The 72,089-nt window shown below is 38.4% G+C and overlaps 1 long non-coding RNA gene across 1 annotated transcript; it reads right to left on the bottom strand.

The window, feature by feature from the left end:
- Positions 1-19,624: 19,624 nt before the first annotated feature.
- LOC105993654 lies at positions 19,625-37,515 on the bottom strand. The gene is made up of 3 exons (XR_001175472.1): positions 37,443-37,515; positions 28,875-28,880; positions 19,625-19,641 (listed from the first exon to the last, which is right to left on the bottom strand). It is a non-coding gene; the product is annotated as an uncharacterized LOC105993654 (long non-coding RNA).
- Positions 37,516-72,089: the final 34,574 nt, after the last annotated feature.

The raw sequence follows: 72,089 nt of genomic DNA, 5'->3' as shown, positions 1-72,089 counted from the left end.
CCTCATAAACAATGCAAACTTTTCATAGGCAATCAACAATATTTTTGATAATTCAGAACTAAAATGCATCTCAGATTTCCCATCACTCTAATATCTATTGTATTTTTACCTCATAAGTATTTACAAATACAGGATGGGGGGAAATGTGTAAAAATAGACATGAGTTGCTTCATCTGACTTTACACATCCCAACATTTCTTTAACTCATTCATTACCTACATAATTGTTGAGAAGCTATTTTGAATCAGGCATTGGTCTTTAAAAAGCAAAACAAAAAACAAAACAAAAAAACAAAACACCGAACCCAATGCTCTCATAGAAACAAGAGCTGGAAAGCAAAGACAGATAGCAAGGAGTTGTAATTGAGTTGGGAAAACTACCACTTGTGGCTCCTTCACGGAGGTCAGATTAAAACTGGAAGGTGCTATAGAAACTTGGTCCATCATTTTCCATCAAGTGAGCTCAGGAAGATAATGTCATTCTTCATGACCATTGAATGGTCATGTCAGCACAGTAGATGTCAGCTTACTGTACCCCAAACCTCCACTCATAGTGTAGGAGAGAGATTGTCCCATATCAGAGACAACTGTAACACGTTTTAGGCCAGGAGCCAATCCTTCTTGTCCTTTGCTCAAGAAGCTCTCATGTTTTGACCCGGAGTGGGTCAAGACCCGTTTTAACGTTTCTGTGGACATATAGTAATCTTTGAGTATAGCCATTTTTCTCTTTAGGGGAAAATCACTTGGAAAGATGTTTCATTATGGGAGAAAAATGGTACAAAATGAAATAGCACAAGGACAGGACTGCAATATTTCATGGATGATCATAAGGATCCTGAAGTGACTATTGATCTCATGGAAAAATGCATTCTTAAAATCCCAACTGCACCTCTATGTATCACCTTTATAATAACAATAAAAATTTTTTAACTGCATTCAAAAATCTCATGGTGACCTGTGTTATCTCTGTTTCTACACACAGGATACAACATTAATAATGTCTCTTCATCTTCCTGCATCCTGGGGGCAAAGAACCTCTTTATGACCTAAGAGAGTCAAAATGACTTTAAACAGTCAGAACATTTTATGTTTTTGTTCCTGATGTTACTATTGCATTTTGTAATGGAGGAATTAGGGTTTCAGCTCTATGTGCACTGCTACAAGAACTTTCTCCAGTTGTTCCAATGCATAAGATGAATCTTCCTCTACTCCTTAAAAAAAAGGAGAAAGAGAGAGATACTTACCGTTAACTCGAGTTAGAATTGTTAATTAAAATATTATGTGTATGAATGGATTGAGAGTGAGGAAGTATATTTCTTGGGTAGTTACATGGAATTCCCCAATCAGTTCTTCTGTAATTAAATTAGAATTCACATCTAAAAATCCAGACGTTCGATGATATGTTCAATAACTGGTGCTGGGATCTATTTTTTTTCAGTAATGCTTATATTTCCAAGGGGCATAGTTAATTTCTTTCATTCTCTGTAAATTATTACAGAAATTACAAATCTTCTAGAAAATCAGTACAACTAATTGTAAATTAATAGATTTCTAAAGTGTGAAGGAGCATGCAGTAATGTAGATGAGGTCTTTGAAGCGCGTGCCAGTTCTAGTACCAAGGGCTCAGGGCTCCAGCTGTTTCATGTGATATCTTCAAGTGTAAACACATTTCTTTCCTTCTCCCAACTCTCCCCTTCTACCCCTCACTTCCAACTGATTTAGTCTGCCACTGTCATGAATAACATTTCCATTAGCCACCTACTGTTAAATCGCAGAGTAATGATGAATTTTTTAAAAATCCAACAGGAAAACAAAACAATTGAGGAACAACTGGGGTTACCGTCTGCCCCAAACATTTTTTATCCGGGGCCCTCCAGTTTTCAACTAAAGGAAAATAACATGTGAAGTTCAATAAATTGGATCTAATTGAGTGCTGTGGTATGGGTTTATATAATGTATAAATCTGAATCGAATATTTATGATTATATAATTGATATGCTGAACAAATCAAATCTTGTATCTGTGCACTCGTTAATTTTTAGCATGGGATTAGTTGTTTTATGTATATGCCAATCATTACCTATCAGTTTTAGACAATTATGCACTCATCAATAAAAAGGCCAACCATTATCATAATTATATTGAAGTAATCAATGAGAGCGTGCCCAAGGCCTTGTTATTCCCTATGCATCCAGATGAATCTTTAAAAAAGAAAAACTATGTAGGGTTGTATTCATTGAGCACTGCACAATTTACCAAGTGCTTTTGGCTTAGTTTTGGGTTTCACAGCAGTAAATTAGGGAAGATGTTAATCATATTCTACAAATGAGACAAAGGGGTTCAGAGAAATGAAAAAAAACTGAGTCTACAGCTGATGAGTAGTAAGGATATTTTTTCAGAATTAATAACCTCATTGAGGGGTAGTTGTAGATCAGTACTCTGTTTCAGTTTATAATGTGGTTCCAGACTTGTACTTGGAGGTCCAGCTCAAGATCTATATAATATAGTGGCACTAAAGCCATCTGGTTGGGTGGGGGGATAGGGGTCTCCAAGGAGAAACAGTCATCATCATGACAGGGGCTGGACACAAAGGTCTAGACACTCCCCACCCCGTCTCCCACACATCTTTCTCCTAGCTAGCCACAACGGGAAGATAGTGAGGTTTGCCCCAGTCTTCTGTATTATATGGTTAGGGAGCTGGTTTCGTAGAACAAAGACCAGGAAAGTACCTGGCCAGTTGGGCCTGTCAAATGACTGTTTCCCTTGGCAAATTTACAATGTCTGGCACCTTCTGTCCTCAAGTCAATTGAAGTATGTATGGGAGGAAGTGGAGAAGTGGATTCTGGGGATAGGGGACAAAAGAGTTCGTTGACTCAACCTTAGGCTGAGATAGAGCTGGATTACAGGTTCCTTCCACTAGGAAATGACCATAGCCAACATTAAAAGTGTCACACTGAAAGAATCAAAAGTGTTTGGCAAAACCCTCTTGCTTCTTTGGCTGTAGTTTAAATCTAGGAGACTCTGGGATGGAACCACAGTGTGGCTACAGCATCTTCAGTTTATCAGAAATGTGCAGACTTATAGGATGTGTTGATGCTAAAGTTTGAATTTAAGGACATTTAACCAAGTCATAAAGAGTCTTCCTATTGCTGTTATTAGATATTTGTGGCCTGTAATCATGTGTGCATCAGGTCCTTTAACAGGACAGAGGTTTGACCTAAACATTTTAAATCCTAATTTCAAAAGTCAAAATATTGGTTCCTGATTTTTGTTTAATATACTAGTATTGCCCAAGTTTTCAAACTTCCTCTTCTTCTTTAAAGATTTTAAGGAATTTACAAAGTGTACATGCTCAACTATTCTTCCATAAAATCCTGAATATTAGTCGTCAAGCCTACTAATTTCCTCAGGAAGTCTCAGCTGTCCTAGAGAATCTCTGACGCAAGGTCTTGTTTCTCCCCTTGCTTTGGGAAAGGTACAAGAGCATGCTAAATAGAATCTTTTGGAGAAAACTTTTGTTCTCCTTGTTATAAAGAGGCATTCTTTATGAGTTAATATGTGATCATAAACCATCTATTCTTTCTTATCCTATTGAAATAGAGCATGTGGTACAGAAAATGATGTAGATTTAGACACTGGAGTGATTAAAAGAAAGTAGAATCTAATGATTCTGATTATTTTTCAGATAAAGTATTTGCCCATTTGCATTAGTCACATAGTTCAGCACAGGTACTTTGTAGTTACATGTTAGATACCAATATCGTTCAAAATGTTGCACTATACATATATCTTTGTTTCTACTTTTGTGAAATTTCAGTCCAGGAGGGGATAGATACAGATTCAGGCTTTGTCTGACAATCTGGTCCCTAGGATCAGTTGTAATTCTGTACCACCTACTTGAATCTCAAAGGAACATTCTAGAAATTAATATTTAGCCTGTTTGAATTACATTGACAAATGCATTCCTTTCTGATGCCATATATCTCTGAACAATAAATGCCAAAAAACAATAATTTCATATTTAGCTTGCAGAATGTCATAAAAATGTTTGTTATGCTGCAGCCAAGGACCCATGCTGCCAGACTATTCTTTCTGATAAGAATGTTCTTTGAGTTACAATTTGAGTGTGTATTTATCTTTACTATATAAAAGCCAGTGGCAATCAATGGACTGGATACTTGTTTCATGGAAATTTGCATATTGAAAATATGCAATAATATAGTGATATATTGCAAAGAAACATGTAGTTCAGTAAGCGTAATATTTTTCTTGACATTTGTGAGTGAAAAGAAAACTTAGAGCAATACTTTGATCTCTAAACGCTATCCAAGGAAATCTTCCATTTCTCTTTTACATAAAGCGGGAGAGGAATGTGATGGTGTAATAATTTTTTGTACCGTAGCTTAGGTTACTCCCTGTCTTTTGGAATGCCCAAAGCATATTTCTATTGTCTTGTTTTATCATTTGCTTACAAGTAAGCAAACTGAAGGTGCTCGTGAAAGCAAAGGCCTGAAACTAAACATTTCATGGACTTTTTCACAAGCTGGGTCCTAGTGTGGCTTGAATAGGAAAGCAGAGTCCCAGTTGACCACCTAACCCTTAGGCTCACACACAAGCGAGGCTGCCCGTGGCATGAAGGACGCAGGGGAACCTGTTTGATGTACGTGAACTCAGATACTTCACACCGTGCCAAGTGGACATGTTATTCCTGGTAAGAACTTTGACAGAATGTAAATGCTGAAAATACTGTCTCCCCTGTGCCTACCTCTTCTTTAAATGAAAGTAGAAATATAGCAGGTCTTATAGGAGAGAGAGACAGAGAGAGATATAAGTGTTGGGACAGGGGATGATACTAAAGTGTTAAAGGGTTGCTGATTCTTAGACAAAAGGGAAGCGTGTTGGCTTGTACTGCTGAACTTATAAATAGTGAATGTCCACAGACAACATCCATGTTCATTCAGCAGTGTTCCGGGGGAAGCCCCTGCAGAGTCTGCTGTTGCAGTCTGTTGTGTATTATCTGAATCACCATCCAGAAACTAAGTGCTTTTTGTTCAACTGTGATAAACTGATTTTGGTAGCAAAATTGTCATCATAATACCAATCAGTAGTTTCAACTTCACATGATTATTTTAAAAAAATGAAAAACAGAGCCAGGCACTGGGTGGCTCACGCCTGTAATCCTAGCTACTCAGGAGGCTGAGATCTGAGGATCCGGGTTCAAAGCCAGCCCAGGCAGGAAAATCTGTAAGACTCTTATCTTCAATAAACCACTCAGAAAAACAGATGGGGCGCAGTGGCTCAAGCAGTAGAGTACTCACCTTGAGCTGAAGAGCTGAGGGATAGTGTTTAGGCCCAGAGTTCAAGCCCCATGACCGACAAAAACAAAAAAGCAAAACTGAAGTCATTGATTTTTACATTTACAAAGACAAGCAAGACACAAACCAGCTCATGGAGAATTCGCCTTGGAGTTTACCCTGGCAGAGCCCTGTGCTGCTTACACGCTAGCTTGAGACACCTTCCTTCCTCCCATCCCAGACAGAAGATTGGGAAGCATCGATAATCACCATAAACAAGAGCTTTGACGAGCTACTTTCATGGTCTATCACACCAGGGAAAGTGAGCAGGAATCATGCAGTGGACTAGAACAACAACAACAACAACAAAATGGTGGCCTTCCTGATAAAGCATGTGGTATACTAGCTGAGAGAAAGCAAAGGCAGGGGCTTCCAGGTCCACTGGGGAGGGAATGAAGAAGAAAACAATGAAGATTTGTTGAGCAAAGGCAACATATCGAGGAGTCTCCGTGGACTGCAAACCCATCCTGCTAAATGTGTGCTGGCATGCCCATACACCTGCATTAGGGTGGTGACAGCAGGGTAAGGAAGAGGAGCTGAGGTCCTACCCTGTCTCTGCTGCATAACCTCAGGCAAATACCTTTCTTCCTCGCAAAATGATTTAGATGAAGGAGTTTTCAGCAGGACCCTTTTACAATCCTAAATAATCTGAAATTCCGTGACATCTCAAAATAACCTAAGCTAATGCAAATGTCACTTTTTTTAATATCCTACATTCAAAACAACAAAAATAGCAAGGACTGCCTACAGGCATCCGTGTTACCAGGAGCTCAAGTTGGGCCCATTCGTTATAAAGCAGAGAAAAATGCATCTGGTCTATTTCATAGAAATGACTTCCTCCCAAGGAAGAAGAATGTGTCACAAGTTACCAGATTATGAGCTGAAATAGGAAATATTGTTCTAGCTGCAAGTGACCTTTCCTGGAGAGATCATTCACTTGCTGGTTATGCTGTCAGGTGAGTTAATACTACCCTTGAAAAGGTCATTGCCATGGGCGTGCCTCTGGGCACTTCTAATATATGCCTCTGATTTACTTCTTCTCCCTAAAATACAGCCTATGATGAGACATGGTGCCCCTACCCCCACCGACTCTGAGTATGGCCGAGAGACATGTTTCCTTCTCTTAGAAGCATACCATTAAAGATAATGCTGGAGGAAGGACACCACTGCAAACTTTTGCCCACTACACCAAGTGAAGAAACCATTCTAATAAGGGAACTTTCCAAATACAAGTCTAATCCTTCCCATCATAGGACATTATAACTTCTAAAAGTTACACAACTTTACATCATTAGCTCTGCAGTTCCAACAATGGAGCACCAGTGAGTAGCATTCGATTATGTGTTGTAATTTTCATTTCCTTCACTGACCTTGAGGTCTGTTTTTAAAGTTGGCAAGCCAGGGAGGGAGAGAGGGAAGACTGAGTTCAGGGGTGAGTGATACACGATGAAAATGTGCAACAAATGCAGAAAATGGAAGACATTTGTTACTCCTGGGTCCCACAGTGGTTAGCAGTGGCTCAACCAATAGATAAGAAAAGAAGGAAGAAAATGGAGAGGGAGAGGGTAAGAGAGAAAGAGACAGACAGACAGACCAACCCAGAAGGTTTTTTTCCTTTACTCAGGCCTGTGGCTTTTATCACTTGGGTTTTCCCATAGGGGTTATAGAAAAAAAATAGCAAAGGAAAGAACTTTGTTTGTTTGTTAGAAATGGCCAGCTCAAGGATGTTTTGGGGTTTATAGTGAACTGAGAAACAAATACACTAGTCTACCAACAACCACACAGGGAAGGGAAGTTTTCCTGAGTCAAAGATGTGTTTACAAAGTGTGTTTACAAAATTTCACATAACTTGTGTCAGACCTAAATAAGGAAGTCAAGGAAGAAGCTACATTCCACTCTCACAAACTTTCACAAACACACTCTTTCACAAACACACTGAGCGTCTTCAATGTGACCCTGGGCCTGGGCCAGGGTTAGAATAAATAAGTGCAAAGTTTTCTTTGCAGTGGTTGAGATAGCCCACAGATACACCATGGAAACAAGGCAGAACTCACACATACCAGACAACTAGTTAACAACTTTCATAATGGCATCCCATGGACCTGGAGGGGACTGAAGCCAAACAGGTTTAGAACTGGAAATAATGCCACATCAGTGGCCATGCCTATAATCCTAGCTATGCATTAGGCTGAGTCTGGAGGATCATGGTTTGGGGCAGAAAAATTCACTCCAATTCCCCAAATAACCAGAAAAGAAAGAAAGACCGGAGGCTTTGGGTGGCGGGGTGGGGGTAGTATTAGCCTAGCAAAGCCCAGGGCTCTGAGTTCAAACCCACAGTACTTCCAGAAGAAAAGAAAACAAAGAGAATAGATTGTGTAAGCTGTAGTTTTTGTACCATAATCTTGATGGCTCAAAACCATACAGGTTATTTCTCTCACAGTCCTGGAAATTAGAACTCCAAAATGAGGGTTGTCAGCAAGATTGAGCCCTTCTAAAGAATATGAGGAAACATCTGTTGCAGCCTCTCTCAGCTTCTGATAGCATTCCTTAAGTTATGGGACGCCTTTCCAAATGTAAACTTCAGTCAGATTTGGTGGCGCGTATCTGTAATAACAGTCACTTGGTGGAGATTGGGAGTGGGGATTTAATTCAAGACCAGCTTGATCAAAAAGCTAGCAAAACCCTACCTGAAAAGTAACCTACTAAAGCATAGAGGTCTGGAGGCATAACACTAGTGGTGCAGACTTAGAGGTCCCAAGTTCAAGTCCCAATACCACAGGAGTGAACAACCAACTTGTCACATGGTTTTAATTGTCCGACATCTCTATTTTTTTAATCTTTTCTTTCTCTTATTAAGACACCAGTCATTTAGGGCATACCCTTAAGTCCAGAATGGTCTCATCACAGGATCTTTAATATAGCTACAAAGGCAACATTTCCAGAAAAGGCCATATTTTCAGGGACCAGAGGTTCAGACTTGAACTTTGTTGAAAGCCATGACTGAAACTCCCACATGGAACCTACTACTTAAAAAGACAATGATCATTTACACCTAATAAGATTATTGTCTTTCTTGTCTTTCTTATTCTCCACATGAGGAAATATGGCATCTACTTCTCTACAAACAGTGAGGCTTGAGCTATATACACTCATAGGCTGAGAAATTTAGTCCAAAGGATCCATGCTTTTGTAAAATAAGCATAATGTATATGCCAAATTACCCTTTAGTCCGTGTGGTGTGTATGATTCCCCAGGCTACGAGCCTGGCCTCATGGGTTATTTTTTTTTAACAGCAACTAAGAAGCAACATTACTTCTGAACTATGGCTCTGCTGGTGCAGTGAGGGTAGCAGCGGAGAAGGAATAACGTCAGCCAACGTATTTCTTAGTTAAGGCTCTGTGTTAGAGAAGAGAACTCATGCTTAACATTAGAGGATTAGTCTCTTGGTAAAATGGATATGGAAGCAGAATTTTTAAATATTTCCATTTTCATGAAAAAAAATTATGACATGTAAAATGTACCTGGCTTTCTGAAACTATTTTAAATGGAAAGAGGTATCAGATTAGGAATCAAAATAACATAAAAAATGAAAACAGGGTTCTGGTAATGTACTGCATTGCCAACCAGGTGACCTTAGCCAGGCCTCCCGGGTCTCATGCAACTTGCTGCCCTTTGTAAATCAGGAAAAAGCAAACTAAGCTAGCTGTCTCCCAGGTTCAATGCCAGACCCATACCCTAGGTGACTTGATTCCATCCTTACTAATTCCAGTAATTCCAGGGTGCAAACTCAGATCTGCCCATAGAGCTAGGGAACCTCCAAGGGGTGGAGAGGGAAATTCAATCGATTTGTAAGGTTTAAATGTGAAGAAGCTGGGCAGCCTCTTCCACTCATTCTTCCTTTATCATTGCACAAACTTGCCATCAGCAGTCTTGCCCTGATAGGTAATAGCAGGGTCAACCCTACTGAGGCTGGAAAAGGATGCAGAGTGAAGTCACAGACACCCGTGTTTCTGCATAAAAGAAGAAAAGACCGTTCTGAGGTGTGCAGGGCAGTTTAGGCTCCTGGGCCATTTTATTGTTTTGTTTCAGCCTGTTAATCTCCCTACTGACCATGACCTCCATGATCAAGGTTAAGGGAATGAGCTGGGCGCTGGTGACTCATGCCTCAGGAGGCTGAGATTTTCAGATCCTTGTTTGAAACTAGCTCAGGAAGACAAGTCCAAGGGACTCTTATCTCCAATTAATCAGGGGGGAAGTGGAAAGGTGGCTCATGTGGTAGAGTGCCAGTCAGACTTGAGTGCATAAAATGGAAGCCAAGTCAGAATGTGAGGTTCACACACACAGAGTTAGGGGAAGAAGGTGATATTCTAATATAATTAACGCATGCAAAAAGAAATCTCTAACCTTCAAGTGAAGAAAACAGATCACCACCATCTGATTTATCTCTTCATCATCCACCTATCATTTCCAAGTTCTTTGTCCAACAATTTTGGAAGAAATTGTCACTTTGATTGGCCTTAGGATAACACTTTACCCTTCCTAGATAGATGTACCAGGATTCTAGTGGTCAGGTCTTGAGAGCAGATGATATGGACATTGACAAGAACCATGTATGGATAAACCCATGTGTGTGCCTTAGGAGGAGGAGAATGAAAAGGACAGGGACATGAATAAATGGGAAGACAGAACTACAAGTCATGAACCTGGGAACTAGATCAACAACCGTAATGCCACCAACTCAACTTTGTCTCTGCCCCTTGCCCCAGAATAAGTAATGGAATTATTATAGGCAGTAACATAAAAGCCTTCAAGTAAACATCAATTCCCGTTTACTGTAAAATTCTGTTAGTCCAATTAACCAGAAAGAGGTATTGAAGGCCCCAAGGGTATCGAAGATTATCCAGGATATGAAGAAATTCAGAGCTGCTAGCAAAGCCAGATTGTCTGATTTATAATAGTACAAGTCCAACTGGCCTTAAAGCAGGATCTCTGGATCAAACTTACTACACTTTAGTGAGCAGTAAGTCACTAAACAAGGATTTCTAGGTACTATTCCTAAAAGAGATGTTATTTCCCTAGACTTGAAAGCAGAAAGAGATGATCATTATTTTTCAGTAATCCAGCTGGGCTTATTAGAATAAAGAATTACACCTCAGTGGAATAATTCAAATCAAAGTCAGAATGGCCATAGGAATTTTCCTAGGAAAGCATCAAGGAATATTATTAATAACCAAGGGCTAAAAACTATCTTGAGTATAAGATTATGGGCTAAAATTATCTTGAGTATAAGATTAAATGAATCAAATATCTACAGAGGAATTTTAATTGACATTATAGATTTAAGAAGGTTTGATCCAAATTGCTTAGGACTGTTTCTCAGGTGCTTGGTTTGAAAAATCAAGATTTCAAATGTTTATATGCATGCCAAAACCTACACAGCCCTCTTAGGGACTAATACGTCAAGATTTCTTTAACAGCTGGGAAAATGCATGGCTGGTTGAGTCACTTATGAATAATAGTAGAGTTTCAAGTGAAGTGAAAATTCTATGCAATTCAAGATACAATCGAGTCTTTAATGAACCCATCCCTCTACTTCTAGGAAATACTGGTTTAGAGGAGAACTTGATGCACATTAAAGAACCTGTGATGGGAAGGAATGAATCACTTTCCCAGTCTGTGCTAACATTGTTCCAGTCTCTCAAATCTCTCAGCTATCCATGGTTCCATTCATTATAAGAACTTTCTTTTTTCTTTTTTTGTTACTAAACACTACATATTTTTATTTTTTGTACATTTTTATTGCAAAAATACTGTACAGAGGGGTTACAGTTACATGAGCAAGGTAATGAGTCCATTTCCTATCAAGCACTGTTGCCCCCCTCCCTTTGTTTTTCCCCTACAATCCCTTCCATCCCACCTACACAATTACTTTTGAGCGCCTCCCCCTCCCGCCACCAAAGTTGTAAAGTTTGTTTTCAACATAGTATATATTGTTACAATGGGTCAACCTGTATCCCCATTTAAGCATTTTGTTTTTTCCCTTCCCCTCCCCAAATTAGAGAAGTGTATATACAAGATGCAGGGCACCGACATCAAATACCTTATACCGTGGTGGAGGAACATACAAAGAAACAAAAAAATCACATAGTACATTATAAATATGCTAGAAACAATAGCAAGAAAGAAAAAATATATTTGTGTCACTATTTGGGGTCAATATAAGAACTTTCATCTACGGACAATTCGAAAACTGAAAAGTTCTGGCACATATATTATACCTGTAGGTACCATCTTGTGGGCCAAAAGGCAACATCATGATTCAGACTGGGTTTGCAAGCTTTCTGAAAACAAACCCTCCATTTCTGTAGCCTATTTCTTCAGTTTGGGGTGATTGAAACCTCGTAAAGGCTTTCCCTCATACTTACTGTTATATGTGTTTGTTTCCTCTGGTCTCCTTTATTCGCATCATTTATATTGAATTGAACATCTCAGCAATAATGACTACATGCTATCAGTGTGTTTTGTAGGATGCGTAGCCCACGTTTGGGGAGTTCAGGTCTCTAATGCACTGCCATCTGGTGATCTGGTGATATATATGTGTGGATAAATACCAATTCTGCTATTGGTATGTGCATTTAATTAAGTGACAAATTCCTACAGGCATGTGGTTAAGGGGGGCTTTGGCAGACTCCCCCAGGAGGGCTTGGCTCTCTGTAGCTGAAATTCACTGGCATTGGAATTCCAAACATGCCTACAGTTGTAATACTCATGGCAGAGATCTTTGTTAGCGTTGATTTCAGTTTATAGCACGAGCACTTGTATAAGTCATCCTGAAAATAGAGTATAGTCATTTTAGGTATGATCTATCTGTTTGCTTCAGACACAATTAACATTTATGAACAAAGAGGTAGGAACCTCACAATATAAAAATACTTTGTGAGTGAAGCTTTATCCCTAACAGTTGTTCTTAAATTGTTGTATTTTGCATTGTACAATTAATGAGAATGGTACTTTAAAATCCACCCTACAAAGTATTTTTAAAATTCGGTGACAAAAATATGATATCTTGGAAATTGACTGAAATTGATTGTGTATCTGTGTGTGTAGGTTTTCGGGGAGCATAATTCCTGGGAGGTGCCACTGAATTCCATGTGAGTTGATAGGGGTGATGGAATAATAGCAGAGGATAATAATAGATCAGAGGATCATAGTTCAAAGCCAGCCCAGGCAGACAAGTCTATGAGACTCTCATCTCCAATTAACCAGCAAAAAGCTGGAAGTAGCAGTTTGTCTCAAGTGCTAGCCTTGAGCAAAAATGCTAAGGAAGGGTGCCAGGACCCAGGACCACACACACATAAATAAGATGCAGTCATAGGTACTATTTGACTTGTATTCTCAACATCAGGATGTCTGTGGAATTAAAATGCTTTGCTTCTTAGTAAACTTTTTTAATGATCATTAAGAATGCGAATGGGAAGAGAGTTTGCTATGAGAACTGAAGAGGTCTGTGTGGGGTTATGGGAGCATAGGGTCTCTTACAAAGTATACACTTTGATTTGTTAGTTCCCTGAAGAAAATCCACTACCAGGGCTAATAGGCTCAGAACCATGGTATGTTAAAGGGCTTGCTTAGAGAATTCCCAATTAGAAGAATAAAGAGACCATGAATGTATCTTCCTGCCTGAATAGAGTCAGTTGGAGATGAATCTTCTTGTTCATTGAAAGAGAGAGACTTTGTACTTGGAGCTAGTATAACTTTATGTTATTCCTGATGCTTATATTATTCCTGATGCTTCTTTCTATTGCTTCATCTTGCCTGAGAATACAAATCCCAGTACAGATACCCTTAATGTTGTACAGGCAAGATGAGAGATGAGAAACTTGGTAGGAGTTACAGCCTCATTTTATCCGTTACTAAGTTTTTAGTGTCTTCCTGAATGCCAAATATGGTTTTGCAGAAGTTTGGTTGTTTTTCTCCCCCTTAAATCTTGTCTCTTCCCGAGAAAGCAATTCACCTCCTGATCTGCATTCTAACCACAAATAACATACCTTCCTTTCCCAGGAAACCTTCTTCTTGAACTTTCCCCTAGTCAAAGAAGCCCTCTGGCCCTTCCTCCGTCATCCTTTTTGGTTGCTCTACATATCTTCTCTGAGATCCTCCCTTTTTCCTATCTCTTCTCCTCCTCCCAGGGCTCCTCAACTGTCATCCTGTATTCCTCTGCTGAGTTTACTAATATCGAGGCTCCTTCTATTGCATATAGCTTGTATAAAGGATTCTCTCCTATATTCTGACCCTCCCCAATTCTGTCTGTTCTCCTGGGATGAGGTGCTATTAACAGAAAACTCAGACATCTTCATCCCTGCCCTCTGACATGCACCTCTAACCTCTCCAATGCACAATTGGTTCAGAAAAGGCTCCCTTTGTCAGAACTGATACCATCTCAATTTGCACCATCTGCCTAGTCAGATCGTTTCCCACTTCATTCTGTCTCCTTTTCTTTGTTTTCTGGTTGCTTGGATACCACTGGAATATGCCCAGCTGACCTTCTGATTGATAGAGGCTGCCCTTTTGAGGTCAGGCCCAGGCCAACCTCCGGCTCTCCATTGGCTAAGTGTGGGGCCTTTCCAAGGACACCACTTCCTGAGTAAAACTACAGGGCTCCCAATTCTCTTCCAAGTCTTGCTTAGACTGCTATCTAGGCCTCTCCTGATCAACCTTGTCTCTCTTCCTCACCCTCTCTTTCTTCAACAGATCCTCTCATCCAATTATCTCCACAAGAAAAATCCTTGCTCATTTCATCCTATCTTAGCATCAGAATCTCAGAAGAGCCAAACTATAGTTCAAATTCACATCCTCGAGGGTTACTGACTGTCCTAGCCATGAGTCTTAACAGTTTTTCCTTCATTCTTCACTTATTTTTTCCTACATCTCTGTTCATTTCCTAGAGCTGCTATAACAAAATGCATAGACTTGTCTGTTTCAACCACAGAAATTGAATGGGGAGGCTAGAAGTACAAGATCAAGGTGCTGGCAGCAGCATCTCTTTCTGCATGCTCTGAGGAAAGACCCATTTCATGTCTCTTTTTGGCTTCTGGTAACAACTGGCAGTCATTAATATTCTTAATGTATAGATCCACTCAATCTCTGCCTCTGTCTTCACATGGAATTTCCCCTGCATGGGTCTCACACATCTCCATTGCCATGCATTTAACAACCATCCTTACTCTGCTGACCACGTCCGTCTGGACTCCTTAAGGAGCCATCAAACACTTGGTTCCCATTGCTTTTTCTACACAAATTCCCAAACTCACACATCCTAGTCTATTTATGTCTCCGTTTCTAGCACGTTCTCTGGGATTTTCCACCTCCTTGCTCCTTATCCCCTCCCTTTCTATTTAACCCTGAGCTCTCTGTTCTCCACAAGATTCTATTTACCAGAGTACAGTCTATGTATTAGATCTTCCAATTGTCTTGCTCAAGATACCCATAACCATCACTGACCTTTTTCTTCTCAGAATTCCTATAGAACTATTAATATCACTGCATCTATTGTTATATACTGATATAGATACAGGTAAGATGGAGAGAGAGAGAAAGTAAGAGGTATTATTCCTCACTAAATAGTTGCTGATGGATAATGGACAGAGGTGACAACTTTGCAGAGGAGCTGGCAGATGCTCAGCGTCCTAGAAGAAGAAGCCGTGACTGCACAGTACTAGCAGAATGGGGATACACAGGCATGTAGGTCCCACCCTTCCAGTTCTGTGAATGGAGAGAAATGAGCAAATGCGTAACAATCTTTTATATGCTCACAAATAAATGAGACTCAGCTTCTGGAGTACCAATCCTGTGCCAGGCCCTGGAGGCACACACATGGTCACAGCTGTTGTTCTAGCTCCTATCTACACGGATATGCACTTTGGTGTCCCCATGTCTGGATTATGTCTGGGAGGGGAGTATGTGGAGCGGCCAGGTATCAATAAATCATGGCCCTCACCTGCTTTTACATCGTGGCTCACACGCTTTTCTTTTGAGAAGCACTGTTGAAATAAAATCAGCTGATATCAGGCCTTCGTGCACACTCCTCAGAGATCCTCCTTACCTGCTCTCAGACCATATTGTCAGTGTCACCCAGGATGACTTGTAGAAGCCCCTCTTCAAAACCTTCCCTCACCCTGTAGTATGCTCTAACTTTCTCCATGCGAGTTTGACTACCCTGGCCCAATCAGCCCACCCATCCAACATTTTACTTATGACTTCTGACCACAGGTATCTTGTGGCATCCTGAGCTGTGTGGACTGCCTTTGTCCTGTAAAATATTCTTTTTGTGAAGTATCTGACTTCCATGCAGTGTCTATGGAGATCTTCCTTACATGGAAGACATTCAAGAAACATTTCTGAAGTAAATAAGCTAAGAAGGAAGCCAAGAATATGTTTATGGAACTCTACTGCTGATTTGGGCTAGCAGTAGAGCTAATGATCTTCATTTCCAGCTCTCTTTCATATTTCATTACTTTATTATAAGCTCTACTTAATCATCACAAGACCTAAGGCTTTGGTAGAAAGACTATTCTATATTCTAAAAATAAACAGAAGCAATGACTTCTGTGCTAAAGACCATAACTATAAATGTAAACCATTTTAAAAGCATATTCATGTCTAGTGCACAGTGTATGTGCAATTTTGTTCTTCTGTTTCATGATATGTGGGTAGCCTCTCACTGGTAGGGAACTTTGTATATGCCAAGGGCCATGTAGAGAATCCTGCATCATTCACAGTCCATTCAAAGTTAACAATACAAGCAAACAGCCATGGGCAGCCCAGGAGAAGCATACAAGAAGCTTCTTGTCCATCCTGTCATATACAAATGATTTTTAATTTCTCCATCTCTGATAGTGTAACAGCCAAGGCTTTTCATATAACCAATTACCTAAATTACAAGGCTGATATAAATTATAAATGTCTTATCCTTTGAATGATTTGATAACTGAAAATATTTGGGACCAGTTAATCTATAATCAGAGCAATCATTTCATGATCACTTCTCTGAGATTTGTGGGCACAGGGTGGGGGAACAACAAGTTATTGTGATGATTTCTTTCTAGAAAAATGAGGCTACACAAACAACCTAAGTCTAGTGGAGCTCTAGTTTAGGGGAGCTTTTCCTTTGATAAATAGAAGAGTCACTGAAAAGGAGAGAGGAAAAAGAGAAGAAAAATGTACTCATTACCTTACGCATGTAACTGTAACCCCTCTGTACAGCATCTTAAAAAAAAACTTTGACTTTTAAAAATAAATGTTGACCAGGTATTCAAAAAAAATTAAACAACTTAAAAATCCTCTTCATATTCAGTTCTTTAGCCATCTTTTGCTCTGGCCCCAAACAACAAAACTTCATTTCCTTTTTAGGTTCCATTAACCTTTCTTTTGAGCGACATGGTCTCATCTCTCACAGTGATTTGGGGTACAATTAAATCACAAGATTTTTGCTTGTTGAAGATTTGCTCACTCATCACAAAGCTCCCTTCATGAATGAAAAAATTAAGCCTGTTTTTTTTTCTTCTAAACACTTTCAAGATGTTCATGGGGAAAACACCAGCAGTTACAGGGGGTTAGAATAGTCTAAAAATTGCAGTAATTTCTAGTAAATGATAGCATCTTAATCTCTGCCTTTCTTCCTTCCATCCTAGGTAAGTGGTGTTTCCTCTTTGTGGCTTTGGGCAATGCTGGTTATCTGGTAAGTGTTGGTGTGATTGTAAGGTTTGATGCTACTTCAAGACTGCTTGAGAATTTCCTGTGAGGACCAAAACACAAAAACAGAAGCACCAGAGAACATTGGAAATGCTTTCTTTTCATCGAGAATTCTGGTGAGACATTTTGAGACCTTTTTTAGGTCTGCATTTTCACTTGGGAGTTAGAACTCCCTTGGTTCTTAATTTTGGAAAAGGGCCTTGGGGCTGATTAAGTGTTGATGAAAACTTGCCTTTCATAAATTCTTTTTATGTGGATTTTCTTTCTTTCTTTTTCTTTTCAACTCTCTGCCTTTATTGGAATTTTTAAAATGTCTCTCATTCATACTTCAATTTAAAAAAACATAAAACTGCATAGAGAGTTATTTTACATAAGATTTTGCAACTTATATGTGGTGTGACTCTGGTATATTGGCTGTATCCTTACCAAATCTTCTCAGTACACAAGGACTTCATCAACAGAGCATGATGTGGTTCGTAGGGCTGGGCACAATATAGTAATTGCGTCTTCCTTCAGAGTAGCATTTGTGTTAAGTTACTGAAACTGATGCTTTCTTATATTTCTAGTTATACTGACATATTGGTTACTTTAAGGATTTCTTTCCATAAGTAGTAACTTGAGAGTTCTCATTTGCTATGTATGTTGTTACTGCCTGAATTGCTTCTTTAAAGGAATGCCCTGAGAATAATCTAGAAGGCTCAAAGTCCTTTGATTTGTATAAAAAATTTCTCAGTAGAGTTCACATATCTCACAATTTGGTTTTACTTTATTTTTTTATGATGGTGGACTTCTCTACTTTTTTGACCTCACAGAAATTTTGAGATTGAGATTGTGTGTGTGTGTGTGTGTGTGTGTGTGTTTTCATGGAACACAGGAAATGAAGTCTCTATGAGTTTAACCTGTGTGTGGTTATTATACATTATTAGTTTCAATGATTTGTTCTGGTAGAAGCTGTTGATTGTTAAAGGCATTTGACTTCATTCAGCTATATTCTGTTTTCCTAGCCTTCATATTCCTCATCCCAAAGTTCTTGCCTTTATATTCATTAATTTGTGTTACATGCCATTTGTTTCTTGAAGAGATTTTTATTTAAACAGATTTATCTTGATTTGGTTTAAACAGATCTAGCTTGATTTTTGCTTTCAGTAATCTTACCTTCAGTAATTTTACTTGTGTGTTTATGTGTATTTAATAGAACATTTGAAGAAGAGGCCCCAGAGGTCATCTTGGTTGCTCTCAACATGTTTAAAAGACTGTAGACATTGCTTTAAATAACCTGTAATGGGATTTTGACCCCCTGCTGTTTTCAGTCTTGCAACAGAATTTTTCTATTAAAGGTTCTGGATTTTAAAAAGATCAGAAAACAGGAGACAAAAAGATGGAAGGGTGAAGAAGGTTAGATTTCAAACTTGCATAGGCTTTCTCCTAGACTTTGAAGCCTATCAGAGCTCCACAGACATGTGAACCAAGACGTTATTTGAACAGCTCGCTTAACAATGAACTCGATGGTGAAACACATTTTAAATTGACAAAGTTAGCCTGCACAGGGAGCTTTTCATTCTTTGCCTTTGACCTTATTGGATGCCATAAATGAAATATGGTGGTGTAGGTTGGAAAAGACCAGGGGCTACTTATTTGTATGACTTCTGTGATGGGAGAAAAAAAAACCCTAAGAGTGAACAAATACAGTGTGTTTAACTCTATTCCCTTTACTCAAGTGACAAGAATACAAAGATGATTTGGTTGCTTTGGTAGGCGGTTTTCTTTCATTATTTTAAACTTCTTTTCATCTTATCCAGGTTAGCCATGCAGAAGAGCAAATTCTGAAGAAGTACCTGGGTTATTTTCATGATAAAGAAAGCTTGATAATATTTTGTGTGAGATCAAGTCAGTTTTTAATTTAGGCATAACCATTTGTATCATTTTGTTTTTATTTTGTTTTTATTGTTATTATTAAGGTGGCATACAGTGGGTTTTTATTTACTTAAATCAGGTAAGGAGTACATTTCTTTTTGGACAATGTCATTCTTTCCTGTGCTCTCCCAGATTTTCCTTCCCATCCCCACACACAAGTTGTATAGTTCATTTTTAAACTAGTGTCCTGTGAGTATCACTGCTGCATTTGTCCCTCCATTTCTGAGCTTTCCTTGTATTCCCCAAAACAAACAAATAGGACAAAAAGAAAAGAAAACAAAAACAGCAAAAAAAAAAAACCCTTGCTTCCATTTCCTGGAACTGATTTCAATAAATATTATTTTTTGTGATCAGATGCACATAGGATTTGTGCCTTTCTGTTCTTCTCCTAAGAGTATCTTCCTTTGGTCTCACTGTGTGTGGATGACTAGTGACCTGTATAATGAGAGAAAACATCCGCCATTTGTCTCTCTGAGCTTGGCTTACCTTACTTAACATGATTTGTTCTAGGAGTATCTTCCACTTTACACTTGAATATACTAGAATTTCTGCCCTGGAACTTCTCAAAAATGTCTTTATTTTTCTTTTTAAAAAAATACCAGGCTAAGCCGGGGTGCCGGTGGCTAACAGCTGTAATCCTAGCCACTGAGGAAGCTGAGATCTGAGGATTGCGTTTCAGAGTTACCCCTGACAGAAAAGTCTGTGAGATTCTTACCTCTAATTAATCATCAGAAAACCAGAAGTGGTGCTACAGCTCAAATGGTAGAGCACTAGCCTTGAGCAAAAGAGATCAGGGTTAGCATCCAGGCCCCAAGTTCAAACACCATGACCAACAAAACAAAACAAAAGTACCAGTCTAGCCAAACATAACATAGAATGTCCATACTAGATTTGCACTACATTGTACAAAGTAACTGCATGGGTATATGAGTGATAATTCATTCTATTTTGTTTGAAGATCCCTGTGTGGTACTGTTAACTAAGATGAGCTATATTTCCTTGACATTAAAATTTTAATTATATTAGATTCACTTTATTATAAAGCATTTATCGTATAATCCAAATGTGATCCAATATATTGAAAAGTTGGGCTGAATTATGAAAGGCATTATAATTAATCTCTTTGCTTTAGTGACTGTTAGTACTGCGTAGATAATAAGAAGTGTAGTCTATCTTTGTCTTCATGAAGCTATTATATTAGAGGAAGGAGATAAAAGAAATGTTAGCCTAAAAAGAAAAACGAAAGATAAGACTATGAAGATGAAGTAAAAAGTATGGTATAGAAAACAAATATCTTAGGAAAATGAGAAGCATTGACACTTACACACAATTCTTTCTTTTAAATATATATTTTTATTGTAAAGATACTGTACAGGAAAAACAAGATACTATACAGAGGAGTTATAGTTACATGAGCAAGGTAATGAGTCTATTTCCTATTGAGCATTGTTACCCCCTCCTTTGTTTTTCCCCTACCATCCCTTCCCTCCCCACCTCCCCAACATCCCCCCCCTCCACAAAGTTGTAAAGTTCATTTTCAACATAGTGTCTTGTACCTCTCATTGTTACAATGGGTCATCCTGTATCCTTATTTCAGTCACTGTATTTGATTCCAATGTCCTGCATCTTGTATATATATTTTTCTAATTTGGGGAGGGGAAGGGAAATAACAAAATGCTGAAATAAGGATTACACACAGCTCTATAGACAAATAGTTGGGTTTGTTTTTCTTTTTAGAACTGGTCTGATTTTTTTTAACTTTTACCCTATCAGATAAATTTGTGCTTGATTCATCTCAGACTTTTCTCATTTAAACAGTCTTCTGTCATGAGAAAAAAAAAGAGACATTCAAACTCCCTGCAGATGCTGGCTTAGAGAAGCTGCTCTGCCTATCTGCGACCCCCATTCCAGCACTGCTGGGTACACAAGGACTCAGGGGCATTGCCTCCTGATGCCCTGCAGGTTCACACATGCTCAGTGTCAAAGGACTGCTGGGCTTTGGTCAAGTGAGTTATATTCAGACTGCTGAGGTAAACTGAGGATCGCTTCTCCTACCTTGGCATATTCACCTGTGGTTTAGCAAGCTCTCATTTGACCTCCAGTTAGTGTGACTATCCTTTCCTCAATCTGCAGGGACAGTTAGGCTATATATCCAGCTGCCTTGCCCTTCCTAGCGGGACATCTCCCCAGAGCAGCCCATTAGCTCAGCCCTATTAGGGACCTTATGTTTCCCCAATGCATCCAGCTGTTGGAACGTCCTAGGCCACTCTGGGCTCCCTTTAAGCTAGTCTCTTCTCAGAAACCCAAAAGGAATTAAAAGGCAAATTCTGTTTACACCCAGCCAATCTGACACCCCTGCCTATTGGGATTATGCAGCAGAAAGAGAAAGTCAGGGTGCCTCGCTCTCTCCTGCGGCCATCTTTCTCATCTCATAGTCCTCCAGTGGTCTTCCTTCTTGCATCATATCCTGAGTTCTCTCTACTTGCATAGATCTCTGTTGAGATCTAGTAGCCAGGATCACCTCTGACTATGCCAAAGGAGAGTAAGCAACACTTTAAAATATTCTTTGCTCATTATCCTTGATCTCCAGGATTGTTGACTCCACTGGAAAATTCTATTCAAGCACCAAAGGCTGAATTCAGACATTTTCTTTTCTCAAGCTTCCCCTTTCTCCCTTATTTCCTCCCTTCCTTCATTTGTACTGACACAGCTGTTGTACTCTCTGTACATTAGATGTCTTGGGCTCACAAAGGAGCAGCCTCATATTCACAGAAATGCAGGAAAGGAAACCACATCAAAATATGCCCACCATATTTGACCTCTCTTGAAGATCAGGATGAGTATACAGGGCACGGGGGATGGGTCAGTGTCCACTATGTTTCCTGGCTTATGTGGAGATATAGAGAAGGCCTGGGACTGGAATGTGGGAAAGCTAGCAGATTGGGCAAGGCATTCCGTGATATAGAACCACAATCCCACAATGATTTTGGCAGAAGCAGTTTAACAAGATGGTCCATGAGTTTCAAAACAAAGCTGTTGGGGTCACTACATGTATGTGTCTCCACAAATATTCATATTGTGTATTATCCTGTTCGTATATCAGATGATTCTTGCCATACAGAAATGCATTTATTAGCATTTAGTGCAATAGAGCAACATTTATGCAACACCTGTTAACTCAGAAAAATCATTGCAAGACCAATTGCTGAAATAACAAAATTGGGGACTTTTGGTGGGAGTTAACATTAGGGAAGTTGGGCTTAAATAACTTCATTTTTATTGAGAGTCCACTAGGTATAAGACAACTGACAAATCTGTTCTTCTGGTATCAGAATTTCTCAAAATTATAGACTTTCTGGTTAAGAGGTATAAAATGTCAGATATACAATCAGCTTACTACCTACATAAGTGAAAAAAGTGTGTTTTTATTTGTCATATCAAGATAGTTTAGCAGTGTTCCTCAGAAATAATTGCTTGTAGTGTGAATGGATTCTGTATTTTCTTTTCTGAGCCAGTCTGATATATTAACAAGTTCATTAATTAGATATGGTTATGGATATTAATTCTATGTGATACGTTGGACATAATATCAAGACTTTTTCATGCTGTATTGTTTAAACTAAGCCTGTTCATCTTTGAAAGGCCCTGTGTGAAATAAAGCTCATAAAGACCTACATTTCATTTTATAATGAAATATCCCCTTTTTAAATGGAAAATGTTACAACTCTTTATGTTAATCAGGATACAATGCCTCAGAGGACTTTTATAATTATGTTTTTATGGCTTGACCAATTTTATGTTTTAATTTTTAATTTCTTCCTCCTACCTTCATACAATTTTCTTCTTCTTTTTATGTGTTCTTCTCTACACCGGGACCTCCAAATGTTCAAGACATTTTTTAGTCAATGTCAAGTACCAGGACTCTCCCAAATTCATCTGAGTCAAGGGCAATTTTTTTGTCAATCATCATTTTGCCTCCTTTAAGAAATTATTTAGAAAAATCATTTCATATTACTAGGTCCTTGTAAAATATGGGAGGCCAGCACATCTTAATTATACTTATTTGTTTGTACAACTATACCTTCTCTAGGTTTTTTTTCTGTTCTCCATTAGCTGTTTCAACCATTCCACTATCAAAAGTTCTGTCAGGGAAAATAGGTGGATATGAACTTGAAGATCCAAGTTTGTAGGGAACACGGAAAGGCGTCTATCAGTGTTGGAGCTGGTCACGCCACCTGGGGTCCTGGGTACATCAGCCCAGTGTTTTTGACTCTCAACCCTGTTCTCTTCTCTTTGCATCAAATCAACACATTTAAAAATCAGGCATCTGAAGGCAATTTGGTGATTATTTCTGGTAACCTTCCAGACCTTTTAGTTACGTTAAAATCTGGTAAAATGTATAATAATGTACATAGAGTTCTAGTCATGCCCAACCTCATAGTATTTCTTCAGTTACCTAACATAATTATATATGGGCATATACATGTGTATACATATAATGTGTGTCAGATTTCCTGATCATTGGTCATAACCTATTCCTTAGTTTATTTGTCCATAGTACAAATTTGTCTTTGAGCACACCCACCTAACTAGGGGCCTTGCACTTGCTAGGAAATCCATAACTTGCCCTAATTCCTCTAGTTCTTCTTAGTTATCTTTTCATAGAATATGAGAAGTTGTTTCAATGTCTTATATTTCCTAAGACTTGTATTACATCCTAAGATATGATTTATTTTAGAGAATATTCCATGGGCAGCTAAAAGAAAGTGAATTGTGAAACTGTTGGATGAAATAATGTATAGATGTCCGGCAGAGTCCTTTCAAGTCTATAGTGTCATTTGATTAGGGGATTCCTTTGCTGATTGTTCAGGGGGGTCTGGATAATCTGTCTATGAGTAAAGGTAATGTATTGATATCTTCCACTATTCTTGTGTTGGATCCTTCTGTGCTTTTAAGTCCACTATAATTTGTTTGAAGAAATCAGTTGCATCGACAGTTGACGCATCAGTGTTAGCAATCATTATGTATTCTTGATGAATTATTCCCTTTATTAGTATGAAGTGACCATATTTTTCTCTTCTGACTGATTTGTATTCGCAAATCAGATATGAGTATAGCTAATTGTGACTGGGGGTCCCAGTTGCTTAATAAATCTTTTTCTTACCTTTCACCCCAAGCCAATGTTTGTTTTTCTCAACAAGATACATTTCTTGTAGGCAATAAATATTCAGTTATGCTTTTAAATACAAGTTGCTCCCCCATGCATTGGTTAGAGAATTGAGACCATTAATATTCTGTGTTGTTACTGAAAGGTATATAGTTGTTTGACATATTGTTTTTGAAGTATGTGATTCTTTCCTGATCTTCATTTGCTTATTTACTAATCTGGTGAGTTTTTTTTCCTGATTTTTCACTGTTAGGTTTATCTTCCTCATCTGTATATAGGATTCTTTGAAGTATCTTCTATAGTGGTTAAAAAACATTGTGTTGGTTTTTGTTGACCATAGGAAAGTCTTATTTGACCTTCAACCATAAGTGATAACTTTGCTGAGTAGATTAATTTAGCTTGACAGTTGTTTGCTTCCAGCACTTCAAATGCACCATTCGAACCCCTCCTTGCTTTTAACGTTGCTGATGAGTAATTGCAGTTATTTTTATTGGTTTGCCATTATATGTGACTTAGTGTTACTCTTTTGAAGCATTCAGTATTTCCTTGTCTGCACACTTAATCTTTAAATAATAATATTTGGGGAATATATTAAAGTAGTCCAGTACTTGAATATTTTATTTTTCTCAAGATTTGGGAAATTTCCCTACGATTTTGTTGAAATGCATTTTATCCTTTTGGCTTTTAGCTTTTGTCCTTCTGTGTTTATTTTACCTAATTCTTTGGTGACTGTTCTTACCTACCTAAGTTGTCCACAAGGCCCTCATGTTCTGTTTCCAATTTGACTCACTCTACTGGAGAGATTTTCCATTTTTAGGTATTACTTGGTCCCAAAGCCTGCCTGGGACTACTTGCTGGCAATCAATGTAAATTGATCACCGTATGATCTGAGCTATCAACCAACACAGGTTCTACCTTTGGTTTGCTAAGCCAGGCAGCCTTCACTACAGAGGAGACAAATCCATGCTTCCTATGAGCTTCAAACCTCTGTTACGGGGATTTGGAGGCTTCCCCAGAGTGACATGCCAGAATTAGATCTGACAACTTTTTGTTCTCCAGATCTCAAAGAGTGGCACCATCTTGTGGGAGGGCCTCCAGTTTGAGATTGAGATACTCAAGGTATCAGATTACATTTACCTTGAGAAAGCAACCTGCAGTCAGCGAGGCCCAGAGATTGAGCATGAGGTTTGAGAACAAAGGAACAGGTAGAAAACAGAGGGAATGTCTGCCCCCTCCCTTGTGAGAGCAACTTCATAGCCAGAAGGGTAGCTAGTCAGAAAACTATTTCCTAGTTTGCTCTGTCACCTTTCTGTTTTGCCACACCTTTCAGCAGTCCTGTTCCTCTCTGTGGTTTTCAATATTCTTCCTTAGTTTTGCCTTTCTGTGTAGTCTCTCCTTCATTACTCAGACCTCTTCTCATTCTCTGCCATCTTGTCTTGCCCCCTGGTTTGTTTTTCAGATAGTCTTTCACTTTGGCCCTGGCCAACTGTAGACTGACATCTTACTAACCCTGCCTCCCAAGTAGCTGAGATAACAGGTATATGCCAATATCATGGCTTGTCTTTTGAGGTAGGGTCTCACCAACTCTGCCTGGGCTGGCCTTGAAATGCAGTGCTCCTATCTCCATATACTAAGTAGCTAATGTCACACACATTTATAACCATACCTAGTCCCTATATTCAATTTTACAGTTAATGGACTGTAATTATGATATCTAGACTTCATATTGTAATAAATTACTATCAGCTGCCATGAAAAATTAGAAGTATTCCAATATTTATCATAGAAAAAGCTAAGTGTATGTTTTATATATAATCTCTTCTGGAAATTTTAAGGCTAAACAGATTAAGACCAATTTATTGACAGTGTTAAGCTGCCAAAGAGACGCCTCAGGATAGGTTATAACATGTCTTTAACCAATGTAAGTTATGCTATACAAAGCTAATTTTCTATGATTTTTTTTTGCAAAAGCTTTTGCAGAAAAATTGAGAATAAAGTGCTCAGAGATAATTGTACAAATGCTCTATCACTAGTTTTAAGATAAAAAATATATGCATGGTTCTTTTAACGTATCTCCTTAGAGTGATCTATTAAGAAAAATATGCTTGCTTTCCAAGAAAATATATCGAATTAGATAACTGAATCAGTGGATGAGAAAATTCTTCCATTAATATTTTCCACAAAAAGTATAATGAATTGCAATTCATTTTTAAAATTAACTGAAAATATGCATGTGGTCAAATTTTCTCCATTTTACTTTCATTAAAGTATTCTTACTCACTAAATGAAGCCATTGTTTTTTATCACCTTAGTGTTTGGAGATTGTGTTGAATGGGGCTGAATTTAATAAGTGAAATTGCTGTACTTCAATTAAACTCAGAAAGGGAAATCTGAAATTGATCCAGGTCTATTTTAGGATGTCAGATTGAAAAGCTACAACCTAATGATGAGATATTTGATACTGCCTTAGTTTTAAATATAGTCACTGGTGGATTAGTTTTTTTTTTCCATTGATAGAGAAAATTTTGTGCAATTGTATAATTATTTAATAGGACGCTAAGTTAAATTCTATAGTGTTGCAACTCTGAGTAAGAGGAAGGGACTGAAAAATAGTGCATTGTAATTTCATAATGATTTAGTTTATAATGACATTTAATTCCACTTGTTTAAGATGAACAATGAATACGTTAGAGGTGACTTATCTTGTTAAATTGTAGGTCTTAATTTTGATTGCAATTCACCTGAGAGCACTTAGCTGAAGTATTTGTCTGCATTAATTTACACTCTTCACATCCCAACTACAATGGATCAAAAGTTTACTTTAAAAAAAATTAAAAAGATAAAATCAGCTCCAAATATGTTATTATGTGCTGGTAGTTTTCCAAGGAGATTGCATATTTCAATTTGTGGTGTTGATCAACTCTAAAGCCTCGTGCTTTTGTTTAATATAAAAATTAAAGCTTCAAAATCATCCTAGTTATTATTTCCTAGGGGAGAGTGTATTATTTTACAGATTTTTAATTGCTCTAGGGCACAAAGAAGTATTAATAAATAATTTCATAGATTGTAGCAAAGCTAATGTTTTATGTTTCTTTAAACTTAACATTAATTTGACTGGCTAAGTCTATTAACATCAAAAAGTAAATCTATTTAAGTGAATTTTTTGTATATAAGCATTTTTATAAATTTTATTAATAGAAATTTTTTGCATAATGAATCATTTACCTTATTTGATATGTTTCTCTTGAAAAGCAAATAATATTTTCCTTGATGTTCTTCTCTAAGGAGATATTAAAAAGTCACATACAATATTTTGGTTTTAGAACCAATGATATAGCATTTGCCCAGTTATCTCTGAGAACTGTATAGTGGCTGCCTCTGTACCAGTGTGACTTGTTTCTACTGTTAAATATATCGAATTTTGCAACCAAACATCAAGTCCTATGCTCCATTTTGTTGTGCCTTGTCTAACAATATTACAGGTAGGTGCATTTGTTTTTAACTTAACCTCCTTCTTACCCCATATTACAAGTCTATATGCAAAGTGATGAGAATTTTAATGATCAAATTAAATTAGAAGCATCATCATTATCTATCATTTAATCAATTATTGAGTACCACCAACAAGCCTTTTACAGACAGTATTATCAGCCTCTGCCTATTTTAATAGGAAAAAGAAAGCATATGCTTTGCCCTGTCACAAAGAAGAAACTTTCCATGAGAAATGCGTGTGGACATACTTTCAATAAATCTGAAAGACCCATAGGTGGTTGGGTGCCTTTTTGTGTTTGAATTTTTGCTGGCTTGATTTTAATACAGCTTCAATAATTTCCCCATTTTTCACAATATACAATTCAAAAATGAGATTCCTTTTGTGAAGAGTTTCGGGGACAAGTAGAAAGTCATTTGAATGCTTGGAGACTTGTAGCTCACCCTCCTTTCTCTCCCTCATATTTCTGTCTGCCACTCATTGATCAGAATCACTCCTGACTGTTCAGGAAACAGGAAAATTCCCAAGTCCTTTGCATAGACAGACTCTCCAGTGTGGCTTTTCGTTTCCTTTGACCCGTGAATCCAAGGTTTCTCTGAATCACTTGACATGTTCCACATTGAATGGGTTTTCACAACCCTTAAACTCCACACCAGTCTTTGTGAGTTTCCAAGGAGTACACAACCCAAGTCTTTCCCTGAAGCTTAACCTGCAGAGATGGCTGTGACTTTTGAAGCATATTTTGTGAGTTTGTGGAAGTACTGAGCAGAGAATGCCAAGTTTTCCTTCCCTTCTTTGTGCTACAAGGCAAATTCTTTCAGAAAGTATTCTGTGCTCTTGGTAAGTCTCCAAGGACAGGGCTCTGGAGACTCAGTAGACATGTTTTAAGACGGGGGCAGTTGTGATTTTCCCTTGCCGCTGAATTAAGGAATAGAAAGTTGGCTCTAACTGTATTAATGCACAGTAGTGATTGTTTTCGTTTCCTCCATTGTTTTGGATTAGTGGTGCAAGTATTTTCTGAATAGTATTCCATGGACTGAATACTGCTCAGGAAAGAAATTCTTAGAATCACTGTGTGATTGTGTTCAGTAATTGTTTCTCATGGATTTAAGTTAATTAACTATCCAGAGAGCTAGAATTAATATGCTGTGCTTTAGGAGTTTTGTTTCTCAAACAATAAAATTCTTTATAGCGATGACTTTACCCTTCTGGGTGACTGCCTCAGGATTGGTAAAAATTTCAAAACTAACCCAGGTGATATTAAAATTTGTTTCTTCTAGCCCTAGGAACAAAAAATATATATAATTACTTTTGTACAGTCATGCTAAAACTATGAGACATCTACATAAACTTACTTACTGAAGTGTTTGGTACTCAAAGTAGATACTCTGCAAAAACTACTTGCTCTTTCCTTGAGTCCAGAAGTTAACTGGCAGAAACATAAAAAAGGCAGCCTCCCTGCCTCCATTTTACACAGTTGCTCTGAGTATTCCCTTCTGTTGTCTCCTTGGAGCCACTTTGGAATCTGCAGAGGACAGTCCTGAGGGATAAAAGGTAGGACAGGAGTCAGGCTACCCTACCCCTAAGACAAAGGTGTTTCTTATCATGACCAGGCCACCTGACCAATCCTGAGGAAATGAGTACCTAGACCGTACCTTTGCCTCCCAGTAGAACTGTTTAATGATTATGTATGCTGTGAAACCAAAGGAGGGGCAGAACACAAAGGTGCAATGCCTGCGTCACCTATAAATCTCCTTCCTCTGCCCTTCGCTACTGTTGGTGTCTTTATTTCTCATATTGGGGCAAATGGTCAGACATGAAATGTTGGAACCCTGGAGTTGGGCCTCTGGCCTAGCACTCTTGTGACATTAGGGAAAAAAATTTTTAACATACTGAGTAAATTCATCATTCATTTATCTATTCAAGTGGCTCTAATTATGATTTCTACAGTTATTAAATCTATATTAAATGTGAAAAAGTTTATCGTAATCCAACTGATCGAATTATATGAAAATGCCACTATTCATTACTTTTGATCTATAAAAATGGATATTTTTGTAGTCTTAACTCCATAACCCATAGTTGTATTGAGAATTGTTGTCTAGTTGAATTTTAAGCTACCATGGTTGCCACTATTTAAATCTTAAAGAGCAATAAATGATACACTGTGATCTGATTAATAATGTCTAAGTATATTTTCTTCTTGGAAACAAATTGCATCCAAATATTGCCACGCTCCTTTGTAATTCACAGATTCCTGTATTTAACATACTAATTCACCATTTTGTGGGAAGAAATATCAAAGAGGAAACAAATGGCCTTCTAAGGTTTCATATTTTCTGTATAGCTTTTTGACTATAATATAACATTAAAATATGACCCTATATTTAAAACTAAAATAATTGCCTGTGCTGAAAGATAACAAAGAAGTCTCCATAATTATTAAGTCATAGAATTCTTACTTGATGCCTCAGGCAAATACAGCTCTGATTTTTCAACAGGTAAAACTCCTGTCTTACCACCAGAATGCATTGGTAGGAAGAAAACCTTGTTAAATCATAAATCTATCATTGAACCATGGCACTTGAAAGCAAATACAGTTTTTGGAATATACACAGTCGCTTACTTTCCATTTCTGCAATAAAGTATGCCTGGCAAAAGAAAATTGGGGTCACGCAACCATTTGGGATAAAGAAACATGTTCTTAGGAATTATTTTTCAAATGACCGTAGATCTTGTCATTTTCTGGAAATAGTAGATATGTATACAAATCAAATCACCTAAGCATCTCACTTCAGCATTCTGGCTCTAGCTGAATTTCTTGATGGAATTATACCTACATTACCACCAGCTGCCTCTTCTCAGTCTTAAAGTATAATTCCATTTAGGGACTCTTATTATATCAAAACCTAATAAAAATCTAGTTATATAGTTCAAGAGTCTTCACAATCAGGTACTCTGTGATTGTGCATTGTGTCAGTGGCTCCCTCGGACTAATTCCTGATTCAACCACATCATCTTCTCTTTGAAAGGCACCTACCTGGAAGTCACTGAAGCAGCTTCAGTTGTATAAACAGTATGTCACCAGGACTCTAAACAGAGAAATTGGAGGATGGGAAGAGCCCCCTAGGAGGAGGATAACTTCCTAAGAAGAGGCAGTGTATTCCCTTAGAACTTTTTTTTTTTTTGAGCAAATATCAAGGAAGTAGAGTGTATTCCTGAATAGGAGACACAAATATCCTGGACCATCTTAATGTTTCAAAATAAATGTTCAGAGACAGCGCCTGGGCTCTGAGTTTAAGACCCATGACCAACAAAAATAAATAAAAATAAAATTAATAAATAAATGAATAGTAATAGAAAGTGGAGTTTTCTTCCTCTGACTCATTCTGTTTAGGTTGAACATCCAGAAATCACAAACTTGGTTCAAGTTCCTCAAAACAGTTAATAATTCCTCTCTAAAGAAAAAAAACATCAAAACAGATTCAGAGTTATTAAAATGCTTCAAAAACCTCTTGGGAGCCATTGAGTTGTCATTTGTTATTTCTTAGGCTGTCAAGGGCAGCTTTTATGAATAGGAAATGATTGTTATTTACAGTCTTGTTTGCTTCTGATGGAGGCTTGTGGGCTGCCAAGGTTACCCAGGGTTGGAGAAAGAAGAAGATTCACACACACACACCCTTTTTTAGATTAGTGGTTTGTTGAATTTGAAAGAAAGCAAAAATGACTCTTTTTTTTTTTGCTACTTTAATAAAAAGAGAAGAACAGAAGAGAGAAACGTGCGCTGCCTTCATATTGAGTGGATTGAAATACTGATTACACCATCAAGTTATTTTGTATAATATAGGCTGTCAATATGAAAAAAACTCAATTCTACAAGTAAAAATTTTAGCTCCAATTATGTGATATTTCTATTGACAAGCTTTGTTCTGGATTAAATCTTACATCTTCTTTTTTAAGAATATGGGAAAACCAGCAAAGAAGCTCTTCAACAAATATTTTGAAGCAAACTGAGAGAAATCACTTCCCATCCAGATGGACAGGAATATTATGCCCAGATCCCAAATGTAAATGTGTCTTAATTCTATGGAGCTACAGGCTTCCTCTTGCAACTGAACTTGGCTTCTTGCTTGCATCAGTTGGAAATGTGTTCATTCAAGGATGTTGGCATAGGCAGGCCCCTGTGTCTCCGCTGAACCACAGGGAGGCCGTTAGCAGTGAAAAGTTGCCTTTCTGCCATATACAAATTCAATTAGAAGCCCCAGGTAAAAACTGAATTAAAAGGTTATGGAAATAAATGTGCCATGTGTACCTGGCTTTAAACCCTGCCAAAATCTGGCTCTCTTGAACCACAAGAGGGAGTAAATTCTACAGGCCCTAGCCCCTGGTTTGGGAAATGCCTGGTTGCCTGTGGTATGCATTCTTGGTCTTAACTACAAACTTGGGAGAGAAAGTATGTTTTGCTATAAATTAGTTACTGAAACAACTACTGTCTCATGAATCAAGACCCCCTTCTGGAATTTCACGTGAAATATATTCCCAGTTTGAAGGGCAGAAGAAATATGAGAGGCTTTTAAATCTCTAGTTAGGAGTTTCGTATTGAGAAGTCAAGCTGTGCGATGCTTTTGTGTCTGAAAGGTATTCCTACTTGTGACCCTCTTTCTCTTCTCAGCAATACACAATTCTAACCAATTCAGATAGTTCCCATACTTCTCACTGTCATTTTCACATGTACATATAAATATGCTTTTCAATGGCTGTACTTAGAAGATGGCTTGTCACATTCGAAATCCAGGTTATATTGAGAATGCATTGTGCTGGAATTGAAAGGCAGAGATGCTAAGTGGCGATTAGGTCATTTAGTTAACAGGAGGAATGCCTTTCTATCTGGACACTGCATTAGTTGAGAGTGGGTGGTTCTCTGAAAGTGAGTTTGGCTTTCCCAGCCTTTCTTGCTCTCTTTTGCCCCATGTCTTTGTTTGCCTTCTTCCCTTTACCTGTTATGATAACCCCCACCAGACAGCATGACTGTGCCCTTCCCCAGAATCATGAGCAAAACTAAGCTTCTTTCTACTTAAGTCTCCGGCATTTGCATATAGCAATGGAAAACAGAAAATAATACCAGTCACCAGTTTTTCCTGCTATAGGGATGTCATTTGTTAACTTCCTGTTCTGGACCAGACACCTAAGTTTGTGATTGAAAGAATAGACTCTCTTGAAATAGGCCTCCTGTTCTTTAGTTTCTCACTATGTAGCTGAGGCTACCCTTCAACTCTTGATCCTGTACCTCAGCCTACTACTTCTACATAGTAAGAAGTACTACTACTACACAGTGAGAACTAAAGGGCTGAGTCACACACTCAAGGTCATACAGATCAGGTTTTCAACCCAGGCAGTGCGGCTCTGGGGTACATCTTCTTAAGCAGTTTAGGCTTTACAGGCCTTGATTTTCTCAAAGTCTTTGAGACCAACCAGAATCAAAGCAGCTACAATGCTTTAATCCCTGGTCACATCTAGATTTCATACAATTTAGGAAATTCCCTTTAAGAAAATGAATACAAAATTAAGCACACAAAATTAGCAGCAGCTAAAAATACTTAGTAATGTAATTTTTAAGCCTTTCAGTGGAAGCCATCACTGAGGAGAGAGACCAAGCTAAAACATAAAAAAATAGAACTCTGTATTTTTGTGTCCTCTTCACAGTGAAGGACAATGTTTTATTCCCAAAGAGGATTTATGGACTTTATTTTTTCTGCATAATTTTTGTTGAGATGAAACTTTCAAGCTACAGAATTAATTATTATAAAGTGAGCATATTAGTAATACTTAATACATTCACATGTTATACAATTATCATCTCTTAACATTCCTGAACATTTCCATCCCACCAAAAGGAAACCTCGTCCTATTAAGAAGTTACCTTCAATTTCTCCCTAGGAGTTCCTAGCAACTGCGAACCTAATTCCTGTCTCTACTTAGTTATGCTACATATTACTTATTCCACTGACTTCCTTCACTTAGCATTATGCACACGTTACAAATTATAGGAACTATCATTTTTTCATTGCTTTCATATCTAAATAATATTTCATGAAGTATATGTACATGATTTGTTGACCAGTTCATTCAGCCATCAGTGGATGGACATTTGAATTTTTACCATGTTGGCTATTGTGAAAATGCTCTTTTGAAGATGCCTGTGTATAATGGATTTCAGTCCCTGTTTTCAGTACTCTGAGATATATATATATATATATATATATATATATATATATATATAGCATTGGAATCCCTGGGTCATTTTATGTGTCTACATTTAACTTTTGAAGAACTCATCAATTGTTTTCAGGGCTGCACAGTTTTGAACTCCCAACAGAAACCCATAAGTCTTCCATTTTCCCCACATCCTTGTCAATAACTGTTGTATATTCATTTCTTAAAAAAATACAGACATCTCATTTGGACTCAGAAAATTATTCCTCCTATTTTTTTCTAAAGACATAAATAGCCCTGATGATCAATTCATATTCTACTTCTAGTTTTCTTTAAGTCCTCAAAGGTCAAAATCTGATCGTGTCAGACACTTGCTAAAAATTGTTCCAATCACCATAACAAGTTCATCTTAAATAAAGTATTTATTTAAGGGTGATGTATCAAAATGGAAAGATCAGTCAAGTAAAGAAGTATATTCAACTTGCCAGGCTTTATAGAAGAAATATTAATTAAAATTTTAATTGTGTATACATCAAAAAGAAGATTCATAGTCAAATCTTACTTTAGTTCTGAGTCTTTTTTTTGTCTAGGTCCAGAACTTGAACTCAGGGCTTGAACTCACTCAACTTTCTCTGCTCAAGGCTAGTGCTCTACCACTGGAACCTCCAGTTCCAGATTTTTCTGATTAATTATAGGGTTTATGTTTTATCTATCATGGCTGGGTATGAACTGAAGTCCTCATATCTCAGCCTCTTGAGTAGCCAGGATTATAGGTCTGAACCACTGGTTTCTGAGTCTTTATATTTGAAAATGTATTGAAAGTTGGATGCATAGAAGTGGTTAAAACCTAAAGACAACCATATATTAATTACCTAAATTGTATTTTACGCTCAGAAAAAACTCAGGGCCTCACACTCTCCTTTGGCTTTTTTCACTCTAGGTTGGTATTCTACCACTTAAACCACACCTCTAATTCTGTTTTTTTTATCATTAATTGTTGAAAGGAGACTCATGGACATTTCTGCACAGGTTAGTTTCAGTCTCTGATCTTAGTTCTCAGCCTCCTGAGTAGCAGGTATGAGCCATCAGTGCCCAGAAAGGCTAATTTTCTTAATCAAATTTTTAGGTACCTTACCCTCATGGACTTCTGTTTTTCCATATAAAACAAAATACTTGAATACCAAAGAGTCCTAGACATCTAATTTTTATCCTTTCAGTGTTTGAGAGGAAAGACATCAAGAGTTAATCTGAAATCTGTGCTACAGGAGAATTGGAATGAAGGCAGCAATGTTTGTGCATCATTGACATCTTTTTGTGCCTTATAAATCATAGATTCACAGAAACTTGAACCCTTGATGCTGATCTTTGTGAACATCATGCCCTTCCCAAAATAAAAACATCAGACTCTTCCTATTGCATAAACAAGCAAACGTATCACCACAACAAATCTTACCATCAGAACAGACCAAAGCTGAATGCTGCCATGTGAGCCAGGGCTAGGGGTGAGGAGCCTCAAGGCATCAATGCTACTAAACCCTCTGGACTGACCTGTCCCACACCAGCCCCACAGGCATCGGTGTACCTTCCTCAGATGCTAAAGAATACAGACCAGTGATCACTGGTCTGTTCATTGCTCTCTCCCTGCCATAAAAGGATTGAACATTGTCAGTGGTCTTAGTTGGTAGTCATAGTCAGGATGAAGCAAAGTCTAAACGAAGGGTTTGCCAAGCCAGAGCTGAAGAATTCCTACATATGAAAAATTTGAACAGTGATTTTCACAATAAAAAAAAGAAAAATTTGAACAGTGAGTGATCTGCAAATGGTGGGAAATTAGTTTAAAAGCAGAAAAATTGAGTTCTTCTCTGATCTTTTTTTCAGCTTTTTGATAAGCTGAAAAATATCTAGGGCTTTTTGAGAGGTGTTTTGAAAGATATTTTTAGGAGCCAAGGATGATTATCAAGTGCATGCTTGGTAAATGAGGTGATGTTTTATCCTATAATCATTCAGAAAATCTCTTCCAGTAATATGCACTAGCTAACAGCTAGAATCTGGTTATTAGAAGCTAGGGAAACATTCAGCACTCTATTAAAATGCTCTGATGATATTTTGGTGTATGTGTGTGTGTGTGTGTGTGTGTGTGTTTGGTTTCTTATTTGGGATGACCATAGTAATCTGAACAAGAAACAATACTTCGATATATAAGGTACAGTAGTATAATCAAGATGTTTGGAAAGGTGTTCAAGGCATCTGACAAGTTAGATTAGATCTCAGAGTTCCTTCATTAGAACATTTATGCTCTCATCAGTAATGAATCAATCCCAGAGGCAAAAATTATCATAAGACTATTTCTCCTTTAGGTCAAAGCCAAGCTTAAAGAATGTAAGTCAGGGCTAGGAAGATGGCTCAGTGGTAGAGCACTTGCCTTGCATGCCTGAGGCCCTGGGTTCGATTCCTCAGCACCACATAAGTAAAATGAAAAAAGCCTGAAGTGGTGCTGTGGCTCAAGTGGTAGAGCACTAGCCTTGAGCTGAAGAGGTGAAGGACAGCGTCCAGGCCCAGAGTTCAGGCCCCATGACTGGACCCCCCCCCCAAAAAAAAAGACTGTGAGTCAAAGAAAAAAGGAATGTAAGCCTAGTGATTTGCAGTAAAAGCTACGGGGAGGAATAGATAGAAGTCTTTATCTTCTTTTTTGGTAGATGCATTAAAAACAGTCACAAACAATTGACTTTGACCTGACAGCTTTGTTAAAAGATCTTCTATAAACTCTTTTTAAAATATTCTTCATGATGAACTTACCTATATGTAAGTCTACATTTTATGCACACTTTTTATTCCTCGTGGAATAAAAAATTTAATTCCTAAGTATAGAATTTGTCTTTATATTCAGAAAATGAAGTAGAATCTTATCAAGGTAATTAGACTAATATCTTGATTCCATACAGAACATTATCAAGATATTTGTGGCCTGCATTGTGCACAGATGCATAGAAGCATACCCCTTATAGATGTGCATTGATTTATACCTCACAGATGCATATAGGTTAGTATGTTACATATATTATCATAGGTCATGAACAAATACTTGTTTGTCGCCTTTCGATTCTTAGGTATATATATTTTATAAATCTGTACAGGCCTGTGACTATATAGTCTTATAAAAACTTATACCATATATATATGATATAGATATATTTAGACATTATATATATGATGACTTTATAGCATCATATATGTCCATACAGGCCTGTAACTTAGAGCCATATAAAGTTGTATCATTTATAAAGTGACCAAAGACTCCTTAATGAAGACCTGGGGGGGGGGAGGGGAGGTGTGTACTGGGGAATGGACTCAGCTTCTTGACCTTCTTCTGCCACTTGAACCATGGGAAGGAATGGGAAGAGGAAACAGAGGAGGAGGTTACAATGCTTGATAAGAAAGGTACTCATTATCTTGCCCATATAATTGTAACCCCTCTGTACAGTATTTCTACAATAATAAATAAAATACACAATGCTGTTTAAGAAATGGCTTGAAGCCAGGTGCTGGTGGCTCACACCTATAATCCTAGCTACTCAATAAGAGGCTGAGATCTGAGGATCACGGTTTGAAGCCAGCCTGGGCAGGAAAAAGTGTGAGACTCTAGCTTCAATTAACCACCAAGTCAATTAACCAAAAAGTCAGAAGTGCAGCTGTGCCTTTAAGTGGTAAAATGCTAGCCTTGAACACAAAAATCTCAGAGATAGTTGTCTAAGCCCTGAATTCAAGCCCTAGGACTAACAAAACAAACAAACAAAAAACCCAAAGACTTGAAAATCTCCCTCCTGCTCTTTCTGCCACATGAGTAGACATGAAAAAAGGGCTGTCCATGAATCAGGAAGTGGGGCCCTCCCCAGATAGCTAGTCTGCCAGCACTTCACCTTGGACTTCCCACCATCCAGAATGACAAGAAATAAACTCCTTCAACTCCACCCATGGTGTTCTGTGGTAGCAGACAGGCCAGAATAAGCCCTTCCCAGTTGTTGTAGGCATTCTTCTTCCTACCACCCCCTCACCTGTGATGTTCATCTAAAAACCCCCACAGCTTCAAAATGGAGTCTCTTCAGATAGTCTCAAATTCCAATATTTTTTGCAGTTAATATGTTTCGTTTAAAACATCACCCAGGCAGATTGTTGTCAGCTTGTAATTTATTTAAATTGCTCTTGGCTTCATTTCCATTTTGTAGTCTCTAGCTTAGCATTTCGGATGCAGAAATTGAATCGGAGTTCAAAAATGCCATGTATTTTTTTTCCTTAAATACATGTTAAATCTTGCAAGGCCTGTAAGTAATGGCTCATTTCAAAAATTAAAAATAAAGAGCCTCAATGGGAAGTCAGGTACCTTTTATCTGTTTGTGTTTGTGAGCAGGTAAACTTTTTAGCAAGGCAGTCACGGCTGTTGAAAAGCACAGGCTGGATGTAGGCTGCTGTATTGATTCAGATGTCATAATTAAATGAGCCCGAGACTGGGCTCAGATTGGCACAATTTGGAAGATGGATCAAGAGTCAGGAAAAGATATGAGTTAGAGTCTTTTTCCCTAATAGTACTTGTCAGAATTTCAAGGATGAGAGCCTCTATCAATTGGAACAAGGGCAGCATGGCTGAGATGGGCATTGGCATCTTATCAATTCTCTGCTTTCTAAGAGAACACGTAGGTGACATCTGTGATTTATTTCCGATCTACCAGTCTGCTGAGCATGGGTCTGGAGATCACTGCCAAATTACTCTACTCGTCTACATGCTAAAAGGCTGCTGTCACATTCAAGACGGTCAGAAATTCACCTCCTTCCCACCAGGGAGCCCAGAAACTACACAGAATTAGGATTTACTTGCTGTGTGTGGTGAGCTACCTGTGAGTGTTAGGTTGGGGCCAATAAATTTCCAGTCAATTGGCATTTTTCCTTCTTACTTTCGGCATATTATGCTTAAAATACATGATAGTTATATCAATGAAACTATAAAATGTAAAGGCATAGTGTCCAATAAGTTTACCACCTCAACCCTAAAAAATGACCTTCCAAGTCTTTCCTAGACCATAGGCACCCTATTAATATAATTAATGCTATTAATTATATTAAGATTAACTTTATTAGCTATATTAATATTACCATTTACACCAAGAAGAGTCTATCCGGTTAATGGCTGTTTATTACCATGAGGTGGTATCTCCCCAAAGTGAGGAAGAAGAAAAAAACAATCTAAAACGTGACCTAGAGGAGGGAAATGAGTTTTATTTCAACAGCTCCTGTAAGGAACCCACATTTTCCTTATCTTCAGAAGCTATTTCTGTTGTCAGAAAACTTTGGATTCGTTTCCCCCATCTTTATATCCTTACCCTTAAAGGACAAAGTCAGAGAGCTATGATGCTTATAATCCTAGCTACTCAGGAGGTTGAGATCTGAGAATTAGGGTTCAAAGCCAACCTGAGAAGGGTAGTCTATAAGACTCTTACCTCCAGTAAACCATTAAAAATCTGCAAGTGAGGCTGTGGCTCAAGGGGTAGAGCACCAGCTAGCCTTGAGCAAAAAAGCTCAGAAACAGTGCCCAGACCCTGAATTCAAGTCCTAGGACTGGTGCGCACATGCACACACACACATGCACACACACACACACACACACACACATACTCACACTCATACACACACTCACATATAGGGCACCAGTGGTGTTTTATATTTTTCTTTAAATACCACTACTTCTAGGCCCAAAGCAATGAGAAATATTTAAAGTTAACACAGCAGTTCCTCTGGCCCTTGAATCATGACTTTCCAACCTGGGAACTGACCTGAATCTATGCTACTTATTGAAAAGACCTTAATATCACAGAATGGCAGTTCTCACCAACATGTGTTCACCATCTACCTCTCCCACACTACCCTCATTATTACAGGAGTCATTATTTTAGGCTGTCCAGTGGCCCTGGGAACTATAAAGTGGCTCTAGTGATAAGTCTCTGTGGCACTTATATGTACACAACCTTTCTCTGATCATTTGTCCTAACTTGCCCCCAAAAGAAATTTACAAAGGTCTCTTATTCTTTATGTATCACACAGGAGATTTTTTTTCAACCCATGTTCTTTCCTAAGAATTATAAACGAACTGGAAAACCCATCAGGGTGTATTTTATGTATTAAGAAGTTAATTTCCTGCCTATGGGTAATATGTAGGATTCAGTGCTTTTTTCCAATGGATTGAAAATGCTGCATAATACTTTCTAGGCACTAGAAAATACTTGCATCTTTTAGAAATCTAAAATTAGAAACACCCAGCTATTTCCCTGCCCAAATCCTTAATCCCACACTTGAAAATCAGGAGGCTTGCAAAGGTTAAAATTATCTGTCCAGGACCTGAAACACTCCCAGGGTAACATGAGATTTGGAGTCAAAGGCCTGGTGTGAATCAATGATTTTCTTCTTATTTAGTCCTTGGGAGTCCTTGAGCAGTTATTCAGCTTCTTTCTTAACTTTGATGCCCTCTTTTGTAAAATGGAGAAGAAACTCCATGTAGAGATTAAACTCATTAACAAAATGCTTGGCACCATTCCAGTCATGGCTGAGTTAGTGGGTACTAATCTTTAATTAATGGGAAGCATGCTTCAGGTTGGTGGTGGAGAGATGATCATTGTAGTGATGGTGACCATAGAATGGTCATTGTTCTTATATACAAGATCTGCAACCCCTAAGACCCCCCTCTTCGTATTCCTACCCCTACCTTACTCTGAGGGTAATAGACAATTATTTCCAGGGAGCTCCACCTTAAAGAAAACTCTTTCCTGTATTATTTGTAATTCCATCCCCATGCCTGATAGGAGGAAAGTGTGTTATGCATTTAGACAATCCATGCTACAAAGTGTTGGCAGAAATAAACAAGCTGTCAGGAGTAAGTGATTCATTTCTCATCTACTCAGATGACATCTGATTTAAGTGTGATGAATACATGCTTGTTTAAATCATGTGGTGATGCTGATGCTATCTGACAGAAATGTTTGCAAATATTTTGGGAATACCCTAAGTGTTTGCAACCAAAGACTGAGCTTGTTTTTGTTTTGTTTGTGGGGGGGGGCAGTCAGCATAATCTGTATTAAAGTAGTGTTTCCCTCAATCTTCCGAGGCTAGGAGTTTTGGATCTTCATCTACCACACTGTTTAAAGATGACAAAGCATCAGCAACATGCTGATGGGAAACAAATATCCAGTGATTATTAGGACATTTAGGAAATGTCTTTAGAATAATAGAAATAGCAGGCAGCTCCACATGTCTGAATGGATTTCAGTTATATTGAATAGTCTAGTTATTGTTTTCATTACCTTTGTAGCTATTTTATTTAATGATTATTAGTGAATTATACTATGCCAAACTTGGATGAGTACAAGAGAAAATGGCCACTAGGGAAATGATCAGTCCTGACATAGTGCGTGGTGGTTCACATCCATAATGGTCAGATGTGATGTGTTCTTTTAAAATGCCCATGTACCATGCACTATTGGTTATTTTGGATTGTTCTTGTCAGGCCAATTCCTTTCCATATTGAATGATCTGAGAATTAGCAGTACTTAGCTAAAAGACACTGATAGTAATTTATATGCAGAGAATTTAAATTATATATAGAAATTCTAAATTATCTGAATATTGAAAGTTGAAGGCTTATGCATAATGTATAACAATTGCTCAGTGAGTTAGGAATAAACCTTTACATGGAGAAAGTCATGTGAAACATGTATCAGAGCATAAAAAATGCATGCTTGATATACAGCCCATTTAATAATATATTTATGCAAGGAAAAGAGAACACATTTTTGCTTTGAATTCATGACACTAATAGCTACTGTTTGTATATAGCACATTGCACTTTTTAAAATACTTTCTGTGAATTATGTCACATAAGATAATAATTTTATTTTATTCCAGGCAATTAATTATATTTTTCAACAATATAATCAGCATTTCAAATATGTAGTTGATTTCCTGACATCAATAAATGAAACCAATTTTATGAGCTATTTGTATAAAAAGGCCTCAAATATTTCAGAATAATTGATTTTTACATAGTAAGTCTATAATCTCTATCATAATATTTTCTCCAAGTCCTTTGTTGTTAATTTATGTTTGGAAAGAGAGAGTGTTTTATAAACAGTATTATAGTAAGCACTTTATGGTGCACCCTAAAAACAACAATTTCTGTTTCATATCAATTACAGAATGTTCCAGGCGTGCCCTAAAGTATTAATGGTAATGTAATATACAATGAGAAAGAATTGTATCAATTTCTAATGAGACAGAGTTTCAGCTAATGACTAGAGGTTTGGTGAGCTTGGGCAGTACAAGGGTTTGAATGCCTTTGCCTAACTCGATTCTATGAAAATATAATCTCAGAGCAGTAGTTATAAATATGTGTGGGTGGGTGTGCACATACATGTAGGAAAGATTGAAAGGGTATAGCAAACTGGTCAGGAACTATATTGGGAGACCAATATGAAGAGGAAGTTGGAGTTAATGAGAGCTTTTTATGTTTCATTGCTTATGTCACTATCTTACTTTAGGGATTTGTTTTGCTGTTTTCTGTTTTTGTAGTACGGGAATGTGAACTTGAGGCCTCTGGTTTGCTGAGTAGGTGTCTACCATGTGAGCCACACCCTCAGTGTGTTTGTTGGCCTTGCCACAAGAATATATTCATCAGTATTTCCATAAAAATAAATGATTATACCTGAGATTATATCTAATATGCAAGATCATATCAAGAATAAAATGTGGGCCAGCCAGATCAGAGCTGACTTTTTTTCGGGGTGTTGGTTTTCCTTAGATAGAGTTGGCCCTGAGCATCTCAAGATGGAGAAGGTCCATTCCCCCCTCCCACCCCTTCTTCTTTTGGCCTTTGTTACCTTACTTGTGGCTCATTCTGAATGACCAACTGGATGTCAATGGGCTCATAATAATCTCTTAGAAACTGTCATTGTCTCTATTGCAGTGGCTCAAATGGAGGTGTCCAAAGCCTTGATTCTCCTCTCTAGGGATGCTCTTAGGATTGGGCATCAAGTTTCCCTGCAAGCCTGTGAGGTGGTAAGGGGAGACTCATGATTCTCGAGGGAATCCAAGGGCAGAACTGGAGGCCCCCAGACCCAGCTCACTGAGCCTCCCGTCTCACAGAAGTGACAGCTACTGCCTTTCCCACAGGGGCAATGGGCACATCCCCGCCCCAGGAATGCCCATCCAGAAGACACTTGAGTCATCCTCTTCAAGCCTGACTTTTGTAAAACTGGACATCATCATTTATGGGCTGTGTAAGAAGTATAAATCACTTGGAAAATGAGATGTTTATGTTTATGTGCTTGTACCTCGTATGTGTTTCTTCACATCAACACTTTTGAGTGCCCAGCGTTCTCCAAATGGCATGTTGTGTGGTGCCTACGTGGTCTCATTCTGCCCTGCACTAAATTAACTAGCTACTTTTATGGACATAGAAGGCAGCCTCTGTATCTCGAACTGGCAAAGGGATCACAGTAAAATCCCAGCCAGCTCACCTGTATGTGTCTCACAGGGTCCACTCAAGGATAACTACATTAATAAGGGGGGGGGTTCACTTTAATTAAGACAAGGCTTTTTCAGATGACTACCTGGAAACAGGCAGAGAGCCTGGGGGCGAATTTGACCTTACTGCTCAGAGCACAGAAACTACAAAGAAAGAATGGCATTGGAGGCTTTAGGAAAAGATAGATTGAAATGATGGCATCTTTTCATTCTGTCCTTAACCCAAGAGTATCTTCAGCCATGGCTAAGAAGGGAAGAGCTGCTCCTTTGGGGGACCAACACACAACATGCAGACTGGCCTATACTGGTTTTGTTTCCAATCAAGAAAGTGGCCGATTGACTACATATTAGACATTTTGATATGAGACCGTTTATGTGATGAATTTCTGGATAGATCCATTGCCACAGTCAGCTCAGAGTAGTTGACAATCTCTGTGAGGTGACTTTGCCCAATGTCCTACAGTGACCTTGGAAAGAACCCAGAGTCTCTTTCTCCCGTGTCTTTATAGCTCTCTGGGGAAGCTCACATCAGAAAGAAGTGTTTGATTTGGGGATTAAGAGTCTAAGAGAAGTAGTCTGAAGAATGTCTTCATCTCAGTTTGCTTTTGTGGCTTGCTGAGCATGCTGCTCTATAGGAAGATTAGATCTTTCTTGTTTGTTTAGAAAAAGTGTCCAAGAAAAAAAAACACACAAAAACCTAGGGCCCTCAGCATCCCACAGCTGCTAGGCAGGCTAAGGGGAAATCCGGTTTCTTAACTAAAACTAAAGGTCTTCATTAAAATTCCCTTTTCCCTTAACCTTGACTTGCACTGATGGTTGGTTGTATTTATTTTACTCAGTTTTTGTTTGGCTTGCTTTGGGTTTTTTTTTTCCTTCTGTTATCTCAAGGCATTCTTGTTTTGTTTATTTTTATTGGTTGTATGTATTTTATCCCATTTTTGTTTGTTTTGCTTTGTTTTCTGCCAGTTATCTCTAGAGATTTTTGTTTGACTTCTTCATTTTGTTTATTTTTATTGTTTGTATTTATTCTGTTTAGTGTTTGCTTTGCTTTGGGTGTTTTTTTTTTCTGTCTGTTATCTCCAGGGCTTTTTGTGTTGCTTTTTTTGTTTTATATTTTATTTATATTTTTATGTTTTGGTCAACGATTTGTAGAAAGCCTGCTGGCTTCATCAAACACCACCCCAAGTGCAGCCCAGAAGCTACTTCCCAACTTCAGCTGCTCTTCTTAGATCCTAGGATTTTCCAGGACATGTGGTGAAGCCTTCCTATACTTGTTCTCATCAAGTCCCGCACATTCTTCCTGCTGGGGAGAAATTCCCAAAGCCAAGAAATGCCCACACTGTGATCACAATCCCTTGTTGTTTGTATATTATTTTTCTGTTACTTGCACTTAGACAATGGCTATTATTTTCTAATAAACTTTTCTCCTCTGCTGAAGGAGTTTCTCTGTGTGCAGTAGCGGCCTCTATCTGAAGGGATATTTTCCAAGAACCCCCTTCCCACCCCCACCAGTGGATGTCTGAAGCAACGGTTGGCACCTGTCCCTATGTGTTCCAAGCCTGTTGTTATAGGACCTTCAGCATTGCCACCAGGCAATTCCTGAGTGGTAGAAAGATGAACTCCAGATCCTAGAGCCTCCTCTGCCTCACTCTTCTCATGCATTGGGCCCATTATTAAGTCAAATAAGGGATATTTGGACAAAAGTATTAATGTACTACAGCAGATGAGCTGATCACAAAGACTACTCATCTGCTATGGTATCTTAAAGCAGCTACAATTGTATTAGCAATAATGTGAAGAATTGCTCATACCCTACCCTTCACCATCTGTACAGTAAAGAAGGGAAATGTATTGAATAGACTGTATCCTCTACCTTGTTAATTATGGACAGGAAATGTTCTGAGCCTGTTGCTATACTACCTTCAGTACCTGTCCACTAGTCCTAGGTAATGTATACCGAGTGGCTACAGAGGATGAGGAGATGCTTGGTGCCCTACAGGACAGAGTTGGATGGGTTGTGCTTCATCAGGCTTCACAGAACTGGGCCATATGAATTTCTTATTTCTTATTCCTTATTTCTTATTCTTATTTACTGTTATTTGACTGAGGTTGACGACTGAACACTGAAACATTTGAAAGCAGAAGTTCATATAAATGGGGACTATTACCTCCACTTTTCTCACTTGTATATGACCCTCTGAAGCTCCCCAGTGGTATGTCTGGGGCTATTCTCTGTGGCCTACTTGTGTGATGAGATGATTTAGGGAGGAATATTTCCAATTTCTTCCTTAAATTCCAGCACAAATGAGGTGACTGGGTGGTAGCTACAATTGTATTAGCAATAAAGAATTGCTCATACACTGCCCTTCACCATCTATACAGTGAATAAGCGGAATGTACTGAATAGACTATACCTTCTACTATGTTAACTATGGACAGGATGCTGGGTTAAGAAGAGCTCTGCTGGCCAGGCATTGGTGGTTCACACCTGCAATCCTGGCTATTCAGAAGGCTGAGATCTGAGGACAGTAGTTCAAAGCCAACCCTGATAGAAAAGTCTATGCTATTCTTATTTCCAATGAACAGAAAGAAGGCACAAGTAGAGATATGACTCAAGTGGTAGAACACCAGCCTTGAGCAAAAAGAACCAAGCAAGAGCTGGCCTGCAGGTGCACAAAGAAATAACAATAGCTTTTCTATATCAGATAATATGAGAGGTGTTAGATATTCATGTTTTGAGCCTCCTTAGTCTAAAAGCTTCACTATATTGCTACATTTTATAATGTGCCTAAAGAGATAGAGTCGTTTTCCTAGGATCAACACATACTCAATGGCAAAACTGCACTTGAACTTGGATCTCTGACACCAGAATTCCTGTTCTCTTCATCATTCAATGCAGCCTTTGTAGAAAAATGAAAAAAGAATAATGGAAAGTAGCTTCCCAAAAGCATACAAAACCACCACTGTGGAGAGAAGTTTTCTTGCAGCATGCTCTATGCACCAAAGAACTGCTGGCTTACTCAAAGTTAAACAAATCCTGGTAATGGTGTCAGATTCTCTAGGGACATAGATTAGCATAGGAGATGCTTAGCATTCCCTCCCCACATCTCAAACCCAAGTGAGAGTTGTTTTGATAAATGAATTGAACAGGGCAATTTTACTATTGATACTAGAAATACTTGTCAAAAGTGGTAAGAGTTCAGTATTACCAAAAAACTTTTCCACAAAGCACTAAAAATTGTATTTTCTTTAACAGCACTCCTTGATGGAGAAAGCATTTAAGCCTATGGCATTTTTTAAGGAGGATGACAAGAGTATACATCCAGGGCTGCATTGTTCTCTGATCTGCACTTAAACTATGCAGATAATCTCAAAGCTCACAAGTGTTACAGCTTTAATCTGTGGCTGTGTCAGACAGAATATTCTGTCGGAAGTTATGATACAAATTAATATGCTTGGAAAAGCTCCCAGGACTTCTGACTTCATTTAGCATCAACAGATGTTCCTGGGATGGCACCATTGTTTCTGGAAAAGCTGGGCCACCTCTGTCTCTCCCCATCCCAGGCCAGTCTCCATATTGGCACAAGAACTCCTCTCAATCCCAGACCTGCAAACAATCATCACCACCCTGCAAACAGTCCTGCAATAAGACTGCCTCAAGTCCTATCGTAAGAGAACGTTGTAAGGTAAATTATCAGAGAAGCCACATTTTGAAGGGCCGAATCGTGGAGTCTTTATTACACAGTTAGCAGTCTGCAGGCAGCCTGTTGTTTCAATGGCAGCCCACAAATATACTTTATACAGTTAGGAAACAGGCCAGGGAGGAAAGAAAGAACAAAAAACAATACTGACAAACCAGTTCAGCTCCAACGCAGAGCTGAATTGCTATGCCATAATGACCAGAGAGGAGCCAAGAGACAGGACACAGGACAGGATCAGGAGACACATGGCATGGCATAAGGGCATCTATGCTCCTCTAGACCTAAATAGGGTCCAGGCCTGGGGCAGGGTTACAGGAAATTCCTAGTCCCAGGCACTGGACTGACAGGTCCAACAACCTATCAGCCAAGTGCCCGCCCCTATCTCCAGGGATCCAGGTATGCCTATCACCTGGGGGGAGGAAAGGAGGTGGTGGTCACCTTCCCCCATCATGAAGTCAAGGTGCCAGACCCTACCTTTCACCATCTGACCAATATGGCACCAGCCAGCCCTGACCTCCACACTCCAAGAAGACAGACTCAGATCTGGAACATGACTTTACAGGCCAGATCATCTTACCCACCTCACCAAATTCCAACTTGCAATCTTTTCTCTTTTTCAATTCCCTCTTTCTGCTTCTGTAATATTTCTCTTTTTCATTGAAGTCTTGGTTCATGTCCAGTATCTTTAGAGGGCTCTCCCCAGCACCTCTTCCATTACACTTTAACGTTTGTATCATAATGACTTGGCTTATCCAAGGTCCAGTGCCGCTCCTTGAGAGCAGAGATTGCTACCTACTCGTCTCTGTTTCCCAAACAGCACTGTGACCAACGTGTAAGGAATGTAATGAACACCCAGGATTCATCCTTTTGGGGACTCACTCCCTCTAGCACTTTCTTTACTGCTAGTAAAGAAATACAATACATTGTAATACATCTTCTTTTTTGCAAAGTGCTGAAACCTTGCATCTTAACTCAGGGTTGTTTTCAGGCCATTTGTATTTGGTGAAGTTGCTCTTTTACGTGTGGTATTTGTTCTTGCTATTTTTCCTACAAGATGTTCTGCTTTTTCCTTGCTCCTCTCTGAATGTATGAGGCAATGTGCTATAGTGGTTAGGCCCAAAGGCCTGAGATGGTGATCTGGGTGCCTGCCATTGGCCCTGCCAATGTGAGCCTCACCAAGACATGTGAAATGGTGGCAGAACTTGGTCCTTCATCCCAGCCATGAAGGAAGGCCTCCAAAAGGAACTGCTACCTCCTACTGGGTTCTAATGGACACTAGTGAGCAGATTCTTAAGCAGTTGTCTTCCATGAGCTGTCTCACCCTAAACTGTGAATGTATGCAGATTGTTTGTTAATCTGTGGGAAGACAGTTGGCACATAATAAAAAGGAAAAATGGCTTCTTCAATTCTTAGAGGGAGTAGGTGAGCTAAGTCATGAATTTTAAATAAGTTTTTGAGAAAGCTGGGCACTGGTGCTCACACCTGTAATCTTAGCTACTCAGGAGGCTGAGATCTGAGGATTGCTATTCAAAGCTAGCCCAGAAAGAGAAGTCAGGGAGGTTCTAATCTCCAATTAACCAGCAAAAAGCCAGAAGTAGAGAGGGGACTCAAATGGTAGAGTGTCAGCCTTGAGCGAAAAGCGAAGGGAGAGCTCCTTGGCCCTGAGTCCAAACCCCAGTACAAGCACCAGAAAAAAAGGTTTTTGAAAAAGGAAAAGTTTTGCCGATGTGAAAGTAGAAAATTTTCTGTTCCTCGTGACTTTAAAATGTAAATACATTTTTCAATTGTTTGCTTATCAGGCCAGATATGGAACAGACTCATGTGAGCTTTAGGGTGTTGGCTAAATAATATTTGGAAACATTCCTGAGGTGATTGGACCTATTCTTTTCCCAGACACAATTCTAAAACTGCTTAGGATGTGACTTATTCTAAACAAAATCAGCACCTAACATTTAAAGGTACTCAAATATTGACTCTCCTCCTTCAGATTTCACGTCCAACATTAACTAGAGGCTGTGAGTTTTACAAGTCCACACTGGAATATCTGATTGTCAAGCAAGGGATGCAGTGTAGAAGCTGAGCTGTCCCTGCTTTTGCTCTATCCTGGCAGATTAGAGTGATATTCGAAATTTCTTTCTCCATTGATACAGAGTTAGGCAGACTGACAGACAGAATCGGACTCTTGTTATTTGATTTTTTTCCTTTTTGATTCCAAGCTTGAAGATTCATTTTAATGTCCCCATCTGAATGAACAATGAACATCTCTACTTATGGGTCATTCTCCTTACATTCGCAAATAGTCCCTATGTATTTTTGTATTACCATCAGAAATAATGTGTTCTTTATGCTCCTGAGACAGAGAACATTCCTCACTCATGCTTGTATTTATGAATGATGGGATGGGATGGGTGGGCAAGAAGTAAACAAAAGAGAACCAAAATGCTATTTCTGGAACTTATGGCACCCTTTCATGAATATTCACAGTGGCTTGGGATATCAACGACATTTACCATGCCGATATCGATGTATTTAGTCTTAGAGACTATGGAACAATTCAGCTCCTCCTCTGACTAAGACCAGTTAGACAAAGCAATGAAAGCCAAAGGGCCAGGACTGGAGGCGGGAAGTGGGGAAGGAAAAGTCATCTTTCACCCTATTTTTTTTTTTGCATCTTCTTTCTTAGCCTCCAGAATGCCATGGTTTCTCAAAGTTATGTTAAGCTGTGAAATCAAGTCTCTGTTTTATCTTCCTGAAAGAAAAGAGATACATATTGGCTGGAACACATTTGTTTTATTCCAAATATTTGAATCTGTGTTTTGGTTCGGTTCTAAAGCGTACCTATGTGGAAATCAGCCTTTTCTAACCCTGTCCTCCCAAAAGCAAGGGTATAATTTTAGGCCCACATTAGTGTCTGAGGCTGATAATGATGTTTAGAAGGGGGTGGGAATCAAATTGGCATCTTGTTGGGTGCAATTGCTATTTTGTGTTTCTCTGAAACTGTGCCACGTGTGCCAAATCTACCTGCCTTGCCCCTGTGGTCACACAGAAACCAAGTTATTGCTGTGTGATGTGCGATTTAACAAGATCTTGCGATTTCTAGATCCTGCAGAGACATAGGTTTTATGGGTGGTATTGGAACTGAAGATTTAAAAACATCAGACAGTTGTGTTTCTCTTCCAGGAACACCCAAAACATTGCTGTTACCCTTAAGAGAAGGAAAAGCACAATCAGATTTGAACCATGATTCCCCCCCCGCCCCCCGTACAATCACACATGGTGCACAGGGTATGACTTCTGGTAGGGGTGGCTTTTCGGCCCTTGAAATAAGAGGGAAACACAAGAGTTCTAAAAAAAAAAAAAAAAAAACGGAAGGAGTGAAATCTATTCCTGTCCTTCCTGTTACAGCCAACTGATTGAAAAATCTAAACAAAACCAATGAGAAATTTCATTGTGAAGCCAAGGCTTTCTATCACCAAGGTCTGGTTCAAAAGTGAGTTGTTATAGCAACAGGAGGAAAGTAAATGAGTGTTTCTGTGTTGTAAAATTACGCCTGTCTCTGCTCTCAACAGCATTGTCCGAGCAGTCAAATGAGCTCAAGTCATTTAAAGGAGAAGAATTCCATTTTAATTGTAGAGGCTTGCGCTGAATTTACCTTTAAAACCAACAGTTCACTTCAATTAACCTTTTTCTCCCAATCGATATCATAAATCCTCAGCAAGGATGAGACTGAGCAACGTCCTGTCTGATGAAGATGACCTCGGGAAAATATGGTGCCAGGGGTTTTCAGGGCTGAAGAATAGTCCACGTGCCGAGTGGCACTGAGCTGGTGGCCAGGGCAGAGAGCCTCTCACCTCTAAATCATTGTTTTTAATCCAGTATAGATTGGAAGCAGGCGAGAGACCTTGCTTTTTAACACTTGCTCACTGACCTGTGTTAAATTGGATGTTGATCTGGGTCTAGCTTCAAAATGACAAAATGTCTACCCAGTGGCCATTTTCTGGTCCCCACACTGGCTTCAAGAAAGACACTGTGAACTCAGGAGGGATTTTGGTTTGGTTTGGGCTTTATATTGTCCTCCCATCCTTAACTAACAGGGTGTGTGGTAGGGTGAGTTCTGGGACTGATGGTTAGATCATCTCAAGATTGGCATCTGCCTACTTACTTAAGCATTTTTATTTATCAGCATGGTTGAGGTTAATTTGTAAATATGTAAAACAACAAGGGATGGAGAACCAGCCCTTAGTCCTTAAGTGCGACCTTCCCACTATGCCTAAGGCACATTTTAATTATTAGCTAGAACTGATCTCTATAATTAGCTTTGGCTAATATTCCCTAATGTCTTTCTATTTAAAGAGATAGGCACATCATTTACCTAAGCAGACAATTTTGACAGTTCCCAGAGATCACATTTGGAGTGATAAAAACACTGAACAAGTGAAGACTGGAACGCTGAGAGGTACCCAGGCTCTTGAAGCCCTCACCAGAGGGGTGTGATTGTGCACCCAAAGCTGGGAGCGGGGAGCACATTCAGAGGTCGATCCTCAGGCTCACTCAACCAGAGCCCCGCCTAATCCTCCTGTGTAGAGCAAGGAAGCAATTGTTCTTCACTCTTTTGTTTGTTGTTATTGCTGTTGGGATTTGGGTTTTTTTTTTGTTTTTCGGGGTTTTTTTGGCCTAACTAGCATGGTTAGACTGGGCCTGCTGCTAGTGTATGGGGGTCCCAATGTGACCCCATCCTACCCTTCCATGATGTAAGAGGAGGAGGAATGTTCTCTGATCCCCACCACTATGACTTTGGTACAGCAAGCCTTAGATAAATATTGTTCCTTTGTTTTGTTGTGTTGTGTTTTGGGGGGTGTTTTTTGTTTTTGTTTTTGTTTTGGTCTTGGGGCTTGATCTCTGGGCTTGGGCACAGTCCCTGCACTCTTCAGCTCAAGGCAAGTGCTCTACCACTTAAGCCGTAGCACCACTTCCAGTTTTCTGGTGGTCTATTGGAGATGGGAGTCTCACGGTCTCTCCTGCCCGGGCTGGCTTTGAACCGCGATCCTCAGATCCCAGCCTCCTGACTAGCTAGCATTACAGGCGTGAGCCACCAGCACCTGGCAGAATAGTGTGTTTTAAGTTTATAAGTGTATACATATGTGTATATGTGTTAATCAATGTTTAAGACTTGTACATCACAATGGAATTTTCCATAGCCATTAAAAAGAATAAAATAATGTCATTTGCAGGGAAATGAATGGAACTAGAATAAATCATGCTAAGTGAGTTAAGTCAAGCTCAGAGAGAGACACATGGTGCATGTTCTCTCTGATTTGCCGACATTAGCTCTAAGAGACACTGGGATATGATCGTGATACAGGATTTTACATACACACGGTGAGACCAGAAGAGTCCCAGAAGTACTCTTAGGAGAGAAACAAAAGGGCACAATGTCTATGAGGTCTTCATATTTATATAAAATTACATATATATTATACATATATATATGAATTCTAAGATGTGGAAGCAAGAGATCTCTCTGTAATTTTTTCTCATGTTTTGATGATTCTGGCTTCTTTATATATGGTATATTCAAGTGTTTATCTTTGGAATGGTGAGGAAAAAGTGCCGCAGGAAGCTCAAGGCACACAGATGAAAGTGAACTATACAATTCATGGGTTAGAGATGGGAGGGAAGGTTGGGGAGAAAGTGAGGGAAGGAAAGACACTGTACGAAAGGAAATGTGCTCATTACCTGACTCATGTAACTGTAATCCCTCTGTACATCATCTTTATAATAACAATAAAGTAAATTAATTTTAAAAAATGGCTGTACATATTCATGAGGTACATTGTGACATTTCAGCACATGTATGCGATGTATAAAGATCAGATCAGTTAATGGGCAAACACGTCACTTCAGACATTCATTATTTCTTCGTGTGGGCAACCTTTACTATCTAAGAGCTATTTTGAAATACACAGTTAATTGTTGCCAACTAAAGATAGCTTCTGGAAGCCATAAAATTTTGTTTTGCTTTATTCTTTTATGTTTTGTGGTACTTCTTTTTGGATTCAGGGCCTCATGCTGGGTCAGGTACTCTGTCACCTGAGCCATGCCACCAGTCCTTTTTGCTTTAGTCAAATTTTGCATAGAGTCATGTTTTTGATGAAAGACTTCGAACCTCTGACCTCTGACCTCTGAAGTAACTGGGATTTCAGGCATGGACTTTAATGGCTGGCTTTGTTTTTAAATAGGGCCTCATGTTTTGGTATTTGATTACCTCGGATAGTGATTACCTCCTGTCCCTCTGTGCTGAGATTATAGGTATAAGCCACTACTTCGAGCCAGGAACTGAATTTCTTTAACAAGATCTGTCAGTCATTCTGACAGTCATCAGTGCTTGCAAGCCATTGCCATATCCCCTCTCCTGTGGGGAGTTGAGGGCCAGGAAGAGGATATTTCTTCCCTTCGTCACTCAGTCCCTGTCAGAGATTTGGGCATAAGACCCTCAGAATATTGGACCTCGTGTCCTTTTCCACAGGCTGTTCTTGCAGGACATGTAATACTGAAAATTTTTATAAACCCAGGAGCAATTTAATGAACTTCCATAGCTTCTGTAAAAGAATAGAGTACAGCTGAAACTTTATGTCCCAAATCATACACCCCTGGTGCAAACTCTCCTGTACTGTCTTTTGATGTGCGTCTTGCTTTGGCCAGCCTCTTGACTGCTAATGGAACAAGTATTGTTGGACCTCTGGCCTTTCCCACATCTTAGCTCAGCTGTCCACGCCTCATCACTCAGTATCTAGCCTAGGTATCAACCCTTGCTTGGCCTTCTCAGATCATCCATGGAGGAGATGACTCACCTACCATCCCAATTCTTGTCTTGCCCCTGCCAGGGATTCTCCATTGAAAGACTGAATTTCTTTCCTCCCAGATCCTGAAAATACTCTACAAATACCTAACATATTATTTGTTCTTCTATGTCCTTTATTCTTCTTCCGTGGTAAAATGTGAAGTCTGGAAGGTTGGTGCTAATGAGTGATTGATGCCTTTTTGTGTCACAGGGCAAGTTAGGCCAGTGCAGCAGGGTAGCTGACCATCAGACCAGCTACCTCATCACAGAGGATGGACAGGGCACCATGTCTCAGTGTCACTCATGTAACCATAAGGAATGGACAGTCTGCATGTTCTAAATGACAACTAAAGATAACTGAAGATTAAGAATGCTGAGTGTTATTAGAATTTATCAGATAAACATTTTGTTTTATGTCCATCTTTCTGGTTACAAGAAGAAATTTAATGAGACTCATTTCTTTGAATCCTGTATCTTCAGCAGGGAGGAGACATTCTCTGTCTCCATTGTAATTCTTATACTAGTCTTGGCAATAGAGAAAATGACTAGTAAAAATAACCCTCCACACATATAGTTAAAATAGGGGAAGGAACAAATCAGAGAATGTCAAGATAAGAGAAACCACAAAAGAGTTAAACTAAAATATTTGTAAAGTCAGGTCAAAAAACATAGCAACCCTCTTGCGGGTGCCCTGCTTCTATGACTAGGTGTTTCTAACATTAAAACCCTAAGGAGCTCTTCCTGCATGATTTAGCATTAATGTTCAAGTCATTTTAAATTCATATTTTCTCTAAACGTTTCTGGTAAGCTTTCTTTCTTTTCTCCTTTCTTAATTGTTTCAATGCTTTTCTTCTCTACCGCCTACCAAATCCAAACACTTTTTTTTCTTTTAATTTTTTTCTTTCTTCCTCCCCCCCTCAAGAGAACTGCCTCAGAATTGACACTTGGCATGTGGTGATTCAAAAAAATACACTGTCCCATCTCACCACCCCTGATGTCTTTATCTGACAAAATCCATATGCTGTGTGGTCACCATGGCAACTAAGTAAGGTTGTAATTGCAACCCTGGAAAGCTAATTTTTTTTCACTCAAATAGTGGCATACTTTTAACCTAGCTGAAGTTTCAACAAACCATTTTTTAATGACAAGTGTTTTGAAAGGTCTAATTTAAGTCCGCTTGTTTGAAGGTACATTTCTTCCTTTTATTTTTTTAACTTAATGAACTATCTGTAAAGCAGGAAGTGCTAGCCGGGGAAAGATGCCATCTTTTCTGACCTTGTCTCACAAAATGATACCTGATCACTTTATAGCAATAAAATCTCAATGTATGACTCTGTCCGAAGAGTGCTCAGGACTCAGTGCTGTTGGACTCCATGGTAGGAATCACGGCTCTGTGAGATGAAACTGGAGAGACGATGGGCTCTTAAAGCTCAGACTCCAAACTCTTGTCTTTCTACCTGCCATCAAAAGGACGCATGCTCCCTTATCAACTGACAGGCAACAGCTCAACAGCTATGGAATCAGTCTCAGTTCATCAACTTGGGAAGAGGATAAAATTTCCTTCTTCTCTCGGGTTCACACACATTTTTATAGGAACTGCATTTGTGGTAGATGAATCATGAGTTTTGAAATGATACTCGGGCTTAATCTTCAGAATCTCAGGATGGAGAAGAGTAGTAATAAAGTGTCTGGAGAGGAGGTTTTAAGATTCTAGTTCTAGCTCAGCCCTCATGGAGCCCTAACTACCTAGAACTTTAAGCATAGGAATAGAATTCAGAAGTCTGGGAACTCCACAGAACCTTAAGGCTGATGCTCACCCAAGGAAAAGAGAAGTCCTTGTGCCTGGTTACCTTTGTGCTATAACAAGGTATCTTTTATTTTTATTCTTGTTTGGGGGACTCAAGGCTGACTTACCTTTGTTCACCCATAGTGTAAAAGATTCCCCTTTCTCTAATTTGCTGGCCTTTTTTTATTGTGAAAATACTGTACAGAGGGGTTACAATTACATGGGCAAGATAATGAGTACATTTCTTATCAAGCATTGCAGCCTCCTCCTTTGTTTCCCCTTCCCATCCCTTCCCATCCTTCCGCCCCCCCCAACCCCCTCCACCGAATCTTCCTCCCCATTTGTTGTTTTTCATGAGGTGAGATGATATCTCTTTGTGGCTTTGGTTTGCATTTCCCTAGTAATTCTGCAAGCTGAGCAGTTTATTTGTTTATTTGTTTGTTTGTTTGCTTTCATATGCTTGTCAGCCATCTGTATATCTTTTTTTGTTTTCATCCCTGAAGGGCCAGCCCAGGACAAGAAGGAAAAGACAGGACAGAGAAACCAGAAGCCTAAAAGTCAAAGGAGAGAGGGTTGCCAAAATGGGGATGATGTTTATAAAATATCTTTGATATTTGGAGAGCAATACATCGATTGAGTGAGTTCAAGAAGATAGTGATTCCCATCAATGTGGCAGCTTTCAAGCACTGTGACACCACTATTACCTCAATGTCAGCTGGTGATGTCACCTTGCATCTTCAATAATTGCTCACCTGGCTAAGCTGAGTGTTCTCACGTACTTCGTTGGTGCTGTAATTATCAAGTGACACTGAAGCTGAAATAGAGAGACCATGAGAGACCGATACCTAAGGGCAAAGTCCACAGTGTTTACCTTGAATTGAATACATGAACTAGAAGCTAAAAAGTAGAGGTCAATGTGGTCTCCGGGTCATTGTTAAGAGGGAGTGTTCAGTGTTCTTCTTTCTAGTATTACAAAGTTGTTCTGTAGCAAAGAAATCAATTCATGTTTCGTGTCTGCTGTCATTATAAAAGAAGTCACAGCGACATGTCTAGACATTATGATTATTTTACAAGGACTTGTCCTTATGAAATAATCATTGTTTTATGTCAACCGTAGTTTATTGATCTGCAGTATGCCTGAAATTATTTAGGTAGTGAAAAATAAGACTTTCTTTCTTTCCAACATACAGAGAAAAATTGTCCTAGGCTCCTGAGAATAGAATAAGCATCTGATATTGGAAACATGTTGGACTCCCATTTTTATTTATTAAGGTTATTCTAAAATAGTCTCCATTTCAAAGTTTTACTACCTCCCCATTGAGAAAAGCACTTTTCTGTCTTCACTTGTCAGTAATTTTTGTTTTCACAAGGAAGGATAAAGAGGAGAAGGAAACAGTGAAGAAGAATCAAGAGCAAGAGAAGGAAGGGAAAGATGAGGAGGAAGGAATTCTTTACATTCATCACACATTGTGGTTCTTTGATAAGCAAGTAGCTTATATGAAGAAGCACAAGGATTACTATATTTATGGTAGTGCCTGCAGGTCACTAGTTAGTGTTCCCTGATCTGGAGGTAAAGTTCTTGGGTCAGCTAACCCATCTCCTAACAGAGCTTCCCTGATTCACTGTCTTATAGCCAAATAATTGGGCAGTGGGAGAGTTCATGGTAAATATCCCTGGTATATATCATTTTTATGTGATACAGAAATCTCTTCTATCTTATCTGTTCTGCAGGAGAAAATGTTAAGTATAGCTCTCAGGTGCTAATGTACTGAAGCTGTTAATATTGATAGGAATGTGTGTCCTCCCTGGCACATAGCTCACTGAGATAACCCAGTGAGCCACATTTCCTGTGGATGCGTGTCGGGTGCATTTTGCCTTGCTTTGCCTACACAAAATGATCAGTCTGTTTTCAGTGTGAAAAGAATACCTTTGCACCTGTCCCTCCTGGTTTATCTCTAACACTTTTACCAAACACCCTAACTTAGCCAAAGTAAGTACAATTTTGAACATCCCTTTTGTCTTCTGTGCAGTGTCTCTTTTATTGTTGTTAGATTAGAACTCAAAATGATTCCATTTAAATCCCTGTATCTTCAGAGTTTAAGAAGAAATATATCTCATTAAAAGGAAAAAATCCTTTCTTTATCCAAGATGGCAATCCAATTTTTTCTTTCATAGTCTATAAGTTTTATAATTTTACATTCTACTTTAAGTCTTTATTGGAGTTGAAATTGATTCATTCTTTATGGTAGGAGGTAAGGATTTAATTCCATCTTTCAAATTCCTAAATTAAAGTCCCAGAATATTTATTGAGAAGTTGTGTTCTATCTACTGATTGGCAGACCAGATCTGAAATCAGTCATGTGTCTTGTCTCAACTACAAAGTCCTGTAACAAAATCGAATTCTTACATCTCCTAATCCCTGACTTCTGGTAAAACTGAGTTCCCTGCTCATAGTTTTTGCTTTAAAAATATATTGAAACTCCGAGAGACACTTAGCTCCAATTAACCACCAAAAAGCCAGAAGTGCAGCTGTGGCTCAAGTAGTAGAGTGCTGGCCTTGAGCACAAATGTCATGGACAGCACCCAGGCCCTGAGTTTAAGCCCCAGGATTATTGCAAAGAAAGAAAGAAAAAGAAAAGAAAGAGAGAGCAAGGAAAGAAGGAAGGAAGGAAAGAAGGAAGAGAAGGAGGGAAGGAGGGTGGGAGAGAGGAAGAGAGGGAAAGAAAGGAAAGGAAGAGAAAGGAAGAAAAGAAAGGAAGAAAGAAAGAAGGAAGGAAGGAAGAGGAAGGAAGGAAGGAAGAGGAAGGAAGGAAGGAAGGAAGGAAGGAAGGAAGGGAGGGAGGGAAGGGTGAAGAAAGAAGGAAAAGAAAGAAATATTTCGTGGTTTGAAATGTTGAAAAAATATGGTACTATTCAGGATTTCTATTTATTCTTGAGTGTGTTTTTGGTGAAGTTTTTTAAGTAATTTGTCTGTTATTACAGATTTATTAAGAAATAGCCTCTTGCTGTAATTTTTAATCTTTTGCTGCATTTGAATCTATTTCAGATTAAAATTGGATTATCTTTTTCTTTCAATTTTGTTTGCTCCTAAATAGTTCTGTAAATTTTATTCCTCTGTTCAACATTAATTTTCATCTGTGTTCACCCACACTGTTTGCTGTATGACAGCTTTTTTTCCCAGTCGTCTGGTCTCATTACCCATTTCTTTCTGTGGTGCTTGCTTTTATTCTAATATCTTGTACTGACTTATTGAAATGCATGCTTGCATCACTCACTAAGGATGTTTAGTTGTATCTTTATGTTTTGATATTCAGCATGAACATTATAACTTAATACGAAATATTTTCTAGTTTTTATTATGAGTTATTATAATGCTTGAAACTTTAAGAAGCAAAATGCTTCCATTGAAACAAAATTCAAAACAACATATATAGTTTGTGATCTCTTGTGTGAGAAGAGACAAAAAAGTTGAAATAGCTGCTATTAATTGCAAACACAAACATGAGAAGGATAAATAATCAATTTTATTATCATTTTTTTTGTTAGTTGTGGGTTTTGAATTCAGGGCCTGGGTGTTGTCCCTGAGTTATTTTTGCTCAGTGTTAGCACTCTAGCACTTTGAATCATAGCTCCACTTCCAGTTTTCTGGTGGTTAATTGGAGATAAGAGTCTCATGGACTTTCCTTCCAGGCTGGCTTCAAACTGTGATATTCACATCTTAGCCTCCTGACTAGCAAGGATTATAGGCATGAGCCACTGGTGTTCTCAAGTCAATATTTGATTTCAACGAAGTTTGTTACCTGAACTGGAAGTAGGAATTACAGACAGAGAAGTGAAGAGATGAGTGACAATCCTCTTAAAATAGCTCATACACACACACACATATATATATACATATATATATGTATAATTTTTACTTTGGGAAGCATATTAATGTTGTACATGCTGAATGGTATAAAATTGACTAAATTGGAATGGGAGAGAAAAAAACTAAAGCTGAAATCAAATTAAACAAAGGATCCCTAATTGTATTTCAAATGAATTCCATAAGTATGTGGGTGGAAAATTTAAAGACACTAATCCAAGAAGCATGAAAACAGTATTTTACTGTATAATTTCTATCTTGGACAAAATTATAACAAATACTTGCAAAGAAATTGAAGTTCTTTTTAGTGGGTTTTTTTTGCTGCTGTAGTGGCATATAGATAAAGATGATCTCAAACACTTGAGATAATTTAGTCCAGGTAAGGAAATACATCATCATTTGGGGGAGTTGTATTTGTTACTATGAAGAGAGCCATAAAGGTGTATAGAATAGGAAGGCAAGAAAGAATCCTGTGGGGATGGACTGGAATTGGAACAATCAGTATACATTTATAATTTCCACATAGACATATCTTCTTATGCAACATATATGAGTATGTACATAAATGTCTGTGTGCTCCTAAGTATGTGTCTGTCCATGTGTGTATTATATGCAACTTTTTCCTATCTGGCTGTATTCTGAACATCTGAGAGCAAGAACACCTCAGTATCTAGGCAAATAAGCTGTACCTTGACCTGAGATTTGACTGCCAGTCCTCAGAAGAGGATGGGCACGGCTCCATTGAGCAATGTCTGACTCTGCTTACCTTTATCTGCAAATGTCTTAAGCCTAGAAATTGAAGTTGAAATGTTTATCTCTCTATTCACTAACACACTGTTATTCCTTTTCTGTTGTTACCTTTGCAACATAATTCTGTTAAAAGAGATTTGTTTTCAAGTAATAAATGACCTACACAGATGTTATTTGATTTTTAATTGTATTAATTGTACAGTTCGCTGGGGTGCAGTGTGATCTATCTAGGCATTGATCGTGTCCATCCACCCTTCTCGCACCAAGGATCCTTCTCCCCCTCCCCCTCCTTCCCCAGCACTTTCCCTAGCCCATGGCAGTCTCTCTTAAAATTCTTTGAACAAGTTCAGTTTGACTGAGCTTATTTAAACAATGAACAACTGATGAACAGAATATCATTCAGGACAGAAGTTCAGAGCTCCATCTTGCAATGAGGGCAGCAAGTATAAAAACACAGAACAAGGCAGTCAAGTACAGGATGGGGACTGTCTTGTTTGGATGTGGGATTCTTGGTTGCCTGTGACAAACTAAGACAGCTAGTTTTTGGGGTTTGTTGTTGTTGTGTTTTTTGGTTTTTTTTTTTTTTTTTTTACAAAAATTAGACTCCATGGTCAGGCGCCATTGGCTCCATCTGTAATCCCAGCTACTCAGGAATCTGAGATTTGATAGTCTTGGTTAGAAGCCAGCCTGGGTGGGAAAGTCTGTGTGATGATGAGCTTTCATTAACCACCCAAAACAATCCAGAAGTAGAGCTGTGGCTCAATTGAGAGAGGACCAACTTTGAGAGAAAAAGCTGAGGGCCAGTGCCCAAGCCTTGAGTTCAAGCGCCAGAAATGGCACATGCACACACATATGCACATATACACACACATATGTATGCACACACACACACACACACACACACACTCCTCAGTTTAGACTTGTTTAAGTGCTGAGTTCCCTTTGTCACATAAGCAGACAGCCTCAGGTCAATGGCCTCCTGCTTTTCCTAGCCTAATAATTCTGAAAGATATGCTCTATCTAGCATTCTCAGTATTAGGTTGACTTGAAGATCCAGCTAACTCTCCAGGCTTCTCTCTCCCCTTTACTTTTTCACAAAAATTTAATATCAGGGAGGTATGCAATTTCTCAAATTACTGACATATCTTTGCTTTGACAAAAGCTCAGCCATCACATGCTGTCTAGGAGTCAGTGGTATTTTCATAATTACTTGGAACTAAATAGCACTGTCACAATAAATGAGCAGACAATTTTCCTACTGTTATCTTCTTGACTTATTCTTTGTCCACAGACCCAGCAGTGATAATTCAGAGTGAGTCCCCTGACGCTAATGTGCCATTACCATGGGGACAGTTTTTTTGACGCTAACTCTCTGTGGATTTGATCACGTGAGAATCCAGTGATCTGATTTCTAGCAGATCACATTGTAATGTTGATCTTATGAAGTAAACCAGAGTCTGGCTCCACAGCATGGTTTTCCATTTGTTTTCACTTAATAGGAGATGGGATTTTAATTTTTAGACTTCTTGCTGTCCCAAAGTGAAAGCTCGCTGTCTTGCTTTTTCTGTGATTGTGCTGTATAAAATGGCATTTCTTTGTAAGGTACCTTGGGCCAGCAGACAATTGAGCAACTTCTATGTATTAAAAAGGGCTCTTTCTCTCCATGAATGGAAAGCTATTTAAGTATCTGTAATTCCTTCACAAGCTAGCATCTGTCAACTGGCCATGTATAACTTCATCAGCTAAGAACTGAAATCCTTTCATAACACACCTGTTTGCAAAATTCTGTCATCATGGCTGTTCAGATTTAAATTCTATTACAGAGGAAGCAAAACCCATGTGGTAAAAACAGACTCAAGTTTTAATGTTTAAACATTATGAGGGAATAGCCCTTGTACAGAAACCACCTTTCTGAGAGAAGGTTGGGAAAACCGGATGGGAATCCACTTCAAAACATCACAGATTCCATCAAAGATTAAGTTTTCTCCAACGCTGGATCGATTTTCCTGTCTGGTTGGGCTGCTCATGTGATTACAAGAAGGACCTTGCACAATGACACTGTGTTGACTCTTTTGTAGATTTTAGCCTAACAGAGCACATATGAAAATTAGACAGAGTGAATCCTAGGAAAAGTGAGTCAGAGAAAGGAGTCAGTTGATTACTCTTACCAGGTATAAAATTGTACACAAGCTTATAGGCATCTTCAAGACCCATAAAAATGAAGAGAAAATTTGCACACTAAGAACACAGCTTTTGAGACCTTGCTTCTGATTAGTTTTGCAGGAAAGTCAACCCATGTTATTTGAATAATCTTTCTTTATTATGGAAGTGAGGTGTATGCATCTTGTTCTTTGGATGCAATTGAGTCATAATTTTCTGAGCAAGCTTACAAAACAGGAATATTATTTAAGAATTAGAGACTGGGGAGTGGCTCAAGTGACAAAGCACTTGCCTAACACACGGGGGACACAGTTCTATCCCCAGGAGAGAAATAGAATACAGTAGAACAGTGCATAAGTATCATCTGAGAAATGTGTTTAGTGAGAAGATTTGAGGTGGTTTCAGCTATGATTCTAATGTAGCGCACCATTAAGTAGAACCTTGAGGTTTACACAACCAACAATCACTCCAAAAATTCTGAATTGGGTAACTCCTCAACAACAAATTACTGTTACATATCATCTCTTCAAAAGATAAAATTAAGGGACTATGAATAAAATTAAGGGCTTTGCAGATGCTATAACTGAAGGGTCTTGTTTTACTGGCTCCTGTGAGTCTCAGGAAATGAAATCAAAATTATGATAAACCAAGATGGCACCTTCTGCCTCCCAAAGGCAAGTGATTCTTCCTAGTGTGACTGGATCATCGCACCCCAATCTCATGCATCTTCTCTGAAACAAATAGACATTGACTATTTGAACTAAATCTCTGAGGACTCATCAGAACAATAAGATGGAGAAAACCAATTAGACCTCACATAGACTCCACATAGACTCAGGTAGTCTCCTATGGATTACCTTTCTACGACTCCTCTTACAAGTCAGAAATACGTGCCCTTATGGGTTAAAAAGTATTTCATTTTTATTCTCACTAGCATTTCCCTTTTCATGTTTCTAAAATCGAATGCTGCTGTAATTTGTAGTTGAAGGGCTGGATTTATGTCCATATGCTCCATATTTGAAAGTCTGGTTGCCTGTTTCACTGAAATCCAACAAAACAGATTCTAATAAGAACTGAAGGCATCGTAATTGTAAAGTTTCCTGTTTTATGAAGAAGTATGAAGGAAGAATTTTAAGCTTGAGGTTATAGACAAACTCTTAATTGGATTTATTATCATTATTTAATCTAGATATGGATTGAGTTCCCCTGGGGGGGGGAATAAATATGTGTGTGTGTGTGTGTGTGTGTGTGTGTGTGTGTGTGTGTTCTTTGCCAAAAATGCTAGGGAAAAAGTTGGAAATTTATGAATACAAGAGCTATACATCAGCTATGAATATAGGAAACAGCTTCCAGAAGGTCACATCAGAATATTACCTTCGAATTCTTCGTTGTTTAAGAATGTCCCAGACACTTTCTATTTGCTTCAGTGAATTCAATTTCCTTGTTGCCACTGTGGAAAATTCAGAATTTGACAGAACAAAATACTACAATGACTGTGCAGAATCCTAAGTGGAAGAAGTTATGACTGTCTTCTACATATCTTATGATGTTATTTTGTCTACAATTTTATATCCTTGCATACATTTTCTGCCAAATTAATGTGATTTTTCTTCACTCACAATACTATTTCCAAATGAGTTTGAAAAATATTCTGTCTTCCCTTTAGAAAGTAAATATGATAAAATCTCTCACAGTTTTTGTAAGTATACTCATCTATGCTTATAAGAAATTTGATTATTCTAATCTGGTGATAATTTAGCAAGAAGTCATTAGTCAAGATTAAAAATTCAATGTCTTATGCTATATAACTACGGAAAGAGGGTCCATTACTTTCATAATCTTGCTATATTAATAGTTGCTATGTTTATAACCCAGGTGTCTGTCTGCCTGTTTTTACACTGTCTAAATGAAATCTTTGGGTTAGATACTCTCTGAGGTTCATTTCAGCCTTAAAACTTTATGGGTTTATGTTCTATGAGATAAACTGGCCATCTTGTCTTTTATACGACCCCACCTGCTAACTCAGATGCAGCATTTCCCTCATTCCAATAGGAACCATCAAAAATACTTTATAGATGGAATAGTGTTTGGTTGTTTTTCATCCAGAAGTCAACTCAAATTTCAGCAGAAGAGAATTACATTCCAAAGATATTCTTAACTTGAAGAGATTTAGGTTACCTTCTCTGCAGAGATTTTATTTGTAGAAGCAACCTAGTTTATCACATGAGCTGACCCACACAGGTTTGTAAAATATACTGATTTGATACAATGATGCTATAAAAAATAATTAAGGTCACTGCTCATGAGGACTTTCATTGATATACACATATTACTTCCTCATCTCCTGCCCTGCCAACTATCCATATTTACAGGTATGTATAGACTTTTGTGTGTGCCCTTACTGACTATTGAACTCAAAGCCTGGGCATTGTTCCTTAGCTTTTTTTGTTCAAGGCTGATGCTTCAACATTTGAGCTGCGGCTCCACTTCTGGCTTTCTGGTAATTAATTGGAGATCAGAATCTCATGGACTTTCCTGCCTGGGCTGACTTCAAACTGTGTTCTCAGATCTCAGCCTCCTGAAAGCAAAGATGACAGGCAGGATCCACGGACACCAGGTATAGACTCGTACATTAAGTATAATAGTGAGCATGAGAATGTACTAGACACTAGCCTCTAGTCTTGTAGTGCTTCTAAGGTGGGCTCTATTACCATTTTGCATGGAAAGGAAGAAAGTAAATACAGAAGTGGGATGACAGGAGAGGAACCCCATCACCCATCATTATGATGGGGAGGTTTTCAGGGTTCATTTTTGCTGAAAGGCAACAAAGAAGCTTGTTGTGTGTGGTTGGTTCTAATGATCATCCTCAGGGCCTAAGGCATGCTAAGCAAGCACTTTACCAACTAGAGGTCCAAACAGGAGGGCCTTACTGGTTTGTTTGGACTTTTTCTTAATTTTTGAGAAAGAATTTCACCAACAATGTAGCCCAGGGTGGCTTTAACAAAGATCCTCAGATTTCATCCTTCTGAGTAGGTAGGATTTCAGGTAGGATCCACTGGCACCCAATAGGAAAGCCTTTCTTCATAGACTGTTTTTGTTGAGTTCATTCATTCATACAGGTGTTTCCTTTTTTTAGCACAGATCAATAGAGCTGCCTTCTAATGATTGACCATTGCTTTCCATCGTTCCCCATATCTGACACTTCCAGGATAATGGAGCCCGGGCAGAGCCCCCAGTCTTACCCCAAGTTACCTTTCCCTCAGTCCAGACAGTTTGTGGAATTCCCACTGTGCATTTTGCATAATTATCCCTTGCAGTTTCCCGTCAGAAACCCCCACAGGAACATGAAAATAGAAACTAATTTCCTCCTTGGATTTTCTGTGCTTCTAGGGAACTTCATCTTAAACCATTTTTTTTATTAGACAGCCTTATTCCAGAAGTTTCTGACTTTCACTTCATGGAGCTGTAAGCTTTTTTTTCTGGTCAGGACACTCAGAGATGGTTTGCAGAATGTAACCCAGAGATTTCTGCAAAGATTTCTGCTGATTCCATTGACCCCTTCAAGTGATTTCCTAGCTAGCCATGTCCTTTCTAAGTGAACAGTCAGTGGTACTAAAGGGGAAGTTGTGTGGAGGTCAAGTGGCCACCAGAGTCTAATACAAGGCTATCAAATAACTATTTCTTTTCTGCATCTTATGGTAAACTTGAAGGCAAAACCAAAGGAGAAACCTCTTCTTTAGATTATGTATGAACATCCGACCTCCTCACTATCCCTATCTTGTTATTCTTTATTTTTGGAATTGAATTAAATAACAGGAATTTCTATAAGGTTAAGATGAAGTAACCTGTTTAACAAGTATTTCATTAGCAAGAATAAAAAAAGGTAGACTGAGAAATTCCAGTAAAAGTTGGTTATAAGATTTTAAATGCTTTAGAATAACGTCAAGATACCCTGCTTTAAAAAAAAAGTTTTTAAAAAAAGATTGGTCCTTTGTGGAAGATGTTATTAGTGAAGTCCTTGAAGCAAGTGATGGAAAATGGCTTTTTCATTACTTCAAAGGAAATACTAGAAGGACCATGAAATTCAAAGCTCCTAGTTTTATCACAGACATTTTTATGTCAGGATTTAAACATTTTTCCCACTCAACATCCTTCTAACAACAGCATTTTTATAGGAAAGAATTGTGATAATTGGCCTGGATCATACTATGATGATTAAATGATAGGCATCAATTAAATGTATATTTAAATTGAAGATACTCACATCAGATAAGAGGAAAGTATGATTAGAATTAAATGAATAAAATGTATAATCTGCTTTGAGAGTGCACTTTAAACCTATTAAGAGGCTAAAATGTGATTATTTGTTAGACTATAAACTGTCACAAAAATTCTTCTGCCTATACCCCCTCCCCTGTGTTTCCTGTCATTAAGCATAAATAAAATGTCTTGCACATATTTTCCTTATTCTTAATATGCTTATAGGGGAGGGGTTTTTTGTTGATGATCAGGTTGAGGCCATGTTATATAGGAATGAGATGAAACAGAGAAAGGCGGGGGAAACATTAGAAGAAAATAACAGGATATTCTTTAACAATCAGAGTTGTCAACACACTTGTGTTCTCCAGATTAACCTTTTGGTCCCCAGATTTTAATATGCCATTATTTTAACCTGTGTACCATCATTACAGTGTCAACATGAATGTAAACCATATGGCAACAAGCATAGCACTTAGGGACTCTGGAGTGGTGTTTATTCATTGCTATGGGAATGTAAAAAGTATAACTCCTGATTAATAGCAGCAGTGTAAGTACAAACTACTATCTATTTACCTACTGAGGAGCAGAAGACCTCAAAAAGTCACATTCACAGAATTTAATGCTATTACTTGCTTAAAGCAAGTAAGAAACTAAGACCACAAAATAATTATCTCATAGCTTTCATTCATCTTTTTACTTGCAAACACTTGAGAATAGAATCCTTCACCAACAGTTTCTGTCTTTTTCACTTACATGTAAACTATAAGCAATATCTTCTTTTTTCTTACCTCTTTTAATATATCCCTGCTGGTTGTCCCTCTAGATATAGGCAAGTGTCACTAGGGCTGATCTACTCCAGCTATGAGTTAATGAACCATTAGCCTAAGTCTGTCATGGCAGCCTTCTTCTTGCTATACTTTTTGCCCAGAGATGAATATGTGATCACACTTTATCCAGTTAGGATAAAACTCTGGATTTTTGCTTAATAATAAAGAGAGAAATCTTGCCCCTATATCTGCAGTCACACTATACATGTTCTGCAGAAGGGCATGTTCTAGCTAGAGCTATTTGCTTCCGATGGCAGCGGTATCATGAGCCAAAGGGAAGCCAACCTGAAGAGGAAGTTGACCCAAAAAGCAGAGGGAGAAGGAAAGCAGAAACGATCCTTTCATATAAACAACCTCCCCAACTCTTCAATCTCAGCTCCAAGAGCAATTCATGATCAAAACCGAACTGTAAGGATGTTCTATTGTTTACAACCAAAACATCCTATCACAGGCAGAATCTGGATGGTTTTGCAAATAACTACTCTAAAATATTCAGTTAACTATATCTGAGAAGGCAGAGCAATGAGGAAAAATCCTCTTTGGTTTTTCTGTGGTTGTAAATAGACAACATCTTCTAATCAAGTCACAAAATAACTAGCTGGTTGTTCCTTACAGTAGAGTTCAAGTGTCTACCATGGATTATAGCATTTCATAACTGAGTAGGAAAAAATATGTAGCTTTCACTAAGATCTTTCAAAACAGAAAAGCTTGTCTTAAAACTAACCAATCTGAAAGGAAAGAAGAAAAATGATTTGACTTTTCTAAGAGAAGATCTGTCTCTACGTAGCTTTCTTTCTAAATGGATGAAAGTCCATTTACAATGGGTCAACCTGTTTCCCTATTATCCCTATTTATCCCTGTTTTTTCCCTTCCCCTCCCCAAATTATACCGACATCAATACAGTGAACATAGGGGTTATACCATGGGGGAGGAACATACAAAGCAACAAAAAAACCTCACATGGTACCTTATAAGTACATTAGCAACAATAAAAGAAAGAAAAAAACACTTGTGTCCCTATCTTGGGTTCATATTGCCTGGTCATATGTACATAGCTTTCACCTTTTCTGCTTATCCCAGACATATATTAGTTATTGCAAATAAGGGAAACCATGGGACCTATGTTTCTTTGGGCCTGGCTTACTTCACTTAATATAATTTTTTTCAAGTCTTTCCATTTCCTAACAAATGGGGCAATGTCATTCTTTCTGATGGAGGCATAGAATTCCATTGTGTATATATACCACATTTTCTTGATCCATTCATCTACTGAGGGGCATCTGGGTTGGTTCCATATCTTAGCTATGGTAAATAATGCTGCAATAAACATTGTTGTGCTGGTAGCTTTAGTGTGGTCTTGTTTGGGATCATTTGGGTAAATGCCCAAAAGTGGGATTTCTGGATCACAGGGGAGCTCTATGTGGAGTCTTTTCAGGAACCTCCATACTACTTTCCAAAATGGTTGAACAATTTTTCACTCCCACCAACAAGGCAGTAGGGTTCCCTTCTGTCTATATCCCCTCCAGCATCAGTTGTTATTAGAGTTCTTGATTATAGCCATTCTAACTGGGCTGAGGTGGAATCTCAATGTTGTTTTGATTTGCATTTCTTTCATGGCTAGAGAAGTTGAACATTTCTTCATGTGTCTATTGGCCATTCTTATTTCCTCTTCAGAGAATTTTTTCTTTCCGTCTTTTAGCCCACTTATTTATCGGGAAGATGTTTCTTTGAAGATTTGTTGTTGGGGGATTTAATTTTTTTGAGTTCCAAGTATATTTTAGATATGAGACCCTTATCTCTTGTATGGCTAGTGAAGATCTTCTCCCAATGCGTAGGCTTTCTATTGATCATGCTAGCTATGTCCTTTGCCATGCAGAAGCTCTGCAGCTTCATGCAATCCTTTTTGTCCAACCATTCTCTGATTTGTTGTGTTTCTGGGTCTCTATTAGAAAATTTCAGCCTGTGCCAAAGAGACTTAGGGTTTCTCCTATTCCATCCTGTAATGTTTTCAGGGTGTTTTCTTTGACTCTGAGATCTTTGATCCATTTGGAGTTGATTCTGGTACAGGGTGATATATAAGGATCTAGCTTTAGTTTTCTACAGGTGATTGTAACCAATTTCGCCAGCACCATTTACTGAAGAGACTGTCTTTCTTCCATTCAATGTTTTTAGCTCCCTTATTGAAGATTAGGTACCTATAGGTCTGTGGGTTCATTTCTGGGTTTTCAATTCTATTCCATTGCTCCTGAGGTCTCTTCTTGAGCTAATATCAAGCTGTTTTGATTATATGGCTTTGTGGTAGAGTTTGAAATTTGGTATTGATATTCCTCCAGCACTATTCTTTCTGTTAAAGATCGTTTTTGCTCTTCGGGGTCTTTTATTGTTCCATATGAATTTTTGGATTGCCTCTTCTATTTCTTTGAAGAATGCGGTTGGAATACTGATAGGTATCACATTGCATTTGTAGGTTAGCTTATAATCTTATACTTGGGATACCAAAGTAATTCAGATCCCAAAGAAGAATTCTCACAAATACCCATCTTTGCTATAACCCTGCAAAAGAGAGGATAGGGAAGCTTCAAATTCTTCTTAACATGAACATTCGCATTTCATCCTCCCATCCTCTCACCTCTACCTGATGAGCAGCGTGGATGATGGGTGATCTCAGAGACTTTGTCTATCTAAGCTTATTTAGGTGGGATGCGGCATCTGTCCCATATCCACTTGTTCATTCTAAGACTATCTTTTAATGGAGGATTAGCTGAGAAAAATCCTATCTTGAAAGATAGCAAAAAGATTTATAACACATATGGAGAATTAAAGATTAAATTGATATGAACTTTAATACTCCAGAAATGTTCCTCTTTTTAACCTTTTAATGCTTTAAAACTCAGAGACCAGGAAGATAAAACACTCAGATCACAATCTAAAGTCCTCCCGGCCCATCCAGCCTTCCTTAAAGAAAATATGTCAAGAGAAAGTGGCAAAGTTTGCTGTGAAATTAAGCTTTGTTAAATCACATAAAATCCAGATACCTTTTACCTCTGTTTACCTTATCTCACTTAATCTTCAATATGACTTCTTAAGAGATTTATCCTACGTATAAACACTTATCCAGTATGATAAAGTCACTTGCAGAGAGTAGCAACACTAGGTTTAACTTCAAATTATTTGAGGGCAAAGGTGTAAGGAAATGAATCAAGAAGATTAATTGTATAATTTGATCAATGGTGAATTTTTCAAAGTTGTATTATGAAGTACGGTAGTCCACTTTTCTACTATAATGAAATAGCTGAACATGGCTGAGTGTATTTTTTATGGACATTTTCTTTTTAGCCCACAGTTCTGGAGAATCAGGGACATAGCCCAGCTGAGCTGGGCTCTGGTGGAAACTGGGTGCAGGAATAAGAGAGCACCTGGTAAGGAAAGAAGCCAGAGAGACTTGGGTCCACAATCCCTTCTGAGCCCATGTCCCCAGTCACCTACATACTGGACTCTGCTTTTAGAATTCCACATGTCACCCCTCCACATTGAAGGCTACGTCTCTATCACATGAACCTTTCAGGTTCACCTAAACCCTAGTATTAAGCTTGTCATTGAGTTCTATTATAACCTTAGAATTAAAAGTAATAGCTTGGAAGCTAAATAATATATAATGAAAAGGTTGATGGTTTCCTGGAGGATTAACTTCCAAGTAGTACTTAACTATCTGTTGGGCCAACAGATAGATGTGTAGAAGCCTAGACCACATCCTGGTGTTCATGGAGTATGCAAATAGAAAAAAATAGTTATCTTTGAATTTGACTAAAATGAAATTTGATATTAGCCTCAACCATGTATAATTTTCCACAACTCTTGTTTGAAAGACAATTATAAAAATTATTTTAAAAGACAATTATAATTAATCAACAAATATTTTGTTCTGTTTATTCAAGATGGACTTTAGGTTTTAAGTGATGGGTTAGGGTAGAACCAATAATGAGACCCCTAGCTTGAAGAGTAGGCCTTTCCTTATTTGGTAACAAATCATTGTAGGCTCTTTCTAGCTCAACCATCTCTATGTTTTCTTCCTCTTTCTGAATATACTCCATAGCTCATCATCATTCTTCTTGTGTTCCACCTTTGATTGACAACAACCTGTTGACTACTAGTAGAAAGTATAAGAGCTTCTAAATGCCAAGATTGTTTATCATTTCTTTAACACATGCTCTGTACCAGGAAATTACTTCTTCAAGTGTTAACATTTGACTCACTGAATTCTAAAAACAATCCTCAGAGTGGATATGTCATTATTGCTCATATGTCTGAAAGAAACTAAAACATTTTAGCATAGAGGTCACATTCTCAGAGACAATAGGAGTATTATGGATTAGAGAAAACTTAATGAAAGTAAGCAGGACAAAGACACAGTTACATTTGTAGATGGAATAGAGAACAATTGAGAGAAATT

The sequence above is a fragment of the Dipodomys ordii genome, unplaced genomic scaffold, assembly GCF_000151885.1.
Source record: "Dipodomys ordii isolate 6190 unplaced genomic scaffold, Dord_2.0 Scaffold98, whole genome shotgun sequence".
NCBI lineage: Eukaryota > Metazoa > Chordata > Mammalia > Rodentia > Heteromyidae > Dipodomys > Dipodomys ordii.
Note: the sequence above shows the minus strand (reverse complement) of the source record. Positions and strands in the feature narration are given on the sequence as shown.